Genomic DNA, 72,089 nt, shown 5'->3' with positions numbered 1-72,089 from the left:
AAAGTAATCTGTGTGCACTTTAAAGCACCCAAGTTCAGTTTATTACAGATAGATAAAGGCATAACATATACACTAGCACCTATATCACACAAAGCTTATCTATAAACAAAGCACCCACATGACAAGGGATGGAAAAACTACCAGGATCTTTTAGTTTTGGTGAAATTTTATTTTGCCGAACAATACTGCATTCTTTAGTTAAAGCAATCCTATCTATCCCACCAAAATCTTTCTTTTTAGTGATCATATCTTTCAGAAACTTGGCATACACAGGTACTTGAGAAATTAAATCAGTGAAAGGAACCGTTACCTCAAGATTTTTAACCATAGACATCAATTTACCAAGTTGTTGATCAACCTTTGATTTTTGCATCCTATAGGGGAAAGGTAGTGGTGGAGTAGGAGAATCAGTAACCTTCTCCTTGCGTTTCTCTGCGTCATCCACTTTCCCGCACTCAACTTCAGTTTTGGAGCTATCCTCACCTTAATTGGCATCCACAGCATCATTCTGAACTGGAGGTACTGAATCATCAGTAGGCATAGGTGGGGCATCATATTGTGTACCGCTTCGAAGAGTGATAGCATTAGCAGTTTCTTTAGGAATTAGTTGCCTCGGCAAATGACCTGGTTGCCTCTGTGCATTGTTTCCAGCCACTTGAGCAAGTTGAATCTCCAAATGTTTGGTGGTGTTCTTCAACTCCTTGATGCTCTCCTCATGATTTTTCTGCATAGAAACCATCATTTTCATTAGATCAGACATAGTAGGCTCTTGAGAGCTGGCATTATGAGGAGCTTGTTGCTGATAGCCTTGGTGTGAAGGCCTATTGAAACCAGGAGGGGGGTTCTGTGGAGCCCCTTGATAATACGGTTGTCTAGCAGAATGTTGTGGTGGGTTTTGATGTGGTGGTTGGTAGTAAGATTGTGGTGGAGGTTGAGGATTCTAAACATTGTTGTTCTTGTAGGAAAAATGGGATGATCTCTCCAACCTGGGTTGTAAGTGTTAGAGTAGGGGTTGTGCGGTCTCTACTGAAAAGCATTTGCATGCTCCATCTGATTCAAATTAGGTTTACTGTAGCAACAATCATGACCAAAGTGGCCTTGAACCACACACTTCACAAAAGGAGGAAGTAATAGGAGCCATGGAAGACATCGCATTAATACTCATGGGAGGAGTACTAGACTTTGAAGATCTTAGTGAGTCCATCTTCATGCTCAACTGTGCTACCTTTGAAGACAACATGGCATATGCATCAGCATCCAACTTTTTCTTTGTAATAGTTCTGGAGGAACTATGATCATTCGCTGATAAGTTGGCCAGAAAATTATGCCCTTCATCTACCCTCTTATCTAGGAAGACACCCCCTGCAGATGAATCAATTGTACTCTTGATATGAGGTTGTAGACCATTGTAGAATGTTTGGGTGATGAACCACTTATCCAGATTGTGGTGTGGGCATTCTCTCTGCAGATCCTTGAACCTATTCCATGGTTCCTTCAGTGTTTCGCCGGGTTTTTGTTGGAAGGTAGCAAGCTTATGTCTTATTTCTGCAGTCTTGGTGGGAGGGTAGTACTCTTTTAGGAATGGGTCAGATATAGCACTCCACTTAGTTTCATTAACATCATTCAGCCATTTCTGTGCCTTGTCCTTTAATGAAAATTCGAATACCATGACCTTCAACTGATCAAGAGTGACCCCTTGGTGCTTAACGGTACGACATAGTTGTTGAAACAGCTGTAAATGATTTGCAGGGTCTTCAGATGGATGCCCGTCAAACTGATTCTGTTGGATCATATTAATGAGAGCAGGCTTGATTTCGAAGTTGGCTGCCTGTATATCAGGCATAGTAGGGCCAGTGGGAACATTGCCAGGAGAAGGTACCCCATAAGACCTCAATGACTTAGGAGGCATGATTTGTTATGTTGGTTCTTCCGTGGTTTTTCCCTAATTAGCAGACTGCTTTTTCTTCTTTTGTGTCTTCTTGAGTTGCCGGAGGGTTTTCTCAAGATCGGGATCAGTTGGAACTGGAGCACCTGTTCTTTTAGACCTGGCATAAAAAAAACAAAGAAAAATGTGCAGTAAGATGGCCTCAATTGGAACTTAAAGTTCCAATGAGACAGCAAAAATAGTCAAATAATTAATTAGAAAGCTATAGAAAGTAGCCGTCTCCTCGGCAACGGCGCCAAAAACTTGACGGGTTTTAAAATATATCGCAAGTGCATAGTGTTTGTTTAGCAGAAACTGGCAAATATGGGTCGATCCACAGGGAGAGGAATTCTACGGATTTATGTTTAATTATCTAACTACTTCAAGAGAGGAAATGATTGAAGAATTAATAACTAAACTAGAATAAACTATAACATAGAAAGATGGGAATTTATCAAATAATTAAAAGCCTAGGCCAATCAATCGGTCCACCATGCTTATACCAATTTAATCACTACAATATATTTCAACAATACTTGGATTGAGGTTCGAATAAATAGGGTATTTCGTTAATCCTTGGTCAGGCATTAACAACTCTTAAATTAACATATGCCAGTATGGTCGCTCAACATAATCAAATCTACCTATTATAACAAGCCTCTAATGAATACGATCTTTCGATTCTAATTCTTATTAGCTAAACATAACTCATGATATTGCACAATTACATGAATTAAACAAGCATAATAAATCAACAGGAGTTATTCTAATTCAATCCAAATATCAAAGAACATCAAACCACAATAAAAAAGGGTATAAACATGGCTTCCCTCTCTAAGCCCTAGAAATAAACTACTCATTCATGATAATAATAAACTCAATAAACATGATCAAAGTGAAAGAATTCATTAAATTAAAGAAAGTAAAGAAGAATACCGAATGATTGAAGAACAATGAAAAGGAAATCAACGATCTCTATAATCTTGTAATGTAAAAGTTCAAACAAAAATTAGAGAGAGAAACTAAGTGTTTAAACCTAAAAATGTAGAAAATAAGATAGTCTAATCGAAAATACTAAGAACCTATTTATACTTTTTACAAAACCGGCTTAAAAAACCGAAAAAATGGGTCTCGAAAAACCGCTAGGTCGACCGGGCGAAATCCGCCCGGTTGGGCGACGGTGATTCAGAAATTACGACAAAGAGGCAAATCCGCCCGGTCGGGCGCGTAAGTTATAGTTTCCTCGTTTGGTCGCCCGGTTGGCCGGGTGAAGTGAATGGTGGAAAAATTGGAGTTTCTTGATTCTCCCGGTCGAGCGCGTGAGCGTTTCCTTCCATTGATGCAGCAGCAGCTAAGTTTGGTGGTTTGCCCGGTCGAGCCACACCATCCGATCGACCAGGCGAATGTATTTCCTAGTCTTTTCTTCGTGCAATCTGATCGAATCGCTCGTGCAATCTTCCAAATACTCCTTGGACCTTGTGTGATCGTTGGACTTATGTGTCGCGACTTAGATAAAGGCTAAAAGTGCCTAATCTGCATCAAAACCTGCAACACATGACAAGAGCTCCAAACGCATCAAATCCACAAGAAACGAGCTCAAAAGAGCCCAAATCGACTATCATAACTAAGGGGATTGGAGTAAATAATCGATGAATAATAAAGACATCAAGGATTAGATGATGCAAGATTGATCTTGGAGAGTTTCTTGTCAAGTTGATCCATCTTAGCTTGAATTTGATCCATGAGATCTAATTCAAACTTCCTTCTTTTCTTAGGTTGAGCACCTCTTCATTGTTCACCCCATGAATTATTCTTAATTACTTCCTCAATAGTGGACTCAAGTTGATCTTGCGGGATCTTAGAAAGTTGACATCCCGCTCCAGCATCAAGGTTGGTACGTGATATAGGATCGAGGCCATCATAGAAAAATCACATGAGGAGATTTTTGTTGAACTCATGGTGAGGGCATAAACGGATCATCTCCTTGAACCGCTCTCAAGCTTCCGCAAGAGTTTCATCGTTTTCTTGCTCAAATGAGGAGATCTTCCTCCTTATGTCCGTTGTCTTCCACTCTAGCAAGTATTTCTTCAGAAAAGGCCATTGTGACTTCCTCCCATGTAGTGAGGAAATTAACAAGTAAGCTCTTGAGCCATGATTTTACTTTTTCGGTAAGAGAAAATCGGAATAGATGCATCTTGATGTAGTATGGAGAGACATCATTTGTGGTTATCATGGCACATATCTCAAGAAACCTGTGAAGATGGTAAAGAGGATCTTCATTCGACCTTCCACAAAATTATTCTACTTTCACCATCCGAGTGTACTGAGGATGAATGCAGAAATTTTTAGTAGTGGTGGGGTCAAATACCACCTTGAAGAACATAGGAATCCGAATTTCTGAAATCCCTAAAGAGTTGTGGATTTGGTTCACCCATTTCTGATTCAACTTCACTTGTACTCGAGACTGGTGAAGATGATTCGGATTCCAGAGACTATTGTTCCAAATTTTTCCGAAGCTTTCGCAAGGTATGGTCAATTTCTGGATCTAGAGGCAAAGTGGGTGAACCATGAGCTATTCTTCTCATGCAACACAACAAATCTAAGTAAAGGATTAGAAAATAACAACCACAATCAACAAGAAAAAAAAAGAAAAATCAACTCAGCAAAGCTAAATTAAAATAAACTTCAATTAATAGCACAATTTTCCCGGCAACGACGCCATTTTGATAAGGGGTTTTTAGTGTGTCATTAAGGCACCAAAAATCTATTTTTAAACAATATTTATAAAATCTAAACAAGCAGTTACTAACAAAGTAGTAAAGGCAAGTCAAGGGTCGATCCACAGAGAAAATAGGATTAATTAAGGTCTTTCGAGTCTAGATTACCTAATTGAAGGGTTTTTGGAAGTTATAAAATGATTTTATAACAACTATGACTAGCTAATATCAAAGAAGCAAATAACACGAGATAAAATATCAAATAGGAAGACACTAGAGTTAAGGTGACTAGTAATTAGTATGGATCGATCAAAGCGAAGCAACAATCATTAATGCAATTGTGAAGCAAATGAGACGATTATGCAAGGTTTGCTTTTCCTCTAAAATACTCGAGTCTTCTCTCCAATGGTCCTCGAGAATGATCGCTTAATCAATCAACTAAATCCTCTCTCGAATGATCTTTGGTCAATTGATTAAGAGATCCAATGAATTCAAAAAACCCCTAATAAAGGATCCCCTCAATTTCTACCGAATATCTTGGCCTAGAAATTAAGTTGATTCTTGGGGATGATAAGAGTTCAAAATTCGATTTGAGAACATTTGAATTCAAAATACCAAACTATAAATGTGATCATAATCTATCCTAAGGCCTCAAAACACCAAGATCTATGCGTAAATATCTTTAGAACATCACAATCACATTAACAATACATTTAAACCTAATCTATACTTTCACCCTAACCCTAGATAAGAAACTACCCACTAATCATGGATTCTAAGCAATAAAATATGAAATCTATAACTAATCTAGGGCTAAACATGATTAGGAGATAATCAATTTAATAAAAATAATAATTATGAAACTATAATAAAGGAAATCTTATAATATGAAGAACAAAGAATAACAATCAAAAGAGAGAAGAAAAACTAAAATTATGAAATTAAATTGAATAAAAAGTACCTTCGATGTTGTACAAATCACAAACTTTAATCTACAAAACTCAAATCTAGCAACAAATTTTATGTTTTTCTCTCTTATATGAACCCTAATAATAGTTTCTAGTCTAAGAAAATAATGCATAAGTCTTTAACTAAAAAGAAAACATCGTTTTAACTAAGGCTCAACTTTTTCTTTGGTGGATTCGTATGGTGCGGGCACACCAAAATCCACTAGTGGAAAAAATGTTATATGTTACTTAGTAATCAATTCGGTTTTTACAAAAACGGATCCGTAAATCCGCAATTTCTTGGGAGGGAAAACGGGGCTGATTAACTGATCTGGTCCTTTAGTGAACAGGATCAGTTAAAAGAAAAATGATCCGATTTCTTGTTACCCGATTCGGTTGATATAATCGAATCAGTTAATTCGCATCCATAAAGTGAGACAAAATAGGATTTATTACAAAACGCGAGGCCTAATTCATTGCAAAATGCACGGCCCAGCTTAAAACGCGCATCAGCTTGGCCCAATTCATTACAAAATACGCGACACATTTGTTTCTCTCTCATCCCTCATAACCCTAATATCTTATCTCTCACATGCATTTTCTCTCCCTTTTCTTCATTCTTCATCCTCCATCGGTTCATCCTTCATCAGTCCTCAAACACTTCATCCTTCATCCATCTTTCTCGTCCTATCTCTTCGATGTTAGCGTGTATCCTTCATCAGTCCTCAAAAACTTCTTCCTTCAGCCACCATCAAAGACGAATTGAAGAATCAAATCTGAGGAGATTGCGAAAAGATCAAGCGAATAAAGTTGCAAAGAGATTGCGAAAAAATCAAGCGAAGAATGATGTCTTCAAGAAGATGAAGATGTCACCATTAATTTTTCCAATTTAGGGTTTGTAATTTTGGGGTTTTGCTTTTGTTCGTTACAAATATCAAGATGAGTCTGGAAAGGCTATTGAAAAGCTTGATGGTTGATGTTTTTCTTCCACTCAATTTCTTGAATTTTCAGTTTTAATTGGTTTTGATATGCAGGCATAGTTGTTGAGGGCAGAGATATAATGGCTCATTTTGCAAAATATGGTCAAAATGCTGAGCGAATGTAAGTTTTAAATGATTACAATTCTTGTGTTAATGTCTTTGGTGTATTGAATTTCGTTTTTGTGAAAAAATATTATTTATCTTAGTTCAACTTGCTAAAAACTAAAGGAATTCATTAAGTTTAGTGGATGCGTTTAGAGTTGTGAAACCTGAGTTGAAATATCTCAGTTATTTTTTCATTGAGTTATTTATGCTCTGTAATGCCAAATCATACAAACTTCCTTGAAACTAGAATTTGAGCTAATCTTGCTTGGGTTACTGTGACTTGGCTCCCTACTTGCATATGTCTGATTACCATATTATTGTTTTCCTCTCACTCTAATCTACAAGGTTGCTGCTCCCATCCTCCCAGTGTCAAAGCTCTTTGATTAGAATAAAGGTGAAATGGGGAGGGATGTTGGGGGGCCATTGTTTTCTACCTCACTGTAAAAGTTGGTTTTTTACATTTTTGGAGATTACTAGTAAAAAACAATATGAAGTGGATTCTCCTTGTCAGTGAAGTCATTGCATCAAAGCATATGACTCCTACCTAATTTGGTACTTTTGTTCTTACTAGTGTCGCATATGTTTAAGTTAAATAAAGAGCAACCTTCTGTTCTTTTTACTGCTCCAATGTCCAACTATCTGCTTCACTTACCAGCTTCTAGATGCTTAGGCGTCAACATTGATAATATGGGTTACCGTGTCATTTTAGTATACTTCCTCCATATCAAATTATTTGCAACAGTTTCCTAATATGGCTGTTTCAAATTACTTGCAATAATTTTTTCTTTCTATATATGGTAAAGAATCTGAGTGTGAATTTACTAAAATACCCTTACTAACATTAATTAAGGATTCTTATATTCACCTAATTTAGACTAAATATCAGATTACTAACTCCCTCCTAACTTAATGATTCCCACCAATTTATCTTTCTCACTCCTCACCTTTCAACTACCCAACAACATTTATGATCAAATTGACCAAGATCATGAATGTTCTTCATCAACCCCCAACCCAGAACCCTAATTCACTTTCTCTCTCTTCGTCGATTCCCTCATTTTCTCTCTCTCTCTCTCTCACACAATTTTTCTCCCTCTTCATCTTCTCACAGTTCTTTCTCTCTCACTGAAATTCTAAAAAATGGTGAACACCCAACCCCTAAATGATGCAGCGTTTGCTGCAAAATCGCAAGAAGAAACCATCATTTGCAGAGATCTAGCAAATTCCATAGCTGACGACTCTCTGTATGCATGGAAGCTATTTTACTCTAGTGAAGCGGAGAAGTATTTGACCAAAAAATCCTTGAAGGTGTTGTAAAAGGTGGTTAAGTCTGCTTAGAAAGAGGAAGAGAAGAAAATGGCCCAGAAAAGGCTACTATTTAACATACCAACTGGTAAGTCTCTCCCCCGAAAACCTAGATCTAGGGTCTCGACGAGAAGATCTCAGGGGAAGGGTGTCAAAATTACAGAGCATAATTCGGATGAGGAGAGGGAAAATATTAGGGTTGTGGGTATGAACAGACCACCAATTGTTTGCGGTTTAATGGCGGTGGGTGCACCTGTGCCAAATTATGTGAAAAGAAAGGGGAAAGGGAAGATGCATGAGGAGGTAAAGGTGGAGGCTGAGAGTGAAGAGGAAGAAGAGGATGGGATGACTGTCAAATGATTTTTGGGTGGGAGAATGAGGAGGAAGTGAGGGAGATTACCATGATTTGTTCATAGAGGAAGATGACGGTTTCATGCGTCGCTTTAAGATTTATGAGCAGAGTTTCTATGCCTTTGATGAAGGTGCGCCTGACATCCCCTTGAGTCCCTTCCATGAAGGGGAGGATTTGGATCCAAGACAGCATGCCTATCTACTATTGCGAAGAGGAACTCATTTGAGTTCTTGAGATTTTGTTATCTATTCTATCCTATTTCTAAGTAATATGTGATTATGTGTTATTGTTGCCTTATGATCATCTATGTTGTTGGTATGTTGTGTTTGCTGATTATTTTTCACATTGGCAAATTTGTTATGAGTCCCAATTTACCATGAACATTATTCTGAGTCTCTGTTTATTGCTGAATTTATCTATGGTTGCATGTTGGGATTGTGAATGGAAATTGGTTGGAATTATTGTTGGATTGAATTGGATTGGATTGTATTCTGTTGGTTTGTTGGTTGGACTGTTGGATTGGATTGGATTGGATTGGATTTTATTGGTTTGTTGGTTGGACAGTTGGATTGGATTAGATTGGATTTTCTTCTGTTGGTTTGTGGAATGGACTACATATTGGATTGTGTTTGTTGCTTGATTATTTGGTTAAATTGCATCCATATAGTACTTGGACTGTGTTGGAATTGCTGTTGCCCTAAAAAATGTCCTTCTATTTTTTTTGTTGGATGGATTGTGGTTGGTTGAAATGAGTCCCTTTACATCTCAATGAACATTTTGTGAGAGATAATAGTCACAACTAATGCAAATGATGAAGGGACTCAACAATCACATAACCCCTATTTTGGGCTCCAAGTTTGAATTCACTTTGTGGTTCAAACTTGTTGAGGAATCAAACATGGGCTATGTGTTGATGACTATGTTAATACCTGATGCATTAAAGAAGTCAAATGATGTGAAGTTCTCAATTTTGTAATTTGTCTGCCATATACAACTTGGGTGGGTAGTTCCAATAACCTGATCTCATTTGTAAATAAAAGTAGTAAGACATAAATGCAGCTCTTAGCTATCATTATCTTCATAACATGCATTACATTATATGATTGCCTCAACATTTACAGATGTATACAAAATGCACATAACCAGAACTTCTTAATATTCCTTCTACATAAAAAGATGTCTAACCAAAAAAATATTCATCATGTTCTCCCTAAAATTTTGTCTTTGGTTAGGTATAGCAGTCATAAATAGTTGCATCAAAATGAAAAAGATGTTGCATTGGTATGTTAGTCATGCCAAAAACTTTAATGTAGCACCCTCACCTAATCTGCATCCACTTCATCCCCTGCATTAAAGTCGTGCACATTAGAAAATATAGGTACCTCCCTTTCATTAAGGTAATTAACCGCCTCATCAAGTAGGGATTGTTCAACCTCCACATTCTCTTGTAATTTCCCAATTCTCTGTAAATGTGCCTTTCCATGATGAGAATTCTTATAATTGTTACCCCCTTTGTCCTTCAAAATTTCAGTCATCACACATTGTAATTGTAATCATGCAAACTTAATCTTTTGTGTGTCATAGAAGTCATATGCATCTTGAACTCTAGCTATAAGCTCGTCTACATTATGTGGAAATGACTGATTTTGAATTGATTGAAGTGCCCTAAATAAGCATAAATTCAACAAATTGAGATCAGGGGATTGGGGTGGTTGGTTTACCAGTTGTATGTTGAACCCATTATGTGTTGAAACTTGTTTGAATTCCATATCATCATCTGATATGCGTGGTCTTGCATTATCCTGCTGTAATTGAATGTTCCTTGGTAAAAAGGCAGGCCAATTTTGCATAATGCTAGGTATGACATTGTCAATTAGCATTCTTTTGATGACTTCTTTTTTTACTGATTCAATCGCCTTTGTTTCAATAGTCCCTACTTCTCTGTTGCAACTTCTTTTCTTTGCTCTAACATAATGAACAAAAGGGAAAATCCCATACTTTCCATCATGAATTTCCAATCCATCTGAATCATAAATTAGCTTCCCAATAATACGCATGAACATAATTCTTATCCTAAACCTCTTAGATTGACAACACCTATATGAGTCATCCTCAAAAGGTAAGAGATAAAATCTCCTCATTTCCGGGTTTAGGTAGAACCATTTCTCATCTATGTGTATCACATTTTGCATGTCATGAAATATTTCTTGTGTAGTTTGTGTACGAGGATAGATATGGCTTAACACCCACTTCATTCTTGCCAATTTGTGTTCCTCTGTCACTCTTGGATGTGGACTTGATGTGTGTGACCTTAGTTTCCCTTTTTTTAACAACCTTGCAACAGTCGAGTGTGGAATTTTGAATGCTCCTCAAAGTTCTTAATTGTTGTTCTAAAATGTAATGGGACAGATTGTAAAAACTCATCACTATAGTGCTTAGGTTTCCTACCACATTTCTCATATCTCTTGTGCATAACATCAATTGCATGACCATCACTTCTTTATTTCATTACATCTTTGTAAATGCAATTTACAGTGCTTTTATGGCCACCTAATTCTTTTGCAAATTTACTTTGAAATCCTCGTTTCATTACCCCCTCATTCTCATTTAGTAGTAGACAGTTAATAATTTTTCTCCTCTGTGCTAGTGTTAGATCTCGTCTGTGCCGTGTAATTATTACATTTATGTGTGCTTCTTCTTCTGTAATTTCTTCTTCCTCATCTTCAATTGCTTCTTGTAGCTCAAAATCCTCCCACAGTAGCTGCTTAATTGAGAAGAAGTATGAGTTATCAAGTCTTGTATCCTCCATGATGCAAATTCTTCAATAATGTGAAGCGAAGTGATTTTTTTATGATTTTTTTGGTTGTACAAAGTTATGGGTAGAACTAATTTAACTAAGGTGCTGTGTGTGCCGTGTGTAATTGCTGAATTTTTTTTTGTGACCAATGAAACAGTGAAGGTAGGAGAAGAAGAGGAGAGAGGAAGAAATTGTAATGTTATGAAATATGGGGGTTTAAACTTTTTGGGATGTTTTATGGATTGAAAAAAAAATTGATTTTGGCTCCAAAAAGCTGAAAATTTGGAGCACTACATTTTGGAGCCAAAATTTTTGCCCACTTGCGGTCCTCACAACCCTACTCCCCCCTTTTTTTCCAGCCAGAATCCCCTTCTTTTTACCCCTTGGCCCCACTTTCTCTCACCTTATTAAAATACCCACATGTTAAACTTTTCCTCTAATCTTACCTTAAGAAATTTTGCTTTGGTGTCCGTGTCCATGGATTTGTTGCAAGTAATTTGATACGGAGGAAGTATTATGCAAGCTTTATCACTACAAATTCTTCTGATTCTGAATGGTTCTTAGGAGTTCCAATTACTACAACATTTTAGCTATTTCAAGAGTCGCTGAGACTTTATGATTAATTTAATAATGAATGTATATTGGACTTTTTCTTTTTCATGTTTGACAATCAAGCATGACAAAATTTTTTTTTCTTGTACTTGATTTGGGTGCCTGTGGCAGTCTGGCAGATAAGCAATAATATGGAGGTTATTAAGCCAAACCTTAAACATGACCAGGAGAAACAAAAGAAGGATGCTGACTTGGCCAAATAAGTTTTTAGTTTTCATATCGATTTGGAAGGTGGGGGTGCTCAAAATGAAAACTTTATGGGCCTTAGTGATGCCAAGGATTGTGGGAAAATGAGAGCCCTTGAAAGACTGATGGCATCTTGGCTGTCACACGGTGACAAAGTTCTTTTGTTCAGTCATTCGGTCAGGTTGGATCAATATCTTGCTAATTTTCATACTTGTCCCTTTGTTATTTTCTGCTTCATCAATGATGTATTTAGTTGCTTTACTATAATGATCTTTGGAGTCTTTCCGAGTTTCATTGCACCTTATTGACTCTTGCATCCTTTTTTGTTACTATAATTTTAATCAGGCCTAGGTTCATGGTTTAATTATTTTCTATTCTATTGTGGAGAGTGTGAATTGCACTTAGCGACGAGAATGAAGAGTGGAAGCTGGTAGTTTTACGGAAAAATATTCATATTTATAAGGTTGTTTCCTACCAAATTTCTTTTTACATGTGATTATTTATACCTTGTTATGTTGTGTCTTGAATGGTTATGTTACTAAAGTTGTTATATATTAAAGTTGGATAAGTTCATTTTGATTCTTGTTCTGGTTCTTAATTCGTATTGATCATTTTGGCAGGATGCTAGATATCCTTTTCTTACGCACAAAGGTTATTACTTTTCAAGACTCGATGGCTCTATGCCGACAGGATTGCGCCAGTCTCTTGTTAATGACTGCAACTCAATTCCCAGCAAGCAGGTATTAAATGAAATTATTGGCCTGCAAAAGTTAGTTATCACTGCAGAAATTTAACCTGCTAAATATCTTTGTAGGTCTTTCTTGTTTCAACTCAAGCTGGTGGACTTGGATTAAATCTAGTAAGTGCTAACCGTGTAATGATATTTGATCCAAACTAGAACCCAACACATGATCTGCAGGCCCAATATAGATCATTTCATTTAGGCCAGAAGAGGCATGTAACATAATTGAATTGCATGATAAGCATGGACATGAATCTATGGATCCAAAGAGCGTGAATAATCTTGGGGGTACATAGATTCATGTATTCGCATATACTTGCAATTTGAGGGATGAGCAACAACAAGTTAGTCTGAAGCATGTTAGTTAAATTTTTCTACCGATATAGGTTAATTACTCTAGTCAATTTTGTTCCCCTGACTCATAGTTTGTTTCTTTTTAGTCAAAATTGATGTATAATGATGGTGATTAAACCATTTTGTATGGTACATATCCTTGTATAGGAAAAATAAGAATGAAGTGTTTACATGAGCTATAAGGGCATGCCCCTAATGCTAGCTAATTTTTTTTAATCTCAATTGCATGTAACTGATCCGGTTCATCATAAAAACTGGACCAGTTTACTGCCCATTTTTTTAAAATAAGATTTTCACTTCAACTGATTCGGTTTTGAAGGAAAATCGAATCAGTTCATATCACCCAATGCAGAACAAAACCAGATCAGTAAGCCCGATTTTGACTGCTTCAGATGAACTTTTTTCCACTAGTGATTAGGTGTGGGGGCACCATGCCTTCTGCCTCATAACTGATATCAAGCGCCAAATTGTGAGGGTTGCGAGTGCACCAAGGTGGTGCAGGCGCACCTCAAGACTGGTGCGGGCGCACCTCAAGGCTGGTGCGGGCGCACCATGCCTGCTGACATTTAGGCAACAAAAGTTCGCGATGGCGCGGGTGCACCACTTGGGCGTGCAGGCGCCTAGAAAGTGGTGCAAGCGCACGTCAATCCTTGCTTGTCTTCTCCAACTCTATAACGCCCTGTAATTTATATAATTCTAATAAAAGAACATTAAATGCCACTATCAGGATCGAACCAAATATTACATTTTTTTTATATTATAGGATAATAAAGAGTTTACAGGACATTATTGTCGTATTCCTAATAATAGAAATACAAGGCGAAAACAACCTAAAACATGATACTAATATTATAAAACATAAGTTAACAACATATAGTATATTAATCCTAAGTTTTTTTTAATCCTCACTTTTGCCCATTTCCAATACTGGTACACGAAAACAAAACATTTTATAACAGTCAACCCAAAAGGGTCTAGTACATTCTCATTACCATGTAAAAACACCTTGCAGATAATTATATAAAATAATAAGTTATAATTGTATTAAATCACTTGGTATAGTTTCTCTGACACATCTCGTGTGCACACCCCTACAATGACGTACGTTACTCTTGATAATATTTTCAGGTCTTTAGCCTCTCCTGTTACTTCCGTGTGCACACCCCTACAACGAGGCACGTCACTCCATATATAATTCATTTCTCCAATACAAACCACGAAACTCCATTTTATTTTAACATCTTTCCTCCACCACGAACCTCCATTTCATTTTATCATAATAACATTTTTATATTACCTCATTATTACCACATATGACAGTATTTTTGTAGTGACCTTGTATATAAATCATAATGTGACAAATACCATTTGCATTATAACCATATTATTTGCAAATCACAATGTACCTTTATTATTAAGCAAAACCATTTTTCTACTAATAGTTTATCTTATAATAATAATACTTTAACCTTTAATCCCTTACTTATATATATATATATTAATAATATAATATATATATATATATATATATATATAATATATATATATATATATATATATATATATATATAATATTATATATTATAATATATATATATATATATATATATATATATATATTCTTGGTTATTACATTTATCCCCTCTTTAAAAGGAATTTCGTCCTCGAAACTTAAAGTTAAATTACCTTAAAATAAGTGTGGGTACTTGTCTCATATATCCAGTTCGACTTCCCATGTAGCTTCTGTTTCGACGTGGTTAGACCATAACACTTTTACCAGCGGAATTTCTTTGTTGCATAGTAATTTATCTTTATGATCTAGAATTTGAACAGGTTGCTCTTCATAAGTAAAATCTTCTCCAACTCGAATAGGGGGTATAGTAATTATATGGGATGGTCTGGTATATATCGGCGTAAAAGTGAAACGTGGAACACATCATGAATTCGAGAAAATTGACCAGGGAGTGCTAATCGGTAAGCTACTCTTCTAATTTTTTCGATAATCTCAAATGGCCCAATATGTATCTAGGACAAAGTTTTCTTGCTTTGCCAAACCTCACTACTCCTCTAGTAGGGAAACTTTTAGAAATACTGACTCACCTACTGAAAATTCTACATGTCTTCTTTTAAGGTCAGCATAACTTTTCTGACGACTCTGTGCAGTTCTCATTTTCTCCTGAATGATTCGAACCTTGTCAGATGTTTCTTGTATCATTTCAGGTCCGATTATCTTTGATTCATCTATATCGCTCCAACATAAAGGGGTTCTACATTTTCGTCCATATAGGGATTCATAAGGTGTCATATTAATGCTAGCATGGTAACTATTGCTATAAGAAAATTTTATCAATGGCAAATGCTTTTTCCATGAACCTTTGAATTCTAAACACAAGCTCGTAATCAAGTCTTCTAAAGTTTGAATTGTTCTCTCAGTCTGGCCATCTGTAGCTGGGTGAAAGGTTGTGCTAATGTTAGTTGTGTACCCAATGCTTTTTGTAACTTTTGCCAAAACTTAGACACATATCGAGAATCTCGATCAGACACAATAGAGCTAGGTACTCCATGAAGTCTAATGATCTCTTCAATATACTTTGTTGCTAATCGCTCAAGATCCCAAGTATTATGAATTGCTAAGAAATGAGCACTGTAAGCCTATCCACTATAACCCATATAGAATTCATCCCTTGAGGAGTTGTTGGTAACCCCATAACAAAATCCATTGCGATTGACTCCCATTTCCAAGTGAGTATATCCAAAGGCTGTAAAAGTCCTGAAGGGCGCTGATGTTTTATTTTTACTTGTTAACAAGTCAGACATTTGGCAACGAACTCTGCAATTTCTTGTTTCATGTTACTCCACCAAAACATACCATAAAGATTTGTATACATCTTATTTCCACCTGGATGTACAAAGTAAAGGGTATTATGTGCTTCATTCTAGATTTTCTTTTTCAAACCTATCCTATTCGGTACACATAATCGTCCTTGAAAACGAAGTGATCCATCATCTTGTATCACAAAACCAGTCTCTTTCCCAATCAACACTCTTTCATGAATCTTCTCTAGTTACGGATCTGTTTTCTGCAACTCCTTAATTTCTTCACTCAAGGTTGGTTTGATTTCTAAGGCTGCTAAATATCCTTCCAGTTCACCTACAATCAACTTAATTTCTAACTTTCGAAGTTCTCTTTGGGTCGCGGGCTGAATTGTAAGTAAGTTAAGGGCAGTGTAATTGTTTCGACTAAGAGCATCGGCTACCACATTGGCCTTCTCCGGGTGATATTGAATATCCAATTCATAATCCTTTATAAATTCTAACCACCTTCGTTATCTCATGTTTATATCTTTTTGGGTGAAGATGTATTTAAGGCTTTTATGATCTGTGTAAAATTTACACCGAACCCCATATAAATAATGTCATTAAATATTCAATGCAAAAATAATGGCAGCAAGTTCGGGTAGGGTAATTTTGCTAGTGAGGTATTAACTGACGAAATGCATAAGCTATCACTTTCCCATGTTGCATCAACACACATCCCAACCCTTGTCTGGCGGCATCACTATATATTTCTAAACCTTCGGTACCACTAGGAAGAGTAAGAATTGGAGCTGTGGTAAGACGAACTTTCAGTTCTTGGAATGCTGCTTCACACTTGTCATTCCACTCAAACCTCGTAGTTTTTCTTACTAGGTTTGTGATAGGTTGAGCAATTTGGGAAAAGTTTTCCACAAATCGACGGTACTATCCTGCTAATCCTAGAAAACTTCGAACATCTAACACATTGGTGGGTCGAGGTCAATATTGCTTCTAATTTCTGGGAATCTACTTGCACACCTTCTCTAGACACAACATGTCCTAGACATGCTATTTTATCCAACCTAAATTCACACTTTTTAAACTTTGCAAATAACTGGTTCTTTCTCAAAGTTTCTAGAACTATTCCCAAATGTTCCTCATGCTTCCTCTTATATTTGGAATATACTAAAATATCATCAATAAACACAATAACAAAATGATCTATATAAAGTCTGAAAACTCTATTCATAAGATCCATAAATACAGCTGGGGCATTGGTAAGACCAAAAGGCATAACAAGAAACTCATGATGTCCGTACCTCGTTCTAAAAGCAGTTTTTGGAATATCTAAAGGTTTGATTCTTAATTGATGATATCTAGATTGTAAGTCTATCTTTGAAAATACCGAGGCACCTTGTAATTGGTCAATAAGGTCATCAATATGAGGCAAAGGATATTTATTTTTAATGGTTATCTTGTTAAGTTCTCTATAGTTTGTACATAACCTTAGGGTTCCATCTTTTTTCTTTACAAATAAAATAGATGCTCCCCATGGTGACGTATTTGGTCTAATATATCTTTTTTCCAATAACTCATCGAGTTGTATCTTCAATTCCTTTAATTCTGTAGGCGCCATTCTATACGGTGCTTTTGAGATAGGTGCTACCCCAAGTACTAACTCAATAGTGAAATCAATGTCTCTTTGCGGAGGCATATTTACAATTTCTTCAAGATAGACATCATGGAATTTTTTAACAACAGAGATGTCAGAAATTTTAGGTTCAGATTTTCAGTATTAGTAACATCACAAAGGTATCCTTCACAACCTTGTCTCAACATCTTTTCTGCTTGAAGAAAAGAGATGATTCTAGATTCTGGTTTTGTCTTATTATTATGAAATGCGACTATCTTTTCTTCAGAATTTACGAAGGTTACAAATTGCTTTTGACATTCTACTATGGCACGGTGTTTATTCATCCAATCCATTCCTAAAATAACATCAAATCCCTTAAGGTCAAATTAAATTAGGTCAGCATGAAATATATTTCCTTCTATGCTTAAAGGACAATTTTTATATATTGTTTGACACGGGATAATATTTCCTATAGGGAGGGTAATGCAAAATTCTAAATTTGGCTCACTAGGAACAAAATGTAGATTTCTAGACATGGTAATGGATATAAACGAATGGGATGCCCCGGTATAAAATAAAACATGTATCGGGAAAGAGTGTATAGAAATGTTACCTGTAACTACTTCACTTGAGTTTTCGACCTCTGTAGATTTATCATAAACACCCGACCAGAAGTTGGATTTTGACGTTGGATAGCTCCACCTTGATGTATAGATTTAGGTTTTGGCATTCTACCTCTCTCTAAAGGGAAATCCTTTCTTATGTGACTTGTACTTCCACAAGTATAGCAACGATTCTTTGCAAACCTACACTTTTCAGTTGAATGGTTGAAATAACCAAATTTGGCACAAGGGGGTTTTTGATAGTGGATTGGAGGTATAAAGGGTTTTGCATCCCCGATATTAGGCCTTTTCTGAAAATTTCTGTTTACAGTACGTATTCCTTCTCACTTCCTTTTACACACTACATCTTCTACCACTCTTTCTCTAATTATTCTCTCAGTGTTTGATGCCTTATCATACATCTCTTGGTAGCTATGACAATTATGGTGGGAAGTCGGTCACGAAGTTCCCAATTAAGACCTCTCTCAAACTTCTTCATTCTTAACTCCTCAGTTGCTACCAGGTGTGGGGTGCAAATCGGGATAATCGTGTAAACTTTGCTGCATAATCCATAACAGACCTATTGCCTTGCTCAATCTGATTAAATTCTTCCTCTTTTTGTCTTTTCAGGGCTGATGGGTAAAATTTTGCTCTTATAAGATCTTTCAATTGAGTCCATCAAAAAACTTCATTGTTTCTCATTTCCTTCACAGTTTCCCACCACAGATCTGCCTGCCTAACTAGATAATAAACAACATATCCTACTTTCCATTTTTCAGGATAATTTATAGCATCAAACAATTTTTACATACTTCTTACCCAATCCTCAAACTCTATAGGGTTAGGTTTTCCATCGTAAATTTTAGGATTATAACTGGCCATTTTTCTTTAATACCTTGCACTTTCTTCTTCTTCATGATTTCTATTGTTTTTTAAGCATTTCAAATAAAAGTGATGTGACTTCCTTAACATTTCCCTCTCCGTCATCATGGTCTGGAAATGGTTGGTTCTCTTGTGTAGAGTGGTTAATTGCAGATTCCATTATCCTAAATACATAAAAGATTGAAGTTAAAATCGTATTGTAGTTAGGTTAGTATAGCATTTGTGAAATGAATAAGAGTATAATAAGCAAACAAACACACCTATAATATATATATATATATATATATATATATATATATGAAATTATACATAGCACAGTTAGTACATTAACCAAACCTATTTCTATTCAACCATGCCATAGGGTGAAAACAACAAAGTATGCACCCTACATCACCTTAAGCCGAGTGTCAACATATTATACAGACAAAAATGGTTGACACCTAATATATAAAAGAGTTTCTTCAGCTTGATATCTTCCTTACTTGTCGCCATCCTTTCCTGGTGTATCCTCGTCCTTATTAAGATCAATACTTCCACATGATTCTGTCTCATCATCCGAGACAAATACCACGTGGTCCCTCTCATAAGGTTGCAGTTCTCCCGATAATTCTTCAAAAGTTGGGGTCCACCTTGGTCTTCCTAATCCAAACCTTAAGTATTTTTCCCAATTTGGAAACCATTAATTATTAGGTCACTATACTTATTCTTAAAGGAGTCCCATGGAGCATTCATTGAATGGGTTTCAACTAGAGCAAAAGTAAAGTAAGGAGCAGTCATTCCACATTCAGAGAAGTGAGTATCAAATGCATCAATAGCTCTTGCTAAACGGTTAATGTGATCGATGACACTATAGTCAGGATCCATCGTCAGTGCTTGTGGAGCAATTGGTCTTGCCATTCTAAGATAATAAAACATATTATAAGTATCATGAGATAACTTCAATAAGTAATCAACTATAAATACCCCAACCCTTTCTCCCAAATAGGTTACTAATGAAATTATTAATATTTTATTCCATTTACTTTTATTTGTAATTTTATATTATTTTAAAAGTATCTCGGTTACCAAACTGAAACGCCCTGTAATTTATATAATTCTAATATAAGAATATTAAATGTCAGTACCAGGATCGAACCAAATATTACATTTTTTTTATTATAGGATAATAAAGAGTTTACAGGACATTACTGCCATATTCCTAATAATATAATACAAGGCGAAAACAACCTAAACATGATACTAATATTATAAAACATAAGTTAACAACATATAGTATATTAATCCTAATTTTTTTTAATTCTCACTTTTGCCCATTTCCAATACTGGTACTTGAAAACAAAACATTTTATAACAGTCAACCCAAAAGGGTCCAGTATATTCTCATTACCGTATAAAAACACCTTGCAGATAATTATATAAAATAATTAGTTATAATTTTATAAAATCATTTGGTTTAGTTTCTCCGAAAAATCTTGTGTGCACACCCCTACAATGACGTATGTCACTCAGGATAATATTTTCAGGCCTTTGGCCTCTCCTGTTACTTCCATGTGCACACCCCTACAATGACGTACATCACTCCATATGTAATTCATTTCTCCAACATAAACCACGGAACTCTATTTTATTTCAACATCTTTCCTCCACCATGAACCAATTTTATAATAACATCTTTTTCCCCCACCACGAACCTCCATTTTATTTTATCATAATAACATTTTTATATAACCTCATTATTACCACATATGATAGTCTTTTTATAGTCATCTTGTATATAAATCATAATGTGACAAATACCATTTGCATTATAACCATATTATTTGCAAATCACAATCTACCTTTATTATTAAGCAAAACCATTTTTCTACTAATAGTTTATCTTATAATAATACTTTAACCTTTAATCCATTATTAATATATATATTTTTTCCTGGTTATTACAAACTCATTCCTTATATCGTATTTCCCAACTCTCAACCTCGAAAAAGGTCATAGCTACAATTAAAGCACGGGAAAACACGGTGAAAGCAACTGTACTAGAGATCCAGTCAACATTGACCAATAATCTAGCAAAAAGTCACTATGATCAGCAATGATCAAGTGAAAGAAATGGAGAGGGAAATAAGGAAGAAAAAGGGAAGAAAAGGGAATAAAGAGGATCAAAAACTAAACCAAAAGTAGATCATAAAGTGCGTTAGAAATGCACTTATCAGTATCCAAACCATGAAGGTAGTTGAGGGACCCGGGGAAAAGGAAAAGGGCATGTCATTTTTGGTTGTCCATAAGATCAGAATATGTTTTCAATAATATGTATTCTTATTATGATTTATTTGTGAGGGAAAAGAATATGCTTTTATACGTAACTTTAATGGATTGAGTTCACCATAACTTATTATTCATCAAAAATCATATGATATAGCCAGTTTTTATTTGATATAGTTAGTTTTTGTTTTATATCATTAGTTTTCTTTTGATATAGTCAGTTTTTGTATGATATAACCACCTTTTGTAAAGTTAGTTTTTATATGATATAATCAATTTTATGATATAGTCAGTTTACATGTTATATCTTCGATTTCTTCTAATATAATCAACTTTTGTGTGATAAAGTCATTTTAGATGCACAGTAACTTATTGTGAACTCGGTCCACCCGTAATATTTTGTATGTTTTTTTATATTTTGGGTTCCATGAGTGTTTTTTTTTAAACGGACATGATAGCTTAACCTCGTTTCAGTCGTGTTGAGTTTACTTTGAATAGAATTTTAGTGTATGTTGACTGGATTTATATTCGGTTTATTCAATTAGTAACGAAATTTAATCTCTTACCCCTCAAGCTCGAAGCAGGTTTATCTAATAGTTTTCCGTGGGGTGTGCACAATAATGTCTACATTTAAATTTGTACTTGAACTGGTCTAATCCTAGGTTAATATCAATCCTTGATTTTAGGAGTCCAGTCTAGTTTGTTAGATCCTGGAATATTTTAGATTGCATCTAGACCTGGTTACTGATAAGGATTCAAAGGCATCCATTATGAAGGAACCAATCACCGTAATCTAGTGCTACCGAAGAAAAATGAAAAAAAAAATATTCATTTTGGAAAATACCTTCAACCTTTAACCCATATTAGTCAATATAAGCCATGGGATACGAGAAACATTTTACATTGTATAAACATGTTTAAAATCAAACTGACCAAACCTTAGTCCACCAAAAAAATTAAAATTTCCATATTTGGATTCGGTTTTGAACTTGTGTACATATCTAACTTTGATAATCGATCATTTTATACATATCATATAAGGTTGATTTTGTCAAAAAAAAAGTACATCGAGATAAGTGATCATGATTTAGATCAGTCGTCATGCATGTCTACCTCCTCTCATTTTATCCTTTGTATCCAACTAATTTTCCGTATCATACCTACCCTATTATATTCTATCTCTTTCAAAAAAAAATATTTTTCAAAATCAATCCTACACACTCTTCTATTCTACTCCATCCGTATCTTTTTAATTTACACACTTTCCTTTTTGGTATGTTTTTTTTCAATCTACATACTGTTGCTTTTTCTATTTTTGGTAACAAGTTACATCTACTTTCTCCTCTTTTTCCACCCATATCATCCACATTTTAATATTTTGAATCCACTTTTTACTTTATCTCTCTCACTTTTCAGTTTCTCTCTCCACCTTTTCAGTTTCTATCTTATACTTTTATACTTCTTCCTTGGTTCTCCCTCAAAGTGAAGTGAGTAAATTAAAAAGAAACGGAGGGAGTATCTTTTTTGGAAACATTTATTAATCATTATTATACTATACGTTAAAAAAAATCTTTTTAAAATTAATCCACCATCTTCCCAATAAAAGATAAAAATAAAGTGGTTCCTTTCAAAAACGAATTCCGAAAATTCTAAGCCTAGTCCACTCCATTCAATCCAATTAATCCAATCCATATACACTTGCATTTATTTTAGGCCCATGTGCATTATAGTCCATTTACATTCATCCTAGGTCCATCTAAACTTGAGTTTGTGCATCCATATTAGACTCACTTGCATTAGAATCTATTTTAGGCCCAATCTAAGTCCCATCTCAGTCCATGACAAGCTAAGTCTCATCTCACCCCTCTTTAAAAAAAAAGGTTTCTTCTCACCCATTCCAAGCTAAGTCTAATCCCAGACAATCGAAATCTTAAGTACATTTAGACCCAATTTACACAATAGGACTAGTTTGCATCTCTATAGAAGCCCTAATCAAGTCTTAAGACTATAAAAACCCAATTAGTACCATAAGTCTAGTTTGCATCTATATGTAATCCCTAGTCAAGTCCTAGATATATTAAAATCCCAATTTATACCCTAGGTACTGTTTGCATCTCCATGTAATCCCTAGTTAAGTTTTGGGACTATAAAAACCCAAGTCATACCCCTAGGTCTAGTTTGCATCTCTGTGTAAGCCTTAGTTAAATTAAATCCAAAACCCATATAGGATGACGTCCAAACTCTAAAACCCAGCTAGTTGCTTCAAAATGTTAATTCAAAGTATATTCCTCCCTAAAGCCCATAAGACCCAAATCCTCGAGTTTAGCGAAGCTACTCCTCCCTAAGTTCATAATGGCCTGATCTTCAAGTCTAGCCTGCTTATTCTAAATGTAAGATCACAGTCTAGTCTCCCCTAGCCCATAAGACCCAAATCCTTGAGTTTAGCGAAGCTACTCCTCCCTAAGTCCATAATGGCCTTATCTTCGAGTCTAGCCTGCTTATCCTAAATGTAAGATCAAAGTTTAGTCTCCCATAGTGTCGAGTCTGCTTATCCTCCATAAGTTTAAAGCATAGTTACCCTTATTATCTAGCCTACTTACTCTCACAGAAGTTCAAAGTCTAGCCACCCTTATCTCTAGCCTACTTACTCTGAATGTAAGTTCAAAGTCTAGCCTTCTCTATAGTCTAGCCTACTTACTCTCCCTTAAGTTCAAAAATCTAGTCACCCTTAAGTGTAGCCTACTTACTCTAAAAATAAGTTCAAAGTCTAGCCTTCCTTATTGCCTAGCCTACTTACTCTCCTGTAAGGCCGTAAGTCTAAAGTCTAGTCACCCTTAGGTCTAGCTTGTTATTCTAAATATAAGTTCAAGCATTCCTTATTGTCTAGCCTACTTACTTTCCCGTAAGTTCAATTTGACTTAGGGAGGATTTAAATAAATTGTTTTTTGAATGAGTGGGTGAAACTCGAAAAATACGATTCATTCTCTTTTTATGCCTTAGGATAACATATTATTTTGCTTATGCATGACTATTGTTGAGTTCCCTAGTTTGAATTTTGATTGATGACAAACCACATTGAACTTTCATATTACATGCATGTTTCTGGTTGCATGTGCAGGTATTAAAAGAACAAAAAGACAAAGCTTGTGAAGCCAAGTCTTTAAGAATTGCATGAAGGCCAAGATCATTTTGTAATACTCTTAGATCTTAGATGCAATGTAAGTGGTATAAAGGTTTTGATGTACTAAAGGTTTGAAACTAGAGAGATGAGATAGTTGTGGATGACAAGAAACCTCAATTACTTGTCATACACAACTACAAGTAAAACTTGGTTGTTTGGAACAGTCTGGGAACAGATCTGAACCAGTCCTCTAGGTTTTACTTCATGCATTCGTATTTTAGGAAAGTTTTTCTTTCCGCGCAAAATTTCTTTTCAAAATACACGAATGCATGGTTTGTTGTGCAAGAAAGATTTCTTAAGTATGGCAAGTGTATTATGTGACATTATACTAAGTATATTTTCCTTGGAAAATATACTCTCATAATATCACCTATTATTCACGAGCCAAAGGCTTACTTAAGGACTTGGGGGAGCACACAAACGCTAAGCTTTTGCACGCATATTTTCAGAATACTCTAAGCAAAAGCATTTCATCTCTTGAGCTCTTAAATCTAAGCACAAACCCTAATACCACATAGATCTTAAACTACTCTCATTCTAAGCGTGCAAGGCTGTTTGTTCTTAAGAGAAAAATTGTTGTAAGTGAGCAAATTGTGAGTTCAGTTTGCTGGGGAAGTTGATCGGGGATCAACTTCATTTGAATCATCATAGTTGGTGGTTGGGTCGAACTTCCATAGGTGGAAGTTGGGGAATCATCTTGTGCATAGGTGCATAAGTGATTGAGTGTAATTCTTTTGTTATTCTGAGTTGATTAATAAAAGAGTGAGTGAGTGGAGGACGTAGACTTATTAGAAGTCGAACCTCGTTAAATCCTTGCGTTGTTTATCCATTGCTTTTATTTCCGCTGCTAGAGAACTGTTCCTTTACTGTTCTTACTATAATCGAAAAATTTACAACATTCGGAAAAACACTCAATTCACCCCCCCTCTTGAGTGTCACTTGGACTTACAACTATTACTTAAGCCACCAAAAGGACAATCTTCCTTGCCTCATTAGCGCATGTTCAATGCGTGAGGCCACCGCTTGAGGGGTTTGCAATTTGTCCTTCCGAAAGCTTCTTGAGCGATAGTGTTGGATTTTAGTCATAAGCAAACCTACCCAACCATGACATTGTTCTTTTGTTCATGACTTGAGAACTGGAGTGCGTCTTACACGTAGCCACCTTTCTAAGCAAAGGTACGAAGTGTGGTATCAATCTCTTAGTCAGGGACCCTTTTAGCCTTAACCTAAACCTGACTATAGTTTCAAACGTAAAATTGGACTTTAGGTTGAGAACTTTTGCATCCATGTTATATGAAATTTGCTTGTGTTGTGATTTTTGTCTATTATTAACTTGTCAAATTGTCATTGTTATGCATCGCGACCACAAAAACAATATTATCAAAATGGGCCAAAACCTCGCTTGAATCGCCAAAAAGCATGTCGGGGGAGCAGAGCGCCAAACGCATTGAGTTACGTCTGGCGCACCGCTCTCGCGCCCAAACGCACAGTTGCGCGCCATACACAGCGATGTTACGTGGCACGCAACCTGTGCATCTCATGTTTTTGTCAATGGTATTGTCGTGTTGGCCGATCCGGTGTTATTTTCGTCTACATTCGCATAAATTTAAGATCATTCTAGGATTATTTCTTTTTTGTTTAATAATGAAACTCACCTAATTCAAGCAAAAAAAACCCAGTCTTTTCACGCATATCACCTAAGGTTATTTCCATATGCATTCACGTATAATCATGATCATTTTAGGAGTTTTTTTGTCTAAAAATGAAACTCACCTAATTCAAGCAAAAAAAAAAGTCTTTTTATGCATATCACATAAGGTTGACTCTGATCTAAAAAGTGCTTCTAGAAAAGTGATCATAGTAGAGTTAGAGTCATCATGCATGTCTACCTCCTCTCATTTATCCCTGTTTATCAAATCCCCTCTATTACATCTATCCTATATTTTTCTTAAAGGAGAAATTTGATTAATTGAAGGCCAAACGACATTAATAATACATATTAAAGAAAAACAAGATACAATCAAACAAGGTTAAATCAAATTCGTCTTCGAAGAAACTACAATGAACCAGAGCAATACAACGCAACCCTCTTGTATTTGCTGAATCAAGTAATTATTGATGAGGAAGTCTATCATCCTGACATAGTTTGGAAAGAACATTCTTGATCAAGCCATGTTTACCACATCCAAGATTCCAATACCTTCATGTTGAGTCTCCAACTTCAACTAACTTAATGAGAACAATTTCTCATACCTAAAAAAAGACCATACTCACAAGTCACAACTCCCCTAGGGAAGAAGGAGATTTTCACAACAGAGACTAAAAGAATCCCGTATAGAGATACTTATATTCAACAAAACAAGAAAAAGAACTAAAAACTAAAAATAAAAGGGGAAGAGGGGCTTACCATGGATGAAAACATCCATGGCAACCCCTAACTGATGAATAAAGGGTAGAGGATGCTAGGGTTTTAGACAGAAAAAAGCGAGAGAGGGCGACCTAACTAGGTATAGTTTTCGATTTTTGTATTTTTACATCTATCCTATATCATATTCCACCAGTCCACCTTTTCAAAAAATATCTCTTATTCAAAATCAATCCTACACCCTCTTCTATTCTACCTTTTTCAAAAACATTAGAAAATAATATATTCAAAATCAATGCATCATCTTTTACCAAACAATAATTTAAATAAGGGGGTCTCTTTTAAAAAACGAATTTCGAAAATTAAATATATCTAATCTAATGCCATCAATCAAATTCCAATCCATTTGCATTCATTTTAGGCACATGTGCATTAGAGTCATTTGCATTCATCCTAGGCCCATCTAAATTTGAGTCTATACATTCATATTAGGCCCATGTGAGTCTATGCATTCATGTTAGTCCCACTTGCATTATAATTCATCTTAGGTCCAATCTAAGTCTCATCTCACCCATTATAATCTAAGTCTAATTCTAATCAAATCCACAACTTGGGCCCATTTAGGCCTAATTCATTCCCTAGGTCTAGTGCACTCCACGTAGTCCCTAGTTCAGTCTTAAGAATATAAAAACCTAATCCTAGGTCTAGTTTGCATCTCCATATAAGCCCTTGTCAATTCTTCAGGCCATAAAAGATTAATCATAGGTTTAGTTTACAACTCAATGTAAGCCCTAGTCAAGTCTTTAGACTATAAAAGCCCAAACAAAGGTCTAGTTTGCATCTCCATGTAAGCCCTAGTCAAGTCTTCATTCTATAAAAGCCCAATCAAAGGTCTAGTTTGCATCTCCATGTAAGCCCTAGTCAAGTCTTCAAACTATTAAAGCCTAATCGTAGGTCTAGTTTGCATCTCTATGTAAGCCCTAATCAAGTCTTCAGACTATAAAATCCCAATCCTAGGTCTAGTTTGCATCTACATGTAAGCGCTAGTCAAGTCTTCAGATTATAAAAGCCCAATCCTAGTTCTAGTTTTCATCTTTATGTAAGCCCTAGTTAATTCCAATTCCAGACCCATATAGGACAAAGTGCAAACTTTAAACCCATTAATCTTTTGGTCTAGCCTGCTTGCTCTAAATGTTAGTTCAAAGTCTAGCCACCTTTAGGTTTAGCCTACTTATTCTAAATATAAGTTAAAAGTCTATCCTTCCTTATTGCCTAGCCTGCTTACTCACTCGTAAGTTCAAAGTCTAGTGACCTTTAGGTCTAACATGCTTATTCCAAATATAAGTTCAAAGTTTAGCATTCCTTAATGCATATCCTGTTTACTCACTCGTAATTTCAAACTCTAGTCATCTTTAGGTTCAGCTTGCTTACTCTAAATTTAAGTCCAAAGTCCAACCTTCACTATCACCTGGCATGCTTACTCCCCCGTAAGTTCAACATCTAGTAATCACTAAAGTCCACATAGGTGTGGTATCTGATTTTTGACCGTCTTAATTAACGTTTTGAATCCCACAAAAGTCTCTCATTGAACTATGAGTTTTAGAAAACTTTAAAATCACCACCCTATTTATATTTGAAAAGGGACAAATTTATTTGCTAAATCATTTTAAAATCAATTTCAAGAAATATCATTTAAAACGATGATGACTTCATATGGATAAGGTTTTTTTAAAAAAAGATTGTTCTTTCATACCATGAGATAGGGTTTGGGGTTTAGGAGGTGCGAACGTCTAGAACTCGTCTTCTCTTTCGTTCTAATGAACGGACTCTTACTAAATGTGTCATTTTCCATTTTAAAGTAATCATGGCTATTAAAAATAAAGAAAATCACATAATTTTCCCATATAAACATCAACATTTTTATTTAGGACCAATATAATATCATTTGTACACGGTAAGTTTGAGCACTGAAGTTGCACTATGTACCAATCATTGCGTGATTGAAATCCACTTATGAATCAAAACCATCATGGTTCGATCTTAGGTCTCACTCTAAATGGCCAATTTTATTATGGATTAAAAGGAAAGAAAGGAAAATAGATTATGAATAATTCACCTTTAGAATTAGAAAAATCGATTAGAAATGAGGTAATCACTCCAATTAGTAGTCTAAATAGGTTTAAGATAATCACTCTTATCAGTGCTTAAGTAGGAAATGTTAAAGTAATCAGCCTAATTAATGATTAAATAAGGCTTAAGATAATTACCCTAATTAGTGATTAAATATGATAAAAGGTTAAGGTAATACCCTAAATTAGTGATTAACTAAGGTTCAAGATACTCATCCTAAGTAGTGATTAAATTTGAAAAAAAGTCAAGATAATCACTCTAATTAGTGAGTAATCAAGATTTAAGATGACCACCCTAATTAGTGATTATATATGATGAAATATTAAGATAATCACCCTAAATAGTGATTAATCGAGGTTTAATATAATCACCCTAATTAGTGATTAAATATGAAGAAAGTAATCACCTTAATTAGTGATTGAATGTAAGTTGAAATAATCACCTTAATTAGTGATTAAACTTAGAATTTTTCGAAAGAGGTCTTTTAAAAAAAAAAAAGATTTGCTTTCTATTTGAAGGCTTGTAGATGGATGAAAAATAATGTTAATTGAAGATTATTAAATCATTTTTAGCAAGATGATCAATTTGAGATGGAATTTGGAGATTGTGTTTGGCTAATCGGAATTTGGCCCTTTAAAGTGAGACAGGTGAAACAAACTAAAATAAGGAGATCATAATTACCTTTCTAATTATATCAAATTACTTTTATGGAGAACAGTTTTGAAAATGTAAGATAGGTCATCTATAATTTAACTTCGTTAGATTTGCAATTTTTCCTCTTAATTGAGATTAGGTCATGTGATTTATATATTATGATATATTGGGCCCAACATGAAACATTTATAATATTGGTTGCTCATTTTATCCAAAAAAAAATTTGTTGAATTATTTATGAAAATTATGCATAAACATCTCCATATTTTCCACTAATTGAGTGATGTAATAACTATTTACAAAGAAACTATTATTACAACAAAATGTACAAATTCTATGACTATCTTCACCATGATACTCCTTGAATGGGATTTGGAATTCATGTTTCCTTGTAAACTTGTGAAAGTTAATGATTAATAATCTTCTTTAAGTTGATTTTTTTTATTATGATTCTTATTGATTTTTATTTACTTAATTAAAGTCTTTTAAAGAGAAACTAAAAATTTAATTACTTTTAATTAACATTTCGTGTGAAAAGAAAATATTTTTTTTACAAAACTTGAGTTAATCACTTTATTTCATTTTCTAGATTACACTTTTATTCTTGTACTGACTTATAAAATTCATAATTTTATTTAAAAAGTGTGAAATTATGTATGTAATACACCTATGGCTGGGTCAATTAGCTCTTTATGTCGTGGCAAAATTTTACAAGCGTTTAGCAACAATTAGAATTGTGGTGAATGTTATACTAAAATCGGTCAAAACAGAACCTTTATCCAATTTATTCTTTGAAACCCAGCTCATTGAACTTAGTTTGAAGTGAATTTTGGTAATGAGTAGACGGTAAATTTTCACTTGAATTGGACATTTTTAAGATCTTTTTTTTTTCCTTAACTGAATAGAAAATCAGTTTTCTAGAATTTAGTGATTTGCATGAACAGTATTGTAAAAATGAGATAAAATTGCATAAAATTCATATGAATATGATTTTTATGTTTTTGAAAATAGTGGGATGTCGACTTTAAATTTGAAGTTTTAGTTTTATATAAATAAGTTTTGTTATAACTTTACTGAAAGAACAAGCTTATGTGATACTGCACAAAATCGGTTTTTCACAATAATTTTGTATGATGTTTAATTAAATGTACAAAATTCTTTTTTTAGAAGTTCGAAAGTCAAGTTTCTGGAAATATCTTGAACTTCACAGGATAAATATTACATGCTATAAACTATTCACATAATACAGACGCAAAATGAAATGAAGTACGAAATTGAAAACTGATTGTAATTACAGCATCCCATTTTCTTTTTATGGAGATATTTATGCACAACTCTACTTAATTTTTTTTTATGAAAAATGTTTTTGGTGATGAATAACAACTTGATTAATAAAAATCACATAAACACATATTTCCCAAGAGTCTCCCTATTAGAGTTGACTATTCTAGGAGGGGTGACTTAAAGTTGTGAACCGATTCTGACTTTCACATACCCAAATCACTCTTAAGATTAAAAAATGATAAGAGAAAACAAAGAGAAAGTTAGTATATGATCAAGCAGGTAATTAAGAAAATTAAGAAAAACTCAAATTTACCTTGCTAAATGAATGAAAACAAAAGGGGGGTATTTATCAGAAAATCAAGTGATGAATTAGGGTTTCAATAAAGTAGAAAATCATATTCTTAATTTTAACTTGCTAACTCAATGATGCACTTCCTTTGTAATGTTTTCTACTTTTTTTTGTAGTTTTCTATGTTTTTTTTTTCATTTTCTTGGTTTCTAAGTGAGTTTCTAAATTCACTTAATTAATTACTAACTAAAACCATTTTTTGTGTTTTTCTTTGATGAACTTCTTTACTTACTAATTATAACTTTTTCTCTCTTTTTTGAATGATATTTTCTTAGAGAGAAGAATTGAGGAGAAGAGAGTAGTATTGAGATTTCTTAGTTGTGAGAAGTTCGGAAGTTAAGTTGTCTTTGAAAATGAAAACAAAGGAGGGTACTTATAAGGAAAAGAGGTGATGAATTAGGGTGTAAAGAAGGTAGAAAATCTTATTCTTTCACCCAAAAATCTAATTTTTTAACATCTCATATTCACTTAATGACATCACCTTAATCCTCTCAAAATCTTCCTACATCATAAAGTTAATTGGAAATAATACCAATATTTTTATTCTCTTTAGATTTGATTTTGATCTTTACACTAATGAGGCAAAATTCGAAATTCAACTTGTCCTAAACACATCATAATACGTAAAAATGCATCTAAAATCAAGAAGTAAGAACTGATTGGGCCACTGCGCTAAACACAGGAGCCTACGCTAGGCACAACACCATGCGCTAGGCACATTGGCCTTTCTGGCACAGGATGCTGTTGTGCGCTGGGTGAATGATCATGCGTTTGTCGCATGATCATGTGCCCACTGCAGAACTCAAATCTTCTATAAAAAATCTGGATTCTTGGCTCTTACACTTTAGATTTGATTATATTCTTATTCCTTCTTTCTGATTCTTATTCATTAACTGATGGATAAAAGGATGTGATTGGTGGTTAAAGAATATATTCTTATTCTTTGTCCAATGAAAAATGACTTGGCCATCAAGAAAACTGATTCCTGCTAGCTTTGAGAGACGATTTAAATTCCAGCGCCTAATTGCGACTCGTTTTTCAGTTTTTCGAATTAAAACAATTAACAAAAACTCGTCAGATTAGTAAAGACGAGCATAATTCTTCAACAATTCATTTTATTAAAACCGTTTGTAGTCATTAACTACGATTTATGGAAAATTGTATTTCTAAGCTGAAATTGTATGACGAACACGTAAAAATGGAAAACCCCACGACATAATGAAACTCGCGCTCTGAGACAAAACGTGTCTTTAGCGGGGAGCGCGCTCCATGATGTATGATAGTTCTTATTATTTTTAGTTTTCTTTTCAAAAATCTTGATTTCGAAATTTTATACACAATCGGAGTTCAAAATTTGGTGTCTACAATAGGCAATCTTCTTTGAGTCTAGTATGCTTATTCTACATGTAAGTTCTAATTCTAGTATTCAGTAAAACCCAATCATTGAGTCCAGTCTGCTTGCCAGTCCATTTCTACTTATGCATATAGTTAGGCCCATGTCAACATCATGGTCAAGCCAATACTAGTCCATTACCATACCTATTTATAATCCTCCATTTCTAATTAGTTCCCATTTTCAAAATTATTTTCCATGCTCCAATTCTCATCTCTCATTTCCCATTTCCATTTCCATTTCTCATTTCAAAATTTATTTCTTAAAATTTACAAGCAAGGTCCACTCGCATCTGTTCAGGACCGGTCGAGAGATTACAACTTAGCAACGCCTAATGAAGGAACAAAAAGTTGAGCTTACTCTACAGCTAATCAAGTGCACTATCACCACCCTGACTTCATTTACAGTCATGATGATTTTTTTACTGTCTTCACAATAGAAGTGTGATCACTTCTATAGGCTTTACTCCGAACCCTACACCTGAAAGAAAAAAATCCAAACGATGTAACTTAACTTCTACTACAAATTCCACCTTACATCTATGTTAAGTACCATCAATGCGCTGGAAAACATGCTCGGCGATAAAACTCAAATCAAATTTCTCTAGTGACCTTGATTTAATGAAAATAAAAAAAAGAAAAAGAATAAAAAAAGAAAATTGTACATACTTTAGATTAAGAGTTATTCCCTTCTTTCCTCCATCACCTTCCAAAAGCCATCATCCATAAGTCATCTCCATGCAACCAAAATAAGAAAAATCCCTTTAAGCCATCATCTCCATGATCATAAACCATAAGTCCTTTGAAATCAAAGATCCACAAAATATCCTTCAAACCTTTCAATACCCTAAAGCATAAAAAACTTGTCATCAAGCCTCATTACATAAAAAAAGTCAATGTCAGGCAAAAAAAAAGGGAAAAAATTCGAAGTGCGAAAAAAGCAAAACAAAACGCACATGACAAAAATAAAAAAAAATGCAAAAAGAAAAAAGCCAAAGGCAAAGAATTAAAAAGTCAAGATGCGGGGCTTGCACACAAGTTCTACCCATCATTTCAAATCCTTCAATCGATCAAAAACCTTAGCATATATAATCCAAATCTATGATCCTACCCTAGAATAGAAAATTAAACCTTCATTAAAACCTATAACCTCAACCTTTTATCCATTCATCAATCCTAACTTCTTCTCCAAGGCAAGATATGGTGGATAAGCTAGCAGAGGAGAGACAATATATTCACTGGGATCAATATGTTTGGAATCGTCTCAGTGTTAACAGGTATAAATTTATTAATTAGCTTGCTATGAGGAGGAGATTACACACAGCAGAAAGGGTGAGAGTATATGACTCCACTGCTCCTACAGAGTGTTGGATATGTAGTGCAGACACTGAAACACAGAAGCATTTGATGTTCTCCTGTCGTTATAGCAGAGATCTTCTCAGAAGAATAAAGAGTTGGATGGCCATTGACTCCCCTTGTGAGGATCTTCATAGGCTGGTGAGATGGATTCACAGCTGCAGGAAATCTAAATTCCAGAAGGCTGCTTATAGTGCTGCCATTGCAGGGGTGGTTTATGGTGTGTGGAAAGCTATGAATGATAGAAAATGGAATCAAATGGTTCCTAGGATTCAGAACATGGAGAAATGGATTAAAGAGAATGTTCGAAGAAGAATTTTTCTTATAATGCCTAAAAAGGTGTCTAGGAATGACATAAATTGGTTTTATTCGCTCTGAAATTGTGGTGTTGAATGTATAGTTCTTTGTTAGCCTTGCTAGGGAGGAGGGGTCCAACCTAGTTGGTTTGTTTCTCCCTAGTGTTGGGCTTTAGGTTGTAAATTGTTTGGGTGCTATAAGATTTTTTATTACTTAGCAAAAAAAAAAAAAAAAAAAACTTCTTCTCCAAGGTGTGTTCAAGCCCGCTAGGTTGTTAACCCGAAAGAATGGCCTTGGCAAAAGTTAAGGCATAAAAAGAAGAAAAGTTCAATTAGTTCCGAAACTACGAATGGTCTGATTCTGCAAGGATCATAGGAATCATCATCTTGAGGTCCAACCGCTTTAATAAAATAAACTAATTGAGGTCTAATGATTTGACTTTCTAGATATCAGAAGCATGCTCTTTGTAGATCCTGACATAGACTTGATTTTGAACCTAGCCTCGTCAAAGCCTTTTCCAACCTACTTTTATGTAAGTCAGAAATTTAAATCTTTCTGTTTTTATTCTGAACTCTCTTTTTTTTCCCTAAATGACTCTCCGATAATTCCATGATTTCTGGCGATATTTGACTTTGCCTATACCAACTCCTCAACGAAGAACCCCTAGTGAAGAGCTTTGAATACTCAAGACAGATAAATGACATTCTAATTAATCAAGGCTCATAATGCCCAATTCTAGACAAGCTTATCCAAAATGGGGGATTGCTATATATATGGTTGTTCCTCCAAATCAAACTCCCGAAAAGTTATTATATGCGGATTTTTATTTTACTAGGAACACTACAAGAGGGGCGGTGAATTGTATGTGTAAAAATAAGCGTAACTTTTTACGGAATTATAAAACTTAAACAAAGAAACAAGCTGAAGGAACACAAGAGATTTTTGCGAGGAAAAACTTCTTGGGCCCAACAAGAAGAAACAACCTTAACCACTAGGGATTTTGAACACAACACTTCCATTAATTAGGCCAAACAACTTTGTTAGTACAATCTAATTCTACTCACGGGCAACACCTTGAGTTCCTAAACTCAAGTTCCTGAACAACTTTCTCTTAACAACTGTCCCTCTCAACTTCACTTGAAGTTTTCTCACTTTAACTCGCTTCACTTAAAACTTTCTGTCATACAAGATTTCACTCAAAATCCCATTACCCCTAAAGCAAAATACAACAGTCAATAAACTTAGTGAATTAGAGTAAGAAGGGAAATAACAAATGGCTTTTATGAGATAATGAAGGCAATGACACTTTACTTAGATAAACTTACTAAATCACTTGGTCAAACACAAATTGGAACTTAATTAGAGATAAATATTTATAATAGTGATTGCTTAGAACGTGTGATTAAAACATGTGGTAGTGGTAAAAACATTTTCTCATGATTTTCTTCAAGTAGAGGAACACTTCCTTTTTACACCCATGATCTCCACGATCTAAGTTAGACGTGTTTCATGGAAATTCTACTGCTTTTTTAAATTTAGTAACCAAATATGTAGTAAGCCAAAAATCTTATTTAATTAAAAAAGTTTTGTAATTATTAAAACCAAAATTAATTCCTTTTAACAAAATATAATATTTAAAAAATATTTACCTTAAAACTAAAGATGATTTTTATTTTTCTAATACCTTTTCTTTAAAAAGATTTTCCTTAAAATCATATTTTTACTAAATAAAAACGGTTCTTATAATTAAGGCTTTAATCACTCACACATCATTAATTAACCGTTGGACTTCTTCAACTTATGTCTAGTTCCTTTTAAAATAGTTAGTTCCTTTAGCTTAATATAACAATGTTGCTCTATCTGTTCCTTACAGAGGAACATACACTCATTCTAATTTTAAATTGCCACAGTTCCTTACCAATTCTTACTCCTTCCTTAACATTCAAACTAGAAAGAAAAAGTCGTGCTTTGGCCGGTCCTCTTGTTCCAGCGCCTCTCCAGTATTAGTTCCTTGAGCCTCTTTATTTAGTCTTCGAAATCCAAACTTGATTTCTTCTTCTGACTTAGTATTCTCTTTGTTTTCTTTCATTGATACCATGCAATAAGCCATTCACTTAACAACTTGTTAGTTCATTACTTAGTTGATATCTTTGTTCCTTTGTCATCATCAAAACTATGATCATATTTCTCCTTGGATGATGCAACTAGTTAAACAATGGAAAAAGAAACAAAAATAACGTAAGAGAATGAAGGAAAAAAAATAATGATTTATAATTTTATTGAGGCAGATTAAGGATTTGAACTTTTTCAATGTTTCAACTTATTTTGTTCCTAGTATATTTTCCCCCTTTGTCACCCTCAAAAAGATCAAACTCATGGTGATTTTGGGAAGACTGATATTTTCAAGACCTTTAGACCATTAACAAGCACCAAAAAAAATGGCCAGGCAAGGATTTATAAAGGTTACACTTGCTTAAAAATCAATCAAATAATACTAGCCATTCCAAGTAAGAAATTATGCAATTAAATCACAAATGAAGACAATTTTAGCAAAAGTCATTGTATTTGTAGAACTTATTCCACAAAAGTACAAAAGACAAAAAGAGAAAAGAAAAGAAACAAAAGCTCGGAGTTCATGTTCCTTTAAGAGAAACAAGAAATATACATTAAAAAGGGAAGGGGAGTTTTGTTGCTATACTACTTCTTCCACCACTTCCTCTAATTTTTCATAACCTCCTCATGATGTCAATCCTATTGCTTCTTCATGGAGTTAATTGCTTGGGCCATCATCTCCATGTTCTTTTGTTGCTCTATCATTGTATCACTAAGGACTTTATTATACCCATCATCTTATTAGTTTTATCATCCAAAGTCCAGTGAATTTAAGGTGATTATAGAATTTGATTATCAAATGACGAGCAGGGAGACAGACCTCACTTGCCCATCCATAGTCACCCAAAGGAACTTGTTCCTTTCATTTTGAACCAAAGTTAGTAGGTGGTTTTGGTGGAAGAACTGGGGTGTGTTCTTGGGATGGTGTTGATGTTCCTACGAGAGGAACAAAAGGTGAAGTAGTGGTATATAGAGGAGGAAATAATGGAGGTTGGGGTGGTAGAGTAGCAGATGTAGGGGAGAAAGGGTTAGGCTCATTTAATGCAACCTTGATTTGTTCATAACTAGAAGGAATATAGAAGGATGAAGGAGAGATAGAAGGGATGGTGTTGAGGGTAATCGACATTTTTGGTGAAGAAGGAGGAGTGAGTTCCTTAAATGAGATGTTATGTGGTTCCTGTTCATCAAATTGAACTAAAGGAGAGTCCTCATTAGAAGGAACAGGGGTGGTTTTTGCAATTCTCAACCTAGAACTTTGCCTCACTTGTTTAGCGAGCAAGTTTGGTAGGCTTTTTGGCAACTATTTTTCGTGTCTTGGGGGCTTTTCCTTTGATTCATTAGGTCTAGGAACTTGTTCCTCCAAGATCACTTCAACTTGTTCCTCCTCCACTGCCTTAGGTAGTTTTCTCTTTTGCGAGGAGCTAGAGACTATCCTCCCTTGAGTCAAAACCCCATCTTGGACAGAGAGATCCAATCAATATAATGTTTTTTCATTTAGAATATTACCTTGCTTAATTCCCAAGGTAGGCAAGCCAGTAATTTTAACTTTGAAGTGAGAGAAAAGAAAAGTGATCAAAGCACCATATCCAACAACATAATGGTTCTCTATGCAGTGAGGGAGGTTTTGGATAAAAAGTGGGGGACGTTTATTTGAATGTGGTGGTCTAGGCAAAACATATAGAACATATCGAGAGACCCACCTCATTCCACTTTCCAGTTCGAGGAATGAGTGCTCTCTACAAAAAATTAAATAAGATTTTATAGACTAGGAATAGGAGATTGTGGTTGATTTTAGTTTGGTCAGCAGTTCCCCCGAAGGATTGAACTACGTCATCTTGGGTGAAATTAGGAAAGGTGAATATTCCTTTCCTCTTGAAATATAGATCAGTTCCTGTGCAAGGAAGTTCTCATATTTATTCTAAGGTCTCTTAGGAGAATTTTATTTTCTTCCCCCTGACTTTAGTGGTACATACTCCATCAGTGTTGATGAAGTTTGCAAGAAAATCATCCATGGCTAAAAGAGTTAAGGCGTTGTTAAATGTGGTTTCAAAAAGGTATTCCATACCTTGTTCCGTTAGAATCGATGAGTTCAATAAATTTAACTCTGCTGGCCCATTCTAAATCTACACGAAAACAAAGTACATACTTAGTATCACTTCGTTCCACTCGTTCCTTTGAGGAAGAAGTGGCAATTTCTTTGGAAGGAACATGCATTGTTTCTTCTTCCCCCTCAACTAATCCAGGGTTTCTTCTTTATGATCTTCCCCTTTCAGTTACACTTCTCCTTGGTGACCCCAATTTTTGTCTTTCTACCTCCATTGGTGTTTCTTAAGGATTTTCGATTTCTAGAGTTTTGGATGGAGAAGAGGGTTTTCCATTTGTGAGGTTTTTGGATTTTTTTGTTTTCGGAAAAGGTGAATTAAGAGAGGTTTTTGCCATTTGGTGGAAAAAGTTCGAGGTTTTATATGGTGCAAAGAGGTGAGATGAAGATAAACAATGGTGAAGATGAAGCGATTAAAGGAACATAGTTTTGGGAGGAAAGAAGGAAAAAGAAGATGCATGTAACAGTATACGAAGTGCTACACATGGAAAATTAAAGAGAAAAATAAAATAAAATAAAATAAAATATAAAATTTAATCAAGATTTGTTAAGTCTGATCCCAATATTTTTGGGATTTTTGGATTTTTTGATTTTTATGGACTTTTCAATCTATAGAAAGAAAAAGAAAAATAGGGAACTTGTGTTATAGGAACAACTTATGCTAATTATCAACATTCTTCAAATCATGCATGTTTCTATCACTTAGGAACAATAAGGGGAGTATCATGTGAAATTTGTGAGTTGCTTTATTCCTTTGAGCCCATGTTTATGTTTAGATAGTGTTAATTTGCAATGTTCTTAGGAAATTCAACGCAATCACTTAATATCACATAAAGTAAGACAAATCAATTCAGACATGAGTGTTTGAAACAGGTTTAATTACTTAAGTTTTATTAACCTAACTCAAGCCTTAATTTTCTTACTATCCTTTGTAGAGGCTTGGTTAGAATATCAATAATCCGATTTTCAGTTTGACAAAACTCAAGTTTAATCAAACCTTTTTCCACATTTTCTTTTAGAGAGTGATGTCTGACATGTATATGCTTAATTATTAAATGATGCACTATATCTTTTGAAATACTAATGGCACTTGTATTATCATAATAAATAGGAACACAATTAAAGTTATTCCATAGTCACAAAGTTATTATTTTATCCAAAGCATTTGCGAGCAACATGCAGCAGCAATTACATATTCTGCTTCAGCTATAGATAAAGTAATTGAGTTTTGTTTCTTGGTACTCTAATAAACTAAACTATGGCTAAAAAATTGAACCATACATGATGTGTTCTTCCTATTTACAAGATCTCCAGCATAGTTAGCATCGACATATCCTCTTAACTCAATGTGTCACTTCTTGGATAGAAAAGTCCAAGATCATCTGATCCTTTGAGATATCTAAGAATTCTCTTTAAAACTGTTAGATGAGACACCTTGGGATTAATGTAGCACAAAAACCAACACTAAAAGTTATATCTAGATGACTAACAGTTAGATACAAAAGAGAACCAATGATGCCTCTATATTTTGTTTAATCAACACTTCTTCCTATGCAATCTTCATCTAATCTAGTTCAAGTTTCCATAAGAGTGTGATTGATATTTGAATTTTCAAGGCCATATTTCTTTAGTAGTTCCTTTATGTATTTTTGTTGGTGAATAAATATTATTCTTTCAGTTTGCTTAATTTATAACCCAAGAAAGAAATTTAACTCACCCATCAAGCTCATTTCAAATTCATTACTTATGAGTTTAGATATTTCTTTGCATAATAATTCATTAGTTTCTCCAAAGATAATTTCATCAACATTTATTTGAACAAGAAGTATATCAATTCCTTTCGATTTTAGAAACAAAGTTTTATTATGTTTTCCTCTTCTGAAGTTGTTTTCTAGAAGGAACTTAGATAATCTCTCATACCATGACCTAGGTGCTTGCTTTAACCCATAAAGATCCTAGTCAAGCTTGTATACATTGTTTGGGAAATCATTATATTCAAATCTAGGGGGTTGTTTAACATATACATCATCATTTAAATAGCCATTGAGAGATGCACATTTGACATCCATTTGATACAACTTAAATCCCATATATGCAACAAATGCAATTAATATTCTAATGACTTCATGTCTAGCAACAGGAGCAAAGGTTTATTTATAGTCAATTCCTTTTTGTTGATTATAACCTTTTACTACAAGTCTAGCTTTGTTCCTTGCAATAGTTCCATACTCATCTAGTTTGTTTCTAAACACCCATTTTAATCCTATCACTTTTTGTTGTTTAGAAGAGGGAACTATATGTCATACCTTGTTTCTTTGAAACTCATTTAACTCATCTTGCATAACAATAATACAATAAAAATCAGTCAAGGCTTCTTCATGATTTGTTGGTTCCATCATTGATAGGAACGCATGAAATGCACAAAATTCTCTAACTGAGATCTAGTTTGCATACCTTTCGGTATGTCGTCGCTTATTATGAGTTCCGATCCAGTAGATTTGATATTTGTTATCTCCAAGGTTTTGGTGGAAATTCTCTTATAGGAACAGGTTGTTCCTCTTGACTTTCTTGAGAAGATGATAAGCATTTTTCATTTGATCCTCTCTCATCCATTGTTGAATCAGTTCCTGGAACATTTTTGTTTTTTGTAGGAACAAGAATAATTCTATCATCTTGAGGAACATGAACAATATTGTTATGAAGATTTGCTTCTTCTTCATTCCTTTCTTCTTCTATTCCTTCTTCATCCTGAGTTGAATATCCATCTTTTTCATTTGGTCTAGCCAAGCCTATGTCAAAATCATCAACTTGCTTGTTTGGATTAAAATTGTCAGATTCATTAAAGATAATATGTACACTTTCTTCAACACACATAGTTCTTTTATTGTAAACTCTATAAGCCTTGCTATGTGGAGAGTATCCTAGAAATATTGTTTCATCACTCATTGCATCAAATGTTCCAAGATTATCTTTCCCATTATTATGAACAAAACATTTACAACCAAATGTTCTGAAATGTGTAATATTGGGTTTCTTACCAGAATAAAGTTCATAAGGAGTTCTATTAATGACATGTCTCATCATGGCACTATTTATTATGTGACAAGCAATGTTAACAGATTCAACCCAAAAGTTCTTTGGTAGTCCACTAGCTATTAAGCCATATCTTCTAAAGTCTTATTTTTCCTCTCTACAACACCATTTTGTTGTGGTGTTCTAGGGGCTGAAAAATTATGATCTAAGCCATGATCTCTAATTAAATCATTAAATTTGTAATTTTCAAATTCCTTACCATGGTCAGATCTAATATGCATTAATTTGTGACCACTCAAATTTTGAACTCGCTTTACATAGACAAGAAACTGATCACAAGTCTCATCCTTACTAAAGAGAAAAATAATCCAAGTGTGTCTTGAGTAGTCATTAACAATCACTAGTATAGAATCATTTATTTGCGTAGGACCTGGGACCACTATTTGCGTCGGACGGACATCAGACGACACAGGTCTCGAGGAAAATAGTACAGAAGTTATCTGCGTCGGTTTGGTGTTCGACGCAAAATATGAGTCATTTGCGTCGCATGTAAGTTTACATGTGACGAGCTTTTCTACCTTAAAAAAATGACCTTTGTGTCGCATGTAAGCTTACATGTGATGCAAATGGCTTTTTTTATACGTAAATGGCTTTTTTTATACGCAAATGGTTTTTTTTTTAAAATGTCATTTGAGTTGCATGTAAGCTTACATGTGACGCAAATGGTTTTTTTATACCTAAAAATAATGCCATTTGCGTCACATATTGCCTCACATGCGAAGCAAATGACTTTTCTTACGTATAAAAAAGCCATTTGTGTCACATGTTAGGTAACATGCAACGCAAATTAGCATTTTTATAATAAAAATAATAATTTTACACAACTAATAATAGTATTACTAGTATAGTACTCTCTCAATAAACCAACAATGAGTCCAGTCTGAAGATCAACACAAACACGCACAATGTTATCTCATTTTCTAAGATCAGTTCATTTGATACTATGCATGGGTAGTGAGCAAATAATACAAGAAGAAACCAATTCAATATATGCTTAAAAAAAACAAAATTGACATATTAAGATTCTTATTTATAGCATGAAAATACTTTATAGAAAAACTCTAGCATCAAACTTTCCTCTCAGCTTCGTAACACACAACAAAGTTATCTCATTCTATAATATCACAAAATATCCATTATAAATCACTCCAAGCTGCATAGGCTTGCTGCATTATTCGCTCTTGGGAATTGGAATGGCATTCTTATAGATCATCTCAACAACCATATCAAATGACGCAAACTTCATCATTGTGTCAGCAAAACAGAATCACAAACAAATACTTACAATAAGCATCTCCTCCAAGCACAAGAAAATCGTATTTTGAAAGAAAACAGGCCGCACTCTAGAGACTCTTAGATACATATGTTGTATCATCCTTCAGAAAGACAAAACAAATATAGCAAAAGAGAATTTAAGGCAGACCTATCACTACTCTTTCCAACTAACATACCATTTTCTTCCCATTTTCACTCATGCATCCAAAATCACAATGTATCAAACTATAAACTAAAGGCAGAGAAGACAGACTCAGACAAAAAAAAAAAACAATGTGTATAAGAAAAAATTTCATATGGAAGTAAATAGATATATAACTCTAAAACACGAGAAGAATCCAATATAAAAAGTTCACAACTGAAAGCATCCAGAACAATGCCACGAGGTAAGCCAAGTACAAGACGCTTATCTAAGGCTTATCAGCACATCTAACAAGAACAATACAAGTTTATATCCATTACATCCAACATATTTTTAGTTGTAAATAAAAAAACAAAAATAAATTTTCAATCATATCCAAAAGATAAGAGCTGAGAAACATGTTCAAAGATAAGATAGATCAAAGATCGAAAGAAGGCATAAAAGAAATAAGTTTAAAGCAAAAAGAAGTGATGATGCTTATATCAAAATAAATTCCATACACGCTAAAGTCATCCATAAAAACTTCCATAATGGACTCAATAAACTCAGAAAAGATGGCCATCATACAACGTTGGAAGGTGGTTGGGGCATTGCATAGTCCAAACGGCATCCTTCGATATGCAAAGGTATCATAGGGTCATGTAAAGGTGGTCTTCTCCTAATCATCGGGATCGATGGGTATTGAAAAAAACCCGGAATATCCATCTACATAACTAACATAAGAGTGACAAGCTAGCCTTTCTAACATTTGATCAATAAAGGGGATGGAAAAGTAATCTTTTATTGGTGGCAACATTTAATTTCCTATAGCTAATGCACATACACCAGCCAGTTACTACTCTTGTAGCAATTAATTCCTTTTTTTCATTTTTTAACAACAGTAGTGCCTCCCTTTTTAGGAACCACTTGAACTGGACTCACCCACTTAGAATCATAAATGCGATAAATGATTACATCATCAAGCAATTTTCACTACTTCTGTCTTTACCACTTCCTGCATATTGGGGTTCAAACAACGTTGGCCTTGTATACTAGCACAATGATCACCCTCGATGTGAATCTTATACATGCAAAAGTCAGGGCTTATACCCTTCGAATCATCAATACTATATCCAATGGCCTTTTATGTTTTCTCAAAACAAACAGAATTTGAGACATTTGAGCATCATTCAATGAAGCACTAACAATCACATGATAAATTTAGATTCATCAAGAAAAGTATATCTAAGAAGCTCTCGTATGCTTCTTGTAAGCCACTGATGGAAAAAATTATGGCATGAACCAAAACTTGGACTGCAAAAAACTTATCATATGCTGGTAGAGTCCAACTAATTAAAACTATTTTGTTAAGTATACAAGTGTTTTGGTGCCAAATCTTCTTATTACCCAAGAAGATTATGAAGGAAATACAAAGTTGTTGTAGAACCTTTGTTTGGACTGGCAGAGATACTCCTTCTAAGAAATATCTGGTAGCTTGGGATCAATTGTGCTATCCCAAAGCTGTTGGTGGTCTCAATTTTACAGATTTAATTCTCTAGATTAAATCAGCCATTGCCAAGCATTTCTGGGCTATTGCAATGAAGCAAGACAAGTTATGGGTAAGATGGATTCATGCCTACTATGTAAAGAGAGCTAATAGCTGGACTATGCACATCCCCTCAAGCATGTCATGGGCTCTAAATAAAAATATGAGCTCCAGAGATACTCTTAGAGATGAGACCACTATGCAACAATATAGTAAAAATGGGAAATTCTCCATTAGAAAATACTATATTACTACTAGAGAAACCAGACCAAATGTCTTTTGAAAAAGGATCATATGCAACAGTAAGGCTTCCCCTAAAAGTGTTTTTGTTACCTGGCTTGTGTTGCTTGGGAGAGTTACTACCAAAGAGATACTGGCTCACTGGAACCTGATAACAGACACTCAATGCTCTCTTTATACAGCTGCTAATGAAACAATTGCCCACCTATTTTTTCAATGCCCTTATTCTCACATTATCTAGGAGTTCCTATCTCCATCTTCTTCATATTAATAGGGATGTAATAGGTTTTCTATATGAAGTTTCTCTAGCTGCAAAACTTTGTAGACAGAAATAATTTAAACATCAAGTTTATGGTATGCTTTTTGCTGACGCCATCTACAACATATGGATCCAATGCAACAAAAAGATTTTTGAGGGTGCTTGTCAAGAACCTAATAATGTTGTGAATAGTAAAATTTTTAATGTGGCCTACAGATGTTCAGAAGCAATGAAATAACTGCTCTTCATCACTTAATAGGTTCCATTGTCTTGTAGATTATCTATCTAGAGACTGTTGAGATAGATTAATTTTTGGTTTACTTTACTTGTTGTTCTTAGTTAGCTTTCTCAAGCTTTTGTTGCCTTGATTTAGCACATGAAGTGCCTAACTTTCCAACCCTTCCTTGAAGGTGGGGATTGTTTAGGAAACTGATGTTGTGTTATCTTGGTAGGTGCCATAGAGTATGTAAAAACTCAACCATTTTTTTTGGTTTCAATAATAACTTTGAATTGCCAAAAAATAAGTAAATCTAAGAGAAGGGGGAAGGGGTTTGAGCTCAGGTTTATTTACCTTCACCGGTTGAGTATCATGTACTAATCGTTTCTTCTCGTGACTGGTAATGTTGTCAAGCTCTTCACCTGTAAGAGCTGCTTCCAAGTCATCCACTTCAGCATTCAAGGGACTACCATCATTTGTAGAATATTCAAAACAAGGCAAAGCCTCTAAAGGGTCTCATATTACGAGGGATCGAGGCATATCATCATTAACCAGCACATTAATAACATTAATTTTATAACAGGCTTCCTCTAGCATGGGACTTTTCAGAGCATTAGTCAAACTAAAAGTCCTCTTATCATCTCCCACAGTCAAAGTTAATTTTCCATTCTTAACATCTATAAAGCTTCAGCAGTATGAAGGAATGGTCTCCTTAAAATAATTGAGATCTGAGTATTTTTTTCCTTGTCAAGCATAAAACAATCCACATGAATAAAAAAGTTACCTACTCTCACGGGGACGTCCTCTAAGATACCTAGGGGGTATTTAACATAACGGAAATCCATTTGAAGAGTAATATAAGCGCATTTTAAATCTCCCATGTCAAGCTTTTTGGAAATAGTAAGAGGCATGACACTAACACTAGCACCTAAATGACATAAAGCTTTATTAATAAAAATGGTGCCTACGTTAGAAGGGGTAGAGCAACTCCCTGAGTCTTTCAATTCAGGTGGGAACTAAGTTTACGAAAGATTACTACATTCCTCAGTTAATGCTACATTCTCAACTTCATTAAATTAAAAGTTCTATTCCTAGTCAAAATTTCCTTCAAAAACTTAGCATATGCAGGAATTTGAGTAACGAGTTCGGTATAAGCGACAGTTACCTAAAGATTTTTCACGACCTCCAAAACCTTACCAAACTGGTGATCAAGATTAGTCTTCAACATGCAATTGGGGAACGATACCTTTATCACAGGAGGGGTAGATGGAAATTTTTCAACTATTGTCTTCTTCTCTGCATGTTGGCCTCCTCAAGAACCTTGGAAGTTTCAGTCACAACTTCATTCTTTTTTGGCTCAACCTGATTATCCTTAGGCAGCTCTGGTCCATCGTACTACGTTACACTCTTAAGAGTGATGGAATTTGCAGTATCTCTTAGTTACATTGGTTGTGAAGGCAATGACCCAGATGGCCTACTAGCATAAGAACTAGCCAACTAAGTGAGTTGAGTCTTCAACATCTTGTAACGTGTACCCAAATTTTCCATCTGAGCTTTTGTATCTGCTTGAAAAGCATTAAAACCTTTATGCATTTGAAACATCGTGTTCTTCAACTCTGTCATTTCTGGATCAGCAGTAGGAAAAGTTTTTGTGGAGCTTGTTTTCTCTAGAAGCCAGGAGGAGCTTGTTGTTGAGGTTCATACTGTTGAACTTGGTTTTGAGGCACATATGGTTGTGGAGGTTTATGATTCAACACATTATTGCTAACTATATGAGAGGTTTGGATGATTTCTCAACCCAGGGTTCATAAGTGTTATAATAAGGATCAATTGACCCCATGGGTTGTGACTACTGATAGATTTATCTCTAGGGTGAATACCAGAGAAACTTTAAAGTTGTTATCATCTCCATCGTGTCCATTCCAGCATCGTTCTAATACCCCATGAAGGCATAAACTACATATGTACAAATATGTACACCTTCCATATACCTAGAACATACACCCTAAAGCTTATATATCATCTGTTTAATTGTTTCATGAACAACAAGAAGATAATGCGCCTTCTGATCTGTGAACGTGAATTGTTCCCCACATATGCGCACATGCACAATGCACGCACAGGGATATATACAAAATAGAGAGTTTCCAACAGTAACTTGCGTATAAAAGGTAATGATTAAATATGTTATAACTTCTTCTAACCCACATTTCATGAACTACCAAGCTTGATGATAAGTCCCTATTTTATATATAATTTTAGCCCATTATATTACTCTTTGGTATAACTTCTGAGACTTATAATAGGTTTTCTTCGCATATTTTAACATTTTAAGAGTTAAGTTATTTCAGTAATAAAGTTGATTCAAAATATGAAAAATGCGCTGAATAAATTATTTGCTTGATTCTAGTAATACTTATACTTACTATTAATAATAGTAGTATATTTTTACTGCTGTGCAAATATTTTGCTTTAGAACCCATTTAGTTATTATTATGTATTTGTTATGAAGGAAAATTAGAAGAAGAAAAGCAAAACAAAGAAAAGGATGGAAGCCCACTAAAGAAACAAAGAGGAAACCTTTTTCCTTGGTCCAAATCACCAACAGTAACAAAATCATGGGCTAAAAGATGAAGCCACGGCATCCAAAACAAAAAGAAAACCTAAGACTAAGTGAAAGAGGGCATACCATTGAGAATAAAAGAGGAAAGTGAGGAATCACGCATCAGAGAGTGGCAGCACAACAGAAAAAAAAAACCATAACGCAGCATCACAGAAGGTAGAGTGACGGCAGACTACGAAGAAGGTAGAGACACAACAGACAACAGACGACGAAGAAAGAACTGAACAGCAGGAGATGGGACGCGAGACGCCAGCGCGGGAGCAAGGGCATTTTATCTGATTCTTCAATCTGAATCTGGAGTTTCTTTATCTCTTCTCTTAGTTTATTTTATTGAATTCTGTTAATTACTATGTTTAATTTCGGGATTTTATTCTCAAATAGTTGGGTTAATTTAGTTGTTATGTGTAGCTAAATTTTCATGTTCTAGGACTAGATGTAGTCTTTAATTTTCTGTCAATGAATTGAATTATTGTTGGGTTAGTTTAATTTAAATTGCAATTTGATAATTTTGAGTTCAATTGCTTACTTTTGATAAGGGCCCTATCAATTGTATGTTTAAGGTATTGGATTATTAGCGGAAGTGAAAGTTCAATATTAGTTTGTGGGATTATTAAACGCTAAGTAGTATAATTTTAGGAATAGTTATACAGTTAGGGTGGTCTTTTATATGAATTCTTATTCTTAATGAGTTTGTTCTAAATTTTATGACCACGGAAGTAGGCATAAGATTAGTATTCAAATATACGTTTTCCGCCTTGGAAGAGGGGTTAATATACATTAGGAATTCGACCATTGCGATTTAATTATTTTACCCTGCAATTAGTTTAATTTCATTGTAGAAGTTAATTGGCGAAATCTAAGTCCTAGAACCATTTCTTATACTTGATTTATACCTATTGTCTGACGTCTTTAGAGTTAGAATTAGTATAGTTCTTATTTTATTAGTCTAGTTTATCACCACAATCACTATTTTCGGATCGTCTAGATAATTTAGTGTCTCTTAATTTGGTAGTTGATTATACCTCCTTGTGGGAAACGATATCTTGCTTACCCTATATTTATTTTAATTGACCCGTACACTTGCGGTATTTTAAGGTACATTTCGGACCGACCAAGTTTTTGGCGCCGTTGTCGGGGAGGCAATTAGTCAATATCATACTAGAGAGATTTTTAATATTAGTTTAGACTTTATTTTCTTGTTAGCACTTGTTTTATTTTTCTTTAAAATTTTGTTTTTTATTTTTTTTATTTTTTTATTTCCTCTCATAAACATTTTGTTAGAGCTATCTTTGTGTTCTTGAGTTATTAGTATTATTTTTTTTATTAACTAGTTTCTCTATCGAATCACTAGTAGTTGTGTTTCTTAATTATTTAGCGTAGAAGTTGCTGCTTATTTGGTGATTTTTCTTTCTTTGTGCTTATAGAATTATTAAGTTAAGTTCAATATTTCTGATATTTATTAGTGTATGCCATGTACTAATCGTGCTTTGGTTTCTTTTGATCCTGAGATTGAAAAAACAGCGCGTGCACTAAGGAAACAGAAGAGGTTGGAGCAAATACAAGAGCTGCCAGAGTTTGATTTGGAGTACGTCTTCTCTGAAGAATCTGATAATAAACCATTAGAGATGGGGGATAACAACAACGAAAAGCCACTACGTGACTACGCAATGCCGAATGCTAGTGGTGCATCTTCAAGTATTGTAAGACCTACTAATTCTGCTAATAATTTTGAGCTTCGCCCTGCCTTAATTCAAATCATTCAACAAGACCAATTTAGTGGCCTAGATAATGAAGACCCTAATGAACATATAATAACTTTCTTGAGAAATGTGACACTGTTAAGTTAAATGGAGTGACTGACGATGTGATTCGACTTGGTTTGTTTCCGTTTTCACTTAGAGATAATGCTAAAATGTGGTTAAAATCTAATCCACCTAATTGATTTACAACATGGGCTACATTATCTCAAGCTTTTCTTAGTAAATATTTTCCTCCGGGAAAAACTGCTAAGTTTCGAAATAATATAACTAGTTTTGCTCAATATGATGGGGAGTCTTTATATGAAGCATGGGAAAGGTTTAAAGATTTACAACGTAAATGTCCTCATCATGGTGTTCTTGATTGGTTACTAGTGCAAACTTTTTATAATGGTCTGAATGAATTGTTAGAATCACTATAGATGCTGCTGCAGGAGGTGCAATAATGGGTAAAACTACTGAAGTAGCTAATAGGTTACTTGAAGAAATGGCTTCTAATAATTATCATTGGTCTAATAATAAGGGTAAACCAAAGAATACTGCTGCTATGTATGAAGTAGAAGGATTTAACACGTTAAATGCAAAAGTTGACAACTTAGTTAATTTGTTTACTAAAATGAGTAATGTCAATTCTATGTCTACTACTATGCCATGTAATTTGTGTGGAGGTGCTCATTTAACTGCAGAATATGCTAATGTGGAGCAAGCTCAATATGTTTCTAATTTTAATAAGCACCCACAAAATGATCCCTATTCTAATACTTATAATCCAGGCTGGAGAAACCATCCTAATTTCTCTTGGAGGACTCCAGACCAACAAAATGTTAATGTTAATTCACAGCATCCCCCTGGCTTCCATCAAAAACAACCCCAACAAGAAATTAGACCATCTTGGGAACTAGCTATTGAAAAATTAGCTAATGCTACCTCTGAAAGAATTGAAAAGTTGGAAACTAAAGTTGATCAGATTGCTATTTCTAATAAAAATGTAGAACTTCAACTTGGACAGTTAGCTAATGCCATCAATTCTAGAAGTCAAGGAGCTTTACCTAGTAAAACTGAAGTTAATCCTAAACAACATTGCAATGCTGTCACTCTTAGAAATGGTAAGGAGTTAAGTAACATAAAAGGTATGATTAAAGAAAATGAGGTAGCCAATGAAACTGAAAAAGAGAAAGAGAATTATGAAGCTGAAAAAGATCCTGAATTGACACCTCTTCCCCCAGTGACACCTTATGTTCCCCCTATTCCTTCTCCACAAAGACTTAAACAAACTAAATTAGATAGTGAATTTGAGAAATTCTTGAAAATGTTTAAGCAATTACATATTAACATTCCTTTTATTGATGCTTTAATGCAAATTCCTTCTTATTCTAAGTTTCTTAAGGAAATTATGTCTAAAAAGAAGAAGTTGGAAAAATATGAAACCATTGCTTTGAGTGAGGAATGTAGTGATGTGATTCAGAAAAAGCTTCCCCCTAAACTGAAAGACCCAGGAAGTTTTTCCATTCCTTGCACTATAGGTGATATTAAATTTTCTAAAGCTTTATGTGATTTAGGTGCAAGTGTCTCTCTTATGCCTTTATCTATTTGCAAGAAGTTAGGACTACATAATATAAAATCTACCACTGTCTCTTTGCAACTTGCTGATAGATCTATCAAATATCCAATAGGAATACTAGAAAATGTGCTAATTAAAGTCGATAAATTCATTATTCCTGTTGATTTCATTATTCTTGATATGGATGAGGATGTAGAGGTACCTATTATTTTAGGTAGACCCTTCTTGGCTACTGCTGGAGCTATTATAAGAAGAAGGTGTATTAACGTTTGAAATTGGTGAAGAGAAAGTTCACTTCAATATATTCAGTTCTTCTAAAAGCAATTCACAACGTGATCTTGTTTGTCAAGTTGAGATAATTGAAGACATGACTAAGAAAAAACATGTAACTGATGCTACTAATGACTACTTGAAGTGTGTTTGAGTAAAAACAGTACTCCTCCTAAGCTTAAGAAAGCAAAGGTAAGAAAAGTTTTTCCTCCAATCAAGGAATGTTTTGCATGGAGGAAAAAGGGTGAATTCAAAACAAAAGGTAAGCCTCCCTTGACAATTAAGACGACCACTAAAGGAGCGACTAACTCCTCGATTGATCCTGGCTAAACGGAACTTGATGGAAGTCAAGCTATAGACTCTAAACAAGCGCTACTTGGGAGGCAACCCAAGCACTTTTAATTGTTTACTTTTCTCATTTAGTTCTTTTTATGCTTCTTCCTTTTGTTTTTATTTTACAGATACTAGAGACTGTAATGAGGTTGTGCGATAATCAAGATGAGTCTCTTATGCATGTTACCTGCTCTGTTGCGTGCTGCTGCCACTTCCTACTGCTACGTGCTGCTGCTATGTGCTGCTCTAACCTGCTATTGCTATGTCCTGCCACTTCCTTCAACTACGTGCTGCTGCTACGTGCTACTGTTTGCTGCTGCACAGGAACTTCCTGCATCGTACACCAGGTTGTGTCTTTCCATCTTTTAGTATTCTGATTCAATTTCCCCTTCCCGTGAATTTAGTTTGATTTTCCAACATTGAGGACAATGTTTATAATAAGTGTGGGGGAGAGGCTTAAGCCTTGAATTGCTGGATTTGATGTAGTTCTGTGATGCTGGAATCAATTTGTGTGAAGAAACAGGTCTAGAAAACTAATTGGATATGCCATATTTTAGGGGAGGTGCTGTCAAAATTTATGCAGAAATTTTAATTTTCATGTCTGATATTGATTTGAAGGCAAATTCCATTAGCTTCATTTGACTGAAAAGAAAAAAAAATTCAGTTTTTAAAATTAAATAAAAAAAAGCTTTCCTAATTTTGTTGCAAGCTAATGGGTCTTTAATTTTGACTGATTTGGAGAATAGCATAGTATCATTGTTCAAGTGTTTGACAAGTGGTAAGAATGGTTATTTAAGATTTGATTGTGATTTACTTGGTGGACATCTATAACCTTTGTGAGATCCTTTTGAGCCTTTTAGTAGACTAAAACATCTATATTAGTCTCTATTTTTATGAAAGTCTGTTAGTTCCTGGTGAAGTATAAACTCTTGGATTTGCATTGGTTTCTTCGAGACTACATTGAAACATGAGCATATATTAAAATAATAAAGGCATTTGTTTTTGTTGAACCACATTTAGCCTCAGCCACCTACATTATCATATCTCTTTCTAAAAGCCCTTCTGAGCCTTAAGCCTATTTCTTTTGTCAAAACCACATTACAAGCTTATTTCCTAAACACATGACTTTTACCTAATCTTTGAGCTAGTGGAATATCACATGAATTAAATGAGGTTGTACGTCATACTTCTATCTATGTGTAGGTGATTATATTAGTTTCCAATCATAATTTTTCTCAAAAAGAAAATATCAAAATGAAATGAAAAATATGAAGAAACAAAGAAATGACAAAATATGAAAAAAGAAGAAAAAAAGAAATAAAAGGTTGATATTGAGAATGAAAATGAGTTCAGAGAAGTTTATTATTAGATATATATGACTAACAGTTGAGTAGTTGGAGTTTTGACTGTGAACATTACAATTGGCTTTGTTAGAGATTGTGTACTCCACTTGCCTTAAAGATTTTGAGCACCAAATACTAAATACTTCCTACCCTTTACCCGAGCCTTACATTACAACCTTACTAAAGTCCTTTTGATTTTTCTATGCTCTATGTCTTCTTAGTGGTGGAGAATTGAACGATATGCAAATTTAAAGACGATATATTTCATTTCGAGTCGACCTTTAGGTTTTGAGTGATAATTATTATACCCAAGACACATGAGTGATTATAATATTTTATTTTTATTTTCACAACTAAAGTAAGGGTTCACCAAGTTGATTGCTCAATTACTCAATTCTTGAATATGGTTGTGGTAAGACTGAATGGAAACACTAATATATGAAGTACTATGTTTTTCGAAGAGTTGGTTAGTCTTTGGCTCATTCTTTGTGACGTCTAAATAATATTTTCGAACTAAAATTATTTCGATAAATCATATTTTTGGTGTTTGTGAAAACTTTCAGTTGAGTTATTGCTACTTATAAGAGGATTTGCCTGAAAAGTCAGTCAGTTAGGAAGTTAAAATTTTATAATGACAAATAGACACTAGTATTATAGTTCTAGTTTGCTCGAGGACTAGCAAACCTTAAGTGTGGGGGAGTTGATAAGTCCCTATTTTATATATAATTTTAGTCCATTATATTACTCTTTGGTATAAGTTCTGAGACTTATAATAGGTTTTCTTCGCATATTTTATCATTTTAAGAGTTAAGTTATTTAAGTAATAAAGTTGATTCAAAATATGAAAAATGCGCTGAATAAATTATTTGCTTGATTCTAGTAATACTTATACTTACTATTAATAATAGTAGTATATTTTTACTGTGCAAATATTTTGCTTTAGAACCCATTTAGTTATTATTATGTATTTGTTATGAAGGAAAATTAGAAGAAGAAAAGCAAAACAAAGAAAAGGATGGAAGCCCACTAAAGAAACAAAGAGGAAACCTTTTTCCTTGGTCAAATCACCAACAGCAACAAAATCATGGGCTAAAAGATGAAGCCACGGCATCCAAAACAAAAAGAAAACCTAAGACTAAGTGAAAGAGGGCAGACCATTGAGAATAAAAGAGGGAAGTGAGGAATCACGCATCAGAGAGTGGCGGCACAACAGGAAAAAAAAACCATAACGCAGCATCACAGAAGGTAGAGTGACGGCAGACTACGAAGAAGGTAGAGACACAGCAGACAACAGACGACGAAGAAAGAACTGAACAGCAGGAGATGGGATGCGAGACGCCAGCGCGGGAGCAAGGGCGTTTTATCTGATTCTTCAATCTGAATCTGGAGTTTCTTTATCTCTTCTCTTAGTTTATGTTATTGAATTCTGTTAATTACTATGTTTAATTTCAGGATTTTATTCTCAAATAGTTGGGTTAATTTAGTTGTTATGTGTAGCTAAATTTTCATGTTCTAGGACTAGATGTAGTCTTTTAATTTTCTGTCAATGAATTGAATTATTCTTGGGTTAGTTTAATTTAAATTGCAATTTGATAATTTTGAGTTCAATTGCTTACTTTTGATAAGGGCCCTATCAATTGTATGTTTAAGGTATTGGATTATTAGCGGAAGTGAAAGTTCAATATTAGTTCGTGGGATTATTAAACGCTAAGTAGTATAATTTTAGGAATAGTTATACACTTAGGGTGGTCTTTTATATGAATTCTTATTCTTAATGAGTTTGTTCTAAATTTTATGACCACGGAAGTAGGCATAAGATTAGTATTCAAATATACATTTTCCGCCTTGGAAGAGGGGTTAATATACATTAGGAATTCGACCATTGCGATCTAATTATTTTACCCTGCAATTAGTTTAATTTCATTGTAGAAGTTAATTGGTGAAATCTAAGTCCTAGAACCATTTCTTATACTTGATTTATACCTATTGTCTGACGTCTTTAGAGTTAGAATTAGTATAGTTCTTATTTTATTAGTCTAGTTTATCACCACCAATCACTATTTTCGGATCGTCTAGATAATATTAGTGTCTCTTAATTTGGTAGTTGATTATACCTCCTTGTGGGAAACGATATCTTGCTTACCCTATATTTATTTTAATTGACCCGTACACTTGCGGTATTTTAAGGTACATTTAGGACCGACCACTTGACAATAACATTACTACCCGCCGGTAAAATAAAAAACAACTTTGTTACAGAAGATGTAAAGAGCATTTACCTGCGTCTTTCTTGGGAATTGATGAATTCAATGTAGACTCTCAGCATGTTCCAAGCAATCCCTCTGAAACCTCACACAATTTTCAAAAACAACGAGTTAATGGCTCATGCGATGCCCAGGATTGCCATGTGTCTTGACTCTTGAAATTGGGTAGTGTTAGACAATTTGGGTTCTAGCATCTGTTCAAGTGCAGATTTGTAAGGTCGGGCATGTCTTCCTTTGATAATTTTGTTTGTGAGCTATGTGTCCAAGTGTCATGGTTGTGGTGTAAGAGTCTGATAAATTAGCAACATCGGAGTGACAAAAAGAATTTCACATATTGCTGTAAAGTTATATTCTCTAGGCTTATACCTATTACTCTATCAGAAGCCCATGACACCAGAATCCTATGAGTTACGAAAACTATAAGAAAATAGATGTTCTATTCCAGCGATCTTTTAGTGGAATAGGTTATGTATACATCTTAAGTTAGTGAACTGAGATCGACCTTCTTTTTGATTTGTTTTTGAACAAGTTTCGCACTTTTCTTGATTATTTTTGTGGATTGTTATTTGCCTAATCTTATTTTCCAATCTGTCGACAAACCACCAGTGTAGATTTAATGGAGTTGAAAAGCAATCTACGGCCAAGAATCTTTCAAACAATTGAAACAATCCTTAGCTAACCGTACTTAGGAAATTTTACATGCAGGAGATTCATTGGGATAATACCCTTTATGAATAATCTATTAATCTAACTGAATTAACTAAATAGGTAACCAAACAGGCAGACAACTAAGCTAAGATTTGATAGTATATTTCTTATTCTTCAATCAGCAAGTAACAAACAAAGATAGAATTCAACATTATACAAGAAACTAGCAAATGTTTTGTTCACCTCATTCCTGCACCATTACTATTTCTTATTCCTATTCGCTAAGCTTCTTATATTAGATATACTAGCAGATTAATAGTGACTTGAATGGTACAACACAATTAGGAAATCTACTAGTTCAGTAAGGGCAGCAAAATTGATTCGTCACCCCCCCCCCCTTGCCCCCTACTCTCATAACAATTGAAATTGAAGAACATACCTTTTGAAGCTCAACTAATGATTCGAAATTTCTCCTCTTTGTTGGGTTTTCTTGAAATTTTGACTCTTTGCTGTGATTTCTTGAATAATTTACCCTCTATATTTATATTCTATTACCATGCAACAAAACCATAACTATAATATTGAAGAATTTCCAGAATTCAATTGAAGAATTTACAGAATTCACGAAATTGAAGAACGCACCTATTTTGAAGCTCGAGTGGAATTTTGTGCCTTTTGAAGAATTTCGAAAATTCACAAAATAGAAGAACTGGTATTCGAAATTTCGCCTAATTGCTGGGTATTCTTGGGGAGGAATTTCACTTACTTGATATGTTGAGGATTTGAGGAGGAATTTCCCATATATTCATGAATATTGAAAGAAATCTCGAAAGTCTATTAGTAAATCGCAATTCGCACAGTTAAAGATTTGGGATAGAGATTGATATTTTATTGGCAAATATTCTTAGGGTTTTTCGATCATCAATTATCTCTAGTTCTCTAATGGAACTTTTTTGTTTTACGAAAATTTAGGGGGGGATTTTTTGGTTTAAGTTTTAAAATTTTCGTTGAAAAAAAAATAGAGGGAAAGAGATATAATTCTTGTGTGAATTTTGATCTACAGATGACAAGAGATAACTTGCCATAACTAATGTCTAGTGCGTCGAACCTTATCATCACATTTTTATAATTCCATTTAATGCAACGGTCTTTGTAAAGTCATTGTTATAGCTCTACCTACTGCAATGGTCTTTGTAAACTTGTTGCAATAGCTCCATCCATAAACGTACGATGATGTGGACCATTGCAATAGATGTTCCTACAGCAATGGTATAAAAAAAATCTGTTGCATTAGCTAATCTTAGCCATTGCCTTTGGTTAAAAATGTAGTAGTGATAACTGCCTCACAGTTGCCCCCTAGATTAGAAGATAGGATATTGAGGCATTGTTGAGAGTTGTACCTAGTTATCCCATAAGCATCACAAATGAGGGCATTGTAAACAGAAGTACTAGCCATCGCGCTAACACTCATGTGGGAGGAGGAATCATTACCTAGCTCTAAGAAATCGATCTTCTGGTTTAGAGCAACTAGTTACCCATATAGTAAAGAGTAGGCCTCGACATCATGCTTGCCTTCTTTTTTCATAGCAGATAGAATAGTGGATACTTCATTAGAAGCAAGTTTCTCCAAAAGTTCGATCATACCCTTCTTTTATGGCCTTATACCATGAAGAACCCACCGGAGACTCCATGAATTACCTACCTTGTATCTACATCAACTCTAGTGTAGAAAATCTGACACAAAAATACCATTTGTCTAAACCATGAAGAGGACAAAGGCAATGCAGATTCTTGAATCTTTCCAAGCTATACAATGACTCGCCAAGATCTTGGGTGAAAGTCACTATTGTATGACGTATATCTGCAGTCTTTTGATAAGGATGCCACTTGATGAGAAAGATCTTTGATAGCTCTTCCCAAGTGGTGATGTTGGAAGGCAACTTATTATACCAAAATAGAGCTTGTCTCGTAGAGAAAAGCTAAACAAAATCAGTTTCATCTCATCAGAGGTAACACCGGCCAGCTTCTTTCTAAGTAGCACAACATTGTAACAATAAATGCAGGTGCTGATTTGGGTCTTCATATGATAACCCAACAAACTGATTATTCTGAACCATATTCAGAACATGAGACTTGATTTCAAAATTCGTAGCAGCGATTGTAGACATCTGTACCCCAATGGGTACATTATCAAAAGATGTTTATGCATAATCTCTGAAGGTTTGTGTAACATTCTTACCCATTTTAAGAGATATAAGTGTGACAGTGAATTCTTGTTATGGTGAGAATGGTGGAGAAAGTATCTTTTGGGAAGGTATCCCTGCAAACAACTTTGCTTGCTTAGGTTTCTTTCTGAGTCTACAAGCGGTCTTTTCAATCTCTAGAGCAAATGGAATGAGATTTGGAGATTTTGATTTCCTATGCATACACAAATACACTAAAACAAACATTGGATGCTTTGAAAAATAGGTGTTCTTCAGAGTAAGTTAGTGTAATACTATAATTCAGATAAAATAAAAATAAATCGTCTCCCCAGCAACGACGCCAAAATTTTACAGGCTAAACTGGTATCACCTAATCAAAAATGACCTAAGGTCCACTAACTAGTAGTCAGAAAAGTCAGGATCGAATCCACAAGGAGATAACTATATTATTATACCTGAACTCTAATATTTACTAACTAAATCAGCTTCTTTCCTACGGGAGATCGTCTAGCCCGACCAATACGGGTTGATTTTGCCCGATTAGGCCCGCAAGTAATTTGATGGCAGATCTCTTCAACCACGAAATTTGGCTAAGGCATGGCGCCCGACCGACTGGGGCAGATACCTCCCGACCGGGCGGTCTTTAGGTCTAAGACGCTCAAAATTCCATTCTCTAAGATGCCATAACTCTTGTGTTATTTGTCGGAATTAAGCAAGTGACCAATCCTTGGAAAACTCTCGAATCGTAGAATCTAACCCAAGTAAAACTTATGTATTTGGGTTTTTAGAACCTTAAATATCATCAAAAGAGTGGACATGAATCAATTTTCAACCTCTTTCACTATTCGCTTTACTTTAAAACTGTTGCAACTCAATACTCATGCTCTGTAAATACATCATCTATTGTAGTGGTAAAAACGAGTAGAAAATGCACCAAGATATGCTAATTCGTACAAAGGTAAACTTGAATCCACAAACACACTACAAGTAGCACATTAATACTCAAAATGGCTCCTAAGAGCATTATTTAATTCCTCTTTGGTCGACCAGGAACCCCAAAAACTTTCCGGTCACCACTCCAAACACTTATTTGTGCAAATTTAGCTTTAGATTATATTTTCTAAGAGTCAAGAATGTTTCTCGAAGATCCTTCATATGATCAACCTCCTTCCGGCTTTTGACGATCATGTGAAGGATCTTCGAGAAACATTCTTGACAGTGTTTATGAGCCTCTGAAAGGTAGCTGGCGCATTTTGGAGGCCGAAAGGCATCCTCAGCCAGCCGTAGAGGCCTTTCTCAGTGATGAATGAGGTCTTGTCTTGATCCTCTGGCCAAATTGAAATCTGATGAAAACCAGAATAAGCAGTCATGAAGCTTAGTAGTGCATGCACCGCCATGGAATCAACTAGCCGATCTATTTTGGGGAGAGGAAAATTATCCTTTGGACAAGCCTTGTTTAGATCGGTGTAATCCACACACATCCTCCAAGTTCCATTTGGCTTGGGGACCATGACTACATTCGCAATCCAATCCGGATAATAAGTCTCCCGGATGAATTTTGATTTTAACAGCTTCTGTACTTCTTGATCAACAGCTTGATTTCTAGCCGGACCCAAGTGCCTCTTTTTCTTCGGAATTGGCTTTTGACTTGGATCCATGTTTAGCTTATGAACAGCAATTTCAGGATCAATTCCCGGCATTTCCTCAACTGCCTAAGCAAACACATCCTCAAATTCTTTGAACAGCGTGATCAATTCATCTTTGATCTTAGGATCTAGAACTGACCCAATTTTCAGCGTCCTCTCCGGACGTCTTTCATCCAAACAAATCTCAGCCGGCATTTCTACTGGTTCTGGTCATTCCAGCTCAATACCCATGATGGCCATTACTTCTTCTGACGAAGCTTTTTCTTCTTTGATGGCCAGACATTTCCTCTTCTTGCTTGGCAAAAGAATGGACGGCTTACTGACCTGAGGGGCCTTCAGCTGAGTTTGTTCTACTTCATTCTTTAACTCTTTTACGTGGCCTTTCACCTTCTTGGCCAGTCTTTCCTTTATTGCCTTTGGCCGCTCTAGTTTTTCTCCTTTCTGTGATGAAGGTTTTAGAGTGGTGAGGTAGCATTCTCTTGCTGCTTGCTGATCTCCATATAGGGATCCAATCTTCCCTCCATCGCACTCGAACTTTATTAGCATCAGATGGGTTACAATAACAGCTTTGATGTGGTTCAAGGTGGGTCGTCCAAGAATGACATTGTAAGCCGTCAAATCTCGTACCACCAAGAACTTAACAAACAGCGTCCTGGAGGCCTCCTTGTCTCCTACCCTGATGGGCAAAGTGACAGTTCCCATTGGGTGGATTATTCCTCCCCCAAAGCCAATGATGGGAAGGTTGACTGGGACTAAATCATTCTCATCGAACTTCAATCTTGTCAAACAATCCGCACTGATGATATCGGTTGAACTCCCCGTATCAATCAAAATCCGTCTTACTCTGAGGTTTGCTATTTTCATCTCTACTATCAACGGGTCATCATGAGGGGTTCTTATCTTCCCGCGATCTAAGTCGATGAAGACAACCTTAGGGAAAGGGTCAGACTCTGCCTAATCAGTAAGCATTATCTGGCCAAGCTCCCGTAAGTAATTTTTATGGCCGCGGTTGGTGGGGCCTCCTGCTGTGAAACCTCCAAATATCACAAGCACTGTATCTTCGTCAGTGCTTTCATCTTCCTTTCTTATGCCTTGAAGATTATCTCTCTTCTGAAATTTTCTACCCGCTTGAGGTAGATAGGAATTCATCTTACCTTTGCGAGCCAAGTCTTCCAAAGCTCTTTTCAAATGCTTGCATTCTTTTGTTTCATGGCCACAATCTTTATGGAAATGGCAGTACTTGCTTTTATCCCTATTTCTATAGGGAGTCTTCATTTCGGCTGGCGCTTTCAGTTCATACTGATCTTTTATCTCCATAAGAATGGAGTACTGATCCTTGCTGAACTCTATAGGCTCAACTGATGTTACTGGTTCAACTCTTTTGCTTCTCTTAGATGAGATTGTCATCGAAGTCACCGCCGAAGTTTCAGCTTTCTTGGGGATGCTCTTCTTAGGCTGAATTGTTTCTTCAATCTTTTTCGCCTCCGGATGCTTTGCTTTTGTAAAAACTTTCGTAGCATGGATGAATGCCTCTGCCTCCTGAAAGGCTTCGATCATAGTAGAAATCTTCTTCTTCACCAAATCAAACATGAAGCTTCCTAGCCTTAGACCCCTGATGAAGGTGTCAAAGGCCACTCCCGCATTCAGATCCTAGATCTGCAATGCTTCTAAGTTGAATCTCTTCACAAAACTTCTTAGGGCTTCTTTAGGCCCTTGGATGATCTTGCCCAAATGCATGCTGGTCTTATGTTCCTGCCGGTTTGCTAGAAAGTAGCTAGTTAACAAGATATTAAGCTCAGTGAAATTATTCACTGTGTTAGGGGGAAGATTATTGAACCACTTTTGAGCTACTCCTTTCAGTGTGGCTCGAAAATTATTGCACCAGGTAGCGTCATCAACCGATTGAACATACATCTGATGCTTGTATGATGATAGATGATCATCTGGATCCGTGGTGCCATCAAAAGGCTCTATCGTCGGTAGCTTAACCTTTGGGAATGGGGGAGACTCCATGATTCTGGCTGAGAATGGAGTCGGCTAGTTAATCTTTAGTGCCCCAGCATGTCCCTCAGTGGGATGTGCTCCCGACGACATTCTTTTAACACTGGATTTGTTGTAGCCTAAAAATCAACGGCTATAAATGTGACACGTGGCCCCAGCACAGCCCTACAAGTGGCGTTTTTCTACTATGGTAAAGTACATGGGTCATAAGCTTGTTTGAAGTAAAGTAGACTTTTCTGAAGAAAGATGTACTAAAACCCTTCTTATGGCCCAAATTGTACTTAGGCCCAGTAAAAGCAAAGAGCAATTTTGTGTAAAAGGGGGATGTGTACTCACTAATCAGTAACCGCCACGTGTCACAGCATTATTACTTAGCCAAATCCAATGTTGCCAAGAATAGAAGTTTTGAGATACAAGTGGAAGATACGGTGGGCGATGAGAGGCCACCTAGAGGAAGAGACAGGCCCACTGCTGTTGTTCGTCTCTCCGGACGGAGCAGGGACCCTGTCATTCAAGAAAATCATGAGCGTCCAGTGACAGCCGGCCATTTGGAAACTGTCTTGAATGATTTTCAGGCTAGGATGGCCGTTGTCATGGAGGAACAAATAAAAAACAACATGATGTTTTTTCAGGTTAACCCAGATCAGGCCAATGTGGTGCTGCCTAGGGGGCAGTCTCAAGAAGGTCGTCCAGTGACAAGTCGTCCTCCTAAGCGGGAAATGACAAAGCAATTGTCAAAAGGGAAACAACTAGCAGTCAGTGAACCAAGAAGAAAGATGGACTGAAAGTTGGTGGTCCGTCCAGGAGATAACATTCCTCCTAGTAGGCATAAGATGGAGACGGATGCAAGGGAGTACTTGGAAGCCAAGAAGGCAGCTGCTCTTCATCATTCGGCCTCAGGGTCTACTCCCTACATGAAGGATCCCCCATTGAGGATCACATCCAGAACTGAAGGAAGAAGTCAAAGACCTTTGGTTGTTCAGCCAAGGCAAGAAAAAACGGTTTTACAGCCTATTGGAGTATAGGCGTCAAGCATTAGCTAACACCTCCTCTGATCCAGTACTAAAAGAATATCGCCGGGAGCACATACCCACTGAGGGACATGCTGGGGCACTCAAGATTAATTGGCCAACTCCATTTTTGGCCAGAATAATGGAGTCTCCCCCATTCCCAAAGGTTAAGCTTCCGACGATAGAGCCTTTTGACGGCACTATGGATCCTAATGATCATTTATCAGCATACAAGCATCAAATGTATGTTCAAGCGGTTGATGATGCTACCTGGTGTAAGAACTTTCCAGCCACGCTGAAAGGATTAGCTCAAAAGTGGTTCAATAATCTTCCCCCTAACTCGGTGAATAATTTCACTAAGCTAAGTTTCTTGTTTACTAGCCACTTTGTAGCAAACCGACAGGAGCAGAAGACGAGCATGCATTTGAGCAAGGTCATCCAAGGGCCTAAAGAAGCTTTGAGAAGCTATGTGAAGAGATTTAACCTAGAATCATTGCAAATCCAGGATATGAATGCGGGGGTGGCCTTTGATGCCTTCATTAGGGGTCTAAGGCCAAGAAGCTTTAAGTTTGAGTTGGTAAAGAAGAAGATCTCCATCCTGATCGAAGATCTTCAAGAAGCAGAGGCATTTATTAATGCTACGGAAGTTTGTGCGGAAGCAAAACATCTGGAGACAAAAAAGATTGAAGAAACAATTCAGCCAAAGAAGAGAATCCCCAAGAAAGCTGAAACTTGGGCGGTGACTTCAATGACGACCTCATCTAAGAGAAGCAAAAGAGCTGAACCAGCAGCATCGGCTGAGCCGATTGAATTCAATAAAGATCAATATTCCATTCTTATGGAAATAAATGATCAGTATGAGCTGAAGGCACAAGCCGAAATGAAGACTCCCTGCAGAAATAAGGATAAAAGCAAATATTGCCATTCCATAAGGATTGTGGCCACGAAACAAACGAATGCAAGCATTTAAAAAGAGCTTTTTAAGACTTAGCCCGCAAGGGTAAGATGAGTTCATATATACCTCAAGCAGGTAGAAAATTCCAGAAGAGAAATGGTCGTCAAGGCCGAAGAAAGGAGGATGAAAGCACTGACGAGGATATAATGCTAGTGATATCTGGAGGTTTCGCAGGAGGAGGTCCTACCAACCGCGGCCACAAAAATTACTCGCGGGAACTCGGTCAGGTATTGCTTACCAATCAGGCAGAGTCTGATCCGTTCCCTAAGGTTGTCGTTAGTGAGTTAGACCGAGGGAAGATAAGAACTCCTTACGACGACCCGTTGGTAGTAGAGATGAAAATAGAAAACCTCAAAGTGAGGCGAATCTTGATTGATGTGGGTAGTTAGACCGATATCATCAGTGAAAATTGACTGTCCAGGTTAAAGTTTGATGAAAGCAACTTGGTCCTAGTCCGCCATCCCATTATTGGTTTCGGGGGAGGAATAATCCACGCAATGGGAATTGTCACCTAACCTGTAAGGGTAGGGGACAAGAAGGCTTCTGTTTATGCTAAAATTTATCACTTTTGATGAAATTGAAGTTTGTGGGACGTGTCAACCAGATGATGTTAAAGTCGATGCGACAAAAGAATGCAAAGGGGAGTCAAAGGGGATGAAGACACAAAACTGGTGACGCGGAAAACCCCAATGAAGATGGGTAAAAAACCGCGGGTGGTTGGAGATCCACCAAACTAATATAGTTCACTATCTTTCTTCGTGACTGATCGTCGTTTACAAGAAGTTCACCCTAATGTCTTTCTCACAATGTTGCGTAAAAAACATGACAATGACCTCTCTCTCTCTCTTTTATATGCCTTCTCTTTTCTTTGGCTTTTCCCCAACGAATACAAAAATAAATCTACTCATTAATACATTTATTTTTGTGCTTAAATCACGGTGATCTCCTTCACTTATGCTCCAACGTATTGACTCACGCTCCTCAACGACTGAATTTATGGTTTGTTAAACTCTTTCCTTATTTAGCCGGACCGTTACTTATTTAATGCCTCAGCTCTAATCTCACGTCTTCTGCTGCGTCTTCGGGTCTAAATTTCTTCGTCACTATGCCGCATGGCGTCATGTCATCGAGTCATCGCGTTGTTGCGTCAATGTCATCCTGTCAAAAAATTCAGCCATAACAGTTTGCCCCCAATTGTTGAAATCGGGGTGACACAAAGCCAATGAGACAATTGTAAAAAATTTCTTAAATTAAAAGAAACTTCGTCCAAATCATTAGGAAATCAAAAAATCATAAGATAAGTCTTTGCTTTTGTCAGTTTATAGAAAAAATTCCGAAGGGGACACAAGGAAGGAAAGGAGATCCGTTTGAGCGGTTTATCTTTGGTAGTTCAAGAGTCACCAACTGCAAAAGGTAGTTTTTGTTTAAATTGTCGTTTTAATTATAATCGTTGGTCCAATTGTCATGATTACTTCTAGTTGGCATAAATAACTAAGGCGGTTTTTAAATAACTCAATCCTCACTTCCAATTTCATCAGATCTTTCTCTCCCTTTAAGTAAGGCAACTTTCTTAACTATCATTATTCTCTCCGCCGGAAAAATCGATCGTTTGACACCAGGTAATTTCATACTTTTTCGCTTTTCCCTGTAATTCGCTCTACTACTTCTACTGTTTTCATGGCGCCTAGTAGACGTAGCATTAGGACCTTTGTAAAGAACCAAGAAAAATCGAAAGGGAAAGAGAAAGCTGTAGATCCGAGGGTAGAAAATGAGGATGAACTGTCAACGATGTCTGAGGAGGACCTTTTAAGGTTCTTAGACTTAGGGAATTTGCCCGAGAGCACTGTCGTTAGGAACGCTGAGTCTGACGAACCACCAGAATTATGTCCTCAGAAATGGGTAGTGCTCAATGAATACCCTTGCAAAATAGGTCTTAGACTTCCCACTAGTACAGAAAAGGCAATTTGCGACGGATGTGAGGCGCCTATTTGCGTCGGACTATGGTGCGACGCCAAAGCCCTCGACGCGCGCAAATGACTCAGAAACAATCTGCGTCGTATGCGGAAATGACGCAGATTAGTTAGCTATTTGCGTCGCACGTTGTATACGGTGCGTCGCAGATGGCTACCCAACCCAACACCAAGCTCAAAGGATAATGTGCGTCGCACATCGCGTAGGGTGCAACGCAGATGAGTGATTTGCGTCGCACCTTGGGCTACGTGCAACGCAAATTGTAATTTTTTTTTTAAAATTTAAAAAACTTGGAATGGTACACCAACAGAGATACAACAACTCAAAAATTGGGAAGAGGAGCGTCAAGAATACTGCTTGAAGCCGATTAAGAAAAAGGTCGTATGGAAGGAAGTTCTAAAAGAAGTAAATCATCAACTGACAATAAGAACACAACGAAGAAACAAAAAACAGATCTAGCATAATTTAAAAACTAAACAAAGATAATAACAAACATTCATCTTCTTCCTATTAAAAACGAAATGAGCAAAATTAAACAAATAAAAAAAATTAAAAACGAATTCAAATCAGATCTAATACACAAAAACGAAATTTAAAAATCAGATCTAATACACAAAATACAAAATTAATAAAATTGAACCTAAAAAACAAAAAATCAGATCTATCATACATGAATAAAATTGCATTAAATATATTTCTAAAAAACCTAAATCGCCAACTTCGTTCTTCTTCGTTCTTCTCGTTCTTCAATTCTTGATCTTCTCTTTCTTCTCGTTCTCCAATTCTCGAGCTTCTCTTTCTTGAAACAAACCCTGACATTTTAGATCTTGTTTTTTTAATTGTGGAAACGTCGTCGATTTGAGGGATAAAATTTGTGGGAGATCTGCCTTACTTGTCGAAAAATCAAAATCAACATAAAGATTGTAAACAATCGACAAATTTAGAGAGAGGAATTGATTTGCTGATGATGAAAGTCGTGTCGCCCTTCAGTTTTGTTGAGAAAACGATGAAAATGGTGATGGAAGTGCAGATCTAACTGCTGAGATAAGAATAGAGAGGGGGCGAGAGAGGAGGAAGGAAGAGAGATGGAAGGAGAGTGACGGTTGGGCAAGGTTTGAAGGAAATGGGTAGGGTTTGAGCTTTTATTTTGAAAGGGGCAAATAATGTGCGTCGCATGAACCTTAAGCTCCGACGCGGATGTATCTTAGATAAGGCCCAAAGATCATGGATTCAGCCATGTACATCGCACGTTCCTTAATGTGCGACGCAGATAGTAAAATTATTTGCGTCGTATGGGCCACGTTGTCCGACGCACGTTGGGCTTTTGCAACGTACCTTTGGTCGATGCGACGCAAATAGCTCGCACCTGCTGGAGAGATTTTTGTGATTTGCGTCGCACACCTTCCCACATGCGACGCAAATCCCAATTGTGCGTCGTTTCCGCTTCTGTGCGACGCAATTGAGGGGACGCAAATCGTCCTTTTTCTACTAGTGTCCCTTCACCCTCTAGCAAGGGATCTGATGCAAATTTACCAAATCAGTCCTGGGCAAATTATGCCCCAAGTCTGAAGGATTCTTAGTGTCATCGACAGGGTGACAGCGTCATGGGAAGAGGCCTTCACCCTTCACGACTACTGTTGCACTACGAAATTAGGGTTAAAGCAAAAAATAGGATAGCCCTACATCAAAAGCGAGGTTAGAACCTCTGGTCGGGGGAATTCAATCAAATGACAGGGGTTGGAAGAACAGGTTTGTTTTTGTGAAGAGGTCGTCGCTAGGGGAAGCCGGGACGTCTTTGGTTGGCGGCTGGAATACCAAAGGTGTGTTTAATTTCAGTCTTTTTAAGTTTGTGCTGTGTCGTTAACACCACTCTTACATTGTTTTCACTTCAGGTCTTTGTGACAAGTTTCTGAAGGTGCCGGAGGAAGATAGGCAGTTCAGAAGGATTTTATTTGCTTCTCAAGACAGTTGTTCATCTATGGCATCTAGTTAGTCTATCTGTCTTTTATTTTTAAGTAGGACTTTCCAAGGAAGGACCTTGCGTTACTAACTCTGTATCTTGAACAGGTTCATCACAGTCACGTCCTAGGGGAGTTTGGATGGTCAGGCGCTAGCTGAGATGCTGCGCAAACGTAAGAGGGAGTCTTCTGCTGATGCGGCGTCCCTGTCGTCAGCGTCAACAAAGAAGGAGACAGCAGTCGTCGTCCATTTGGACGATGAACACGACGTCGCGTCTAAGACGCGCAAACCTGATTTCCTGGCCCCTCCAGACAAGAGCGGGCCATCCTACTCTGTGACCGTCCCTAACGACTTCATGTCGTTGGAGAGGTCCATATGGCCCGAGGCTAACATGTTCCTTTTTCCCAACGCCATGGAGAGGATCAAGGACCATACTCTTCCTCGCATGATGTCAGACGGGCTAGAACTTCTATTTCAGATATAGAAGTTTGTTTTTCCTTTGCGACACTAATATGCGATTTATGATAGTGACTTACGACTCTCCGAATGACACGCATCGTATCTTTTCTTTGCAGTCCTCTCAACATCTCCTGATGGCTAAAAGGGAAATTTCATCTCTGCTAAAGGGTCATCTGACATGAGAACAGAGAATGGAGAAGGCTGAAATGGACGCAAAGTCAAAGACGCTGAAGTGGAGTCTTGTAAGAAGACTATGAAGGAGATGGGGACACTCTGAAGAAGAATGGAGAGGAGCTGGAAGAGATCAGGCAGAAGGCGGTAAGCTTGAAGAGTCTTCGGTGAGGAGATCATGGCACTCCAGGCTACCATTGAGCACAGAAGAACGAGCTGACATGCTCGAGGCTGAAGTAACAAAAGGGTTAGGGCCAAAATGATGCACCATTTTGATGAAGACAGCATCATGGACGCCGAAAGGACATTGACCTATACATCCAGTTCATGGGGTCAATGAAAGATCTTATGGATGAGGAGGACTTAGCTGCGACGGTGGATTCTTCATCAAAGGTTGATGAAAACGCCCTGTCTTGTGTTGGGTTCATAGCGTTAGATGTGCCACCTGGCCCTGAGACTGAGAAGGAGGTCCCAGCCACTGTCTTGCCAGCTGAAGCGTCAAAGGAGAAGGAAGTTGAGGAGATCCCTGACGTTTAATTTCTTAGTCCCTTACGTCATGCCTCTATCGTTTAAACTTTATATCAAACTATGTTTTAAGTCACTCAAGGGAGTAACTGTTTGTACTAATTTTGGGTCACCTATGGGTGACCATAACTCTTTTAATTTCTATCGTTGTTCCTTTTGGGTCGCCTATGGGGTGACCGTTTACTTTGTGCTTTGAATTTTTAACATAGATAATCTTATGTCTCTACTGTGCGTCACAGCATGTGTCTCGGTCGTTATTCTGACGTTTCTAGAGGATTAGCAGCGTCCAATAGGTCATCTTTGGTCGCTCGGACGTATCGTTTGGACTTAATAAGAGTCATCATTGGTCGTTCAGACGTATCGTTTGGACTTAATAAAAGTCGTCACTGGTCATTCAGACGTGTCGTTTGGACTAAACGGCTTTTAGAATACACATAGGAAATACATAAAACTTACATGTGCCCGTCAGGGAGATGGCTGAAATGTCATCAGTAGCTATGACTTTAAAATGACTGTGCCCTTGTCGTCGCGTCGGCTGAGGCAATAGTGGAAATCGTCGGGACGTTAATAAGTTGAATGGGGACAATTTGCCTGCAACTTCAACAAGTACCCAATGAGAGAACACTATGGTCGCTAACACCTAGCAACCCAGACATTATAGCATTACCAACTATTCTACATCTCTATGTATATATGTGTATCCCTTTTTTTTTTTAAAGACTGAGAAAACAAAGCTCGTCACTTGGCTTTAAAAGTAGTATCGTTTGAGGTGTGTGGCATTCCAGCTACGAGGTACGGAGCTTCCGTCACGTCGGACCAATTGGTAGGCTCCATGGCCTACTACTTTACTGATTTGATATGGTCCTTCCACTTCTGACCTAACTTGCCAGCGTTAGCCTCTTGTGTGTTCTGGAATACTTTCCTTAGGACCCAATCTCCTTCGACGAAGGACTTGGCTTGGACGTTTTTGTTGAAGCTCCTCGCTACTATTTGCTGTTGTGCCGCCATGCACACCAGCGCTGCGTCGCGCAATTCCTCAATGGTATCTAGGTCGTTAATCAATCCATCGTTGTTCCGTCGCTCCATCGCTAGGCTGCATCTCGCAGTTGGGACGCTCACCTCCGAAGGCAAGACAGCCTCGGAACCATAGACTAGTGAGAACGGAGTTTGTCCGGTGGCGGTGCGCGGTGTCATGCGGTTATCCCATAAGATGAAAGGCAACGCCTCCGCCCATTTACCTTTCTTGGCTGCGAGCCGCTTCTTAAAAGAGTCACAGATCGTTTTGTTGCTGGACTCAGCCTGTCCATTGGCTTGCGGGTATCTTGGCGTTGACGTTTGCAACATTATGCCCCATTTATCACAGAAGCGTCTTGTTTCGATGCTAATGAACTGCGACCCGTTGTCACATACTATCTCGGACGGGACGCCAAATCTGCAAATGATGTTAGTGTATATAAAAGAAATCACTTCCTTATCGCGTACCTGTTGAAAAGAACCTGCCTCAATCCACTTTGAAAAATAGTCAATTAGTGCCAACATAAAGACCTTCTGACCTGGGGCTGGAGGTAATTTACCAACTATGTCCATGCCCCACTTCATGAAAGGCCAAGGTGTTAGAGTAGGATGCAAAAGTTCACAAGGTTTGTGCGTCATACCTGCATGTCGTTGACAACTATCACATTTGGCAACATACCTTATTGTGTCCTTCCTCATTGTTGGTCAATAATAGCCCATGCGCAATACTCTATTAGACAAGCTGCGTCCTCCTGAATGATTCCCACAGGTGCCGTCATGCATGTCCTTCAGGACTTGCCCCCACTGCTCCTTTTCCAAACAACGTAGGTAGGGGACTGCGGCAGACTTTTTGAAGATTACTCCTTGAATGAGTACGTATCGCAACGCCTTGAATCGAATTCTGCGTGCTTCCGCCTTATTTCCTCGTCGTCATGGTCGCTTTTTGGTGCGGGATTATCAACATTATTGACAACCCCATGATTGTCTCGAGGCTAATCGGTCGTTGTCGCGACGGCGTCCCCGGACTCCTAGCGATAGCAGGGTTTGTCAAATGAACGATAGGGACGGACGTAAACGAAACGTCCCTTAAAGAAGATCCGAGATTGGCCAATGCATCCGCTTGTGTATTCTGGTCCGTAGGTATCTGCAAAATGTCAAACGAATTAAACACCTTACTTTTACTCTGAGCTATTTCTAAATACATGGCCATTTTAGAGTCTTTTGCTGCGAATTCGCCTTTGACTTGGCTGACTATCAATAGTAAATCGCTAAAGACTTTTAATGCTTTCGCTCCCATGTCCTCTGCTAACGTCATTCCGGCCATGAGCGCCTCGTACTCGGCTTCATTATTCATTGCTCTAAATTCACAACAAATGGCTCGCACTATCTTCCCCCCTTGTGGTGACTTTAGCACAATGCCTAGACCTGCACCACGAAAATTAGAAGATCCATCAACAAACAATATCCAGTGGTCGTCGTTCACTTGGTTAATCCTCGCGACTTCGTCGTCTGCGAGCTTTTCCAGCTCTGGGCTAAAGTCTACCACAAAATCTGCCAAAGCTTGTGACTTGACAGCGGTTCTGGGATGAAACTGGATATCGTACGCGCTGAGTGCTATTGCCCACTTGCTCATGCGACCTGTCAATTCTGGATGTCGCAAGACATACTTGATAGGATAATTAGTCATAACGACAACAGTATGCGTTTCGAAATAGTGCCTAAGTTTCTTAACAGCTACGACTATGGCTAAAATGAGCTTTTCTAATGAAGAATACCTGGTCTCCGCATCTAGTAATAGTAGAGACTTACTGACATAGTAGATTGGTAGCTACTGGCTCTCCGCTTCCCGCGTCAGGACAGCGCTGACGGACACGTTACTTACCACGAGATAGAGCTGCAACGTTTCCCCGATATTTGGCTTTGACAATAATGGTGGCGATGCTAAGTAGCTTTTAAGTTTTTGCAGTGCGTCTTCATGTTGTTGCGTCCATTCGAAGCCCTTGTTCTTTCTCAGGACGTCATAAAATAGGTGACACTTCTCAGATGACCTGGATATGAAATGATTCAACGCAGCTACGCGACCAGTCAACTTTTGCACTTCATTGACGCTTCGTGGGGACTGAATGTTGACGATGGCTTCTATTTGGTCTTGGCTGGCTTCAATTCCTCGTTGCGTCACGACGTACCCTAGAAATTTTCCTGCGGAC

General features: G+C 36.2%; 3 non-coding genes across 3 annotated transcripts; 2 read left to right on the top strand and 1 right to left on the bottom strand.

The window, feature by feature from the left end:
* Positions 1 to 1,439: 1,439 nt before the first annotated feature.
* LOC125492141 (small nucleolar RNA R71) lies at positions 1,440 to 1,546 on the top strand. The gene has a single exon (XR_007268586.1). It is a non-coding gene; the product is annotated as a small nucleolar RNA R71 (small nucleolar RNA).
* A 2,329-nt stretch (positions 1,547 to 3,875) lies between these two features.
* On the top strand, positions 3,876 to 3,982 carry LOC125492184 (small nucleolar RNA R71). The gene has a single exon (XR_007268628.1). It is a non-coding gene; the product is annotated as a small nucleolar RNA R71 (small nucleolar RNA).
* A 45,817-nt stretch (positions 3,983 to 49,799) lies between these two features.
* On the bottom strand, positions 49,800 to 49,906 carry LOC125492173 (small nucleolar RNA R71). The gene has a single exon (XR_007268617.1). It is a non-coding gene; the product is annotated as a small nucleolar RNA R71 (small nucleolar RNA).
* Positions 49,907 to 72,089: the final 22,183 nt, after the last annotated feature.

The sequence above is a fragment of the Beta vulgaris genome, chromosome 7, assembly GCF_026745355.1.
Source record: "Beta vulgaris subsp. vulgaris cultivar EL10 chromosome 7, EL10.2, whole genome shotgun sequence".
Taxonomy (NCBI): domain Eukaryota; kingdom Viridiplantae; phylum Streptophyta; class Magnoliopsida; order Caryophyllales; family Amaranthaceae; genus Beta; species Beta vulgaris.
The sequence above is the reverse complement of the archived record's forward strand: the minus strand, read 5'-3'. Positions and strand labels throughout refer to the sequence as shown.